Source organism: Artemia franciscana, chromosome 5 (assembly GCF_032884065.1).
Source record: "Artemia franciscana chromosome 5, ASM3288406v1, whole genome shotgun sequence".
Taxonomy (NCBI): domain Eukaryota; kingdom Metazoa; phylum Arthropoda; class Branchiopoda; order Anostraca; family Artemiidae; genus Artemia; species Artemia franciscana.
In genome coordinates, this window is record NC_088867.1 from 8,407,546 (window position 1) to 8,479,634 (window position 72,089).

The window sequence follows — 72,089 nt, forward strand, 5'->3', positions numbered from 1 at the left end:
CGTTTAAGGATTCGTTTATATACCTCACATCTTTTTTCTTTATATTTCATTTTATTATTTTTTCTAATTTGTCTTTCTTTTAGGTTTCATTATTTCACTGATAGGTACTTTATGTTCATTTTAAGCTTGACTATGACTTTATTATTGCTTGTCATAGGTTTTTATATTGCTGTTTACTTTTTTTGGAAATTAGTTTTCCAAAAATCTTCGTTAAAATTATTTTTTATACGAAACATTTTTACCACTCCCATTAGAACTTAGTTTTTTTTTTCCTTTTTAAGTTGTAGGCTAATTTTTATGGTATGGTGCTTGCTTATAACTTTGCACATCATTCAAACTTGCATGGTTCTGACTTCGACAATGTATGGCTGCTCATTTTTGCACTAAAGTGTATCTTTTTATTTTGAACTTTTTTTTTCTTTTTTTTAACTTGGCTATCTCCACAAGTTGTTGAAACTTGCCCGGAGGATACACCTTTAATGTTGACTCCTCATCAATGGCAGTTCGAGGTCTATGTTGGGAGACAAATGGCCTCCCCCTGTTTTTTTCAGACATCTGACTTTAAATTCCCTTTATTTTATTTTTTTTACACTCCTGTGGTATACTTTGTCCCCCCTCCCAGATAATTAGGACTAAAACCGCTACGACTCCTCCAGCAGGTCATTTTAGGGTTTTTTACCATATTAATACAAACGGATATTTTGAAATTCATGTTACCATGTGAGGTCATGAGCACAAAAGTTGGTTGGGTGCCGTCCCTTAAAAACACCATTGAGTCTAAATTTTTGTTGGAGCAACCCTTCTATCAGTTCTTTGTAATCATCTTCCCTGTAAGTGGTTGAAGATCATGAATTAAAATCAGAAAAAGCAATGCATATTACTCTTTATTGAGTATTAAGTATTGTGTTGAAAATTACAACTAAAAGATAAATAATCACGTATTTTCACATGGCTATCAGCAAAGAGAGGTTTCTAGTTAGTATCATTTTTAGCTTTCTATGGTAATAACTGGGCATGTATTTCCATTATACCAAAAAAAGAAAAAAGAAAAAAAAATAGAGAATAGATTCGAAAATCTCAAAAGTTTCCTTATTTGATAGCCAATTAAAATATATTAAAATTATTCCTTCAATTCTTTTCCAAATATAATTAGTCAAAATTGCGACCCACAAGCTATATAAGGTTTAGAAAAGGAGAAAGGCAAATTCAAATTATATCCAATAATCAATGACCGAAGATTTACATAATATTACACATAATATTCTTTATATTAAAAAAGACAAATTCGAATAATTCCGGTAATTAAAGAACAATGATTTACTAACTGACCTATTAAATAAAATGAGAAAAGCACAGAAAGGGCCAAACTGATTTTCCCCTCTTTAAACTAATGCTAGTCTGTATGTAAATGGAAATTGATTGAAGGAAATTCATTGGTTGAAGCATTTGGGAAAAATAAGGTAACGAATGAAAACACGGCTTTAAATCTATATAAATAAAAATGTGATGTCTGTCCGTCTGCTACACTATTTACAATAAAAAAAAGGAAAAAAATTAAAAAATAAAGAAGACAAAGAAAAATTAAAAAAAGAGGAAAAAACAAAAACAATAAAAAGAAAAAAAGAAAAAAATAAAAAAAAACTAACTCAAAAATAAAAAAAACTAAAAAGAAAAAATTTTAAAAAAGAAAAAACAAAAAAAGAAAAAAGACAAAAAAACTAAAAAACTAAAAAACACTGAAAAAAGAAAAAACTAAAAAAAATAAAAAAGAAAAAAACTAACAAAAGAAAACCAAAAAAAGAAAAAAAGAAAAAGACAAAAGAAAAAATTTGAAAAAACTAAAAAAAGAAAAACTAAAAAAAATTAAAAAAGAAAGAAAAAGCTAGAAAAAAGGATCAACTAAAAAAGAAAAAAAAAGAAAAAGAAAAAAAAACTAAAAAAAGCAAAAACTAAAAATAAAAAAAGAAAAACTAAAAAAAACTAAAAAAAAGAAGAACTAAAGAAGAATCAAAAACATTAAAAAAACTAAAAAAACTGAAAAATTTTAAAAAGAAAAGAAGAAAAAACTAAAACAAAAGACAAAAAACTAAAAAGAGAAAAACTAAAAAAAGAGAAAAAAATAAAAGAAAGAAAAAACAAATAAAATAAAATATAAATAAAATAAATAAATAAAATTTATTTATTTATATAAATAAAAATTTACTGTTCGTCTATACGTCTGTCAGTCTGTTACACTATCTTCTATAAAAAAAAGGAAAAAAGAAAAAACTGAAAAAATAAAAAACTGAAAAAACGGACAACAGGTCTGTACTAAAAAAAGCTAACCAAAAACAAAAAAAAACTAAAAAGAAAAAAAACTAAAAAGAAAAAAAGTTTAAAAAAACTAAAAAATAATAAAAAATAAAAAAATAAAACCAAAAAAGGAAAAAATAAAAAAGGAATAAAACTATAGAAAAACCTTAAAAAGTTAAAAGCGACAATGTTGTAAATATGTTAGAACAGTTAGAATAGAATGTCAGAACAGTTGGAATGCAACAATGAAGATCAACATATAGAAACCTGCCACGTGGGGGCACCTAGCAGACCCTCCACGTGCTGCTATGGTGCGCAGCGCCACAGCAACACGTGGCAGGTGTCAACTAATAATCACTAATGCCACGTTTACACGCATAGGATTTTGTAAAAATCCTATAGCGAAATCCTTAAAGGGTCCAAAGAAAAGTGTTCACACGTAAAGAAGCGTCTATATGCATAGGGTAAGCACGTAATTAGTGCCGAAAATATTTTCGAGGGTGAAATATTTGAAAAGTTCAAACATGGATTCGTATTCAAATCTGGAAGAATTGGCGATTGGGTAGCCTGATTCAATTTGTGTGGCCAGAAGTATAATTTCAAGATTCTATATTGTGGTTTCCATTTGTCTTTTTATAGTCATTCCATTCAGGTTACCCTGGATGTTTTTCATTGTGACAGATTGTTGTAATGCTCTGCTGAAAGAGGAAAAATATTTTAATTACATAGGATAGGCAAATTTCAGTAGGCTAATCAGTTAAAAGTCTTAAACTAGCCAGGGAAGTGTTTATTCCACTAAAAAATCACCATCTATCTTTTTTGCCTCCTTTAGCCTGTATCCAATTCCTGATTGCTATTTAAATTTCATTTTGTCTGTTACTCATTTCTTATCCATATTACTGAGGGGTCATAGCTAAGCACTAGAGAAGTCATTGTTAAATATCTTGTGCTTAAGTATATATAGCTTGTTGCAATTAACTAGAATTTTACCCTTATTTTTTTCTAAGTATACAATGTTTGATGTGTTCTAAGCCAAAAGAAGGACATGTAGGCCTATTGAAGAAATTATTGTAAAAAATGGATTCTTTATAATTTACATAATAATTATAGCTAATACATTCTACATGTAGCCCTACTTTACTTTACACTCAACCTTCCTAATATAGAAATATATTGCTGAAATTACATATTTTCCATTGATTCTTCCAATCAATCCCTTGACCCTAGTTACTGTCAATTGAAGCAACTGTGAAAAAACAAGAAATGGAAAAAAAGTAACAGGTGGCACAGTACCCTGGAAATATGTAATTTGGGCAATATATTTGCACATTAGACAGGTTGGGGGTAATTTTTTGTTCTTCATATTTGTGACATACAACTAAAGTGAACATGCCACTGACACCTTTTTATGCTCTTTCCAAATATAGTAATTGCTTCTATTGTAAATCCAAATTTAAGTACTTTTTGACCTAACCTAAATCATTTTGGCACTGACAAAACATAGTAAATTATTTTGTCAAATATGCATACTTTAGTTGAAAATTCAACACCAAGAAAGAAGAAAACTGTATAATATTGTAAAATTTACTTATCAACTTAATTGTGGATAATCAGTGCTTTTGGATTATATGACATTTTAAAAAATGGATTTATGATGAAACAGTAAGTTTGAGCCCAATTTTTTAAAGTTTGAGACCAATGTGTTAATTCTTTTTATGCCCAAAAACTAAAATATTTGGTTATTTTCAAAAGCTCAAAACTGCTTAAATTTGAATTTGCAATAGAAGCAATTATTATATTCATAAAGAACATAAAAAAGCATCAAGTGGAATGTTCACTTTATTTGTAAGTCAAAAATATGAACAACAAAAAATTTACCAATTTATAGTATAGAGCTGCATGATTTTTCCCCTGGGTGCATAGACTAAGTGGAAGGTCACTTGTACCTGATGGTGTTTCTACTGTTATTAGTTGGATAGAAAAAAAAAACAAAGAAAGTTCCTATTGAAAAGAAAAGAGCCCAAAATTGAGATTGAATTGTCAAAGCTTGGAGGTTTGCCCCTTCAGTCTGTTTAGAGAAAACAAATTTATAATTGAAACTTTGTTCATTTCAATCTTAAAGGTAACCTATGTTTGTGAGACTTCATTAAATGTTTGTAAAGGGATACTTTTATTTATTCATTTGCCTTGTCTGTTTTCTACAAGATTGTTTTTTAATCTTTAAATTGATATGCATTTCTTGCAATTTAATTAGTCATACCAGAGTTCTATTTATGAGTTTTTGACCTACTTTGTAATCCCTGGTCTCAAAATTTCATATAAATTTGTTGAAGCTAGGACACATAGAAATACTGTCTGTTCAAAGAAAATGGATAGACATAAGTAGGTTTTATTACACTAAAGCCCTAGGGTCATGGCAACTAAAACAAAACAATGAAGATTAACTTTAAAATACTTGACATCACATAATTATAACAGTCACAAAGAAAAACAAATCACAAAATTTTACTTCTCTGGTCAGTTGCCAACCTGAACAATTGTCCTACATTTTTAAACCTTGCAAAATATTCACCCCCATTACATTCACCAGCCACCATTCATGACCCCCACTCTTATTTATACATCAACAATTCATGGAAAAGGAAGGACTGAAAAGGAAGTGCAATTGGAACCTAGGGCCCAGGCATCCTATGCTTTTGCATGTCCTTCCTGCTTACTGTCCCCAGATTGCTCTAGGTACTCATTTAAATTTTGGCCAATTCTTGCTTAGCTTAGAGAGTCACGTCACTGACCCCTTTCCTAAACCAAATAAACTGCCAGTAATTAAACCTGTGCTCCTTAGACAAGAGATTCTCAACCCAAATTGCCAACCACTTAGCAATGAACACAAATATGACCAGAAAACAACAATTACTTTAAAAAAGAAAATATTAAAAAAAAATCAAATCATAGTTGCCAGGATGCCTTGCTGCCATTTTCTCTACTGTCCTATAAACAATATATATTTTATTTAGACAAATTAATTTTAAGACAGGTATCAACAAAACTCCATCAGGGATTGTATTTACTCAAGATACAACCAGCAATATTAATGCTTAGCTTTGTGATATTCTAGTCTTGAAATAATAAAAAAAGAAGAATTATATGTTCTATTTCTTTTCTACCAGCTCATTTGAGCAAAATCATTTGTGACAGCAATATGCTTATGGTTGGCTTAAAATCTCTCTAAATGCTTTAAAATAGATGGAACTTTAAAAACAAAATATACTGATGAGAAAAAAGAATGTTACCATAGCTCTCTAAACTTGGTACTGTTTAAGACAATTTTTTAGCAAAGCAAATGCAAAACTTTAATGCTGTCCTTTGTCATCTAAAAAAAAAAAAAAAAAAAAAAAAAAAAAAAAAAAAAAAAAAAAAAAAAGGTTAAAATGTATCAAATGTATTTTGATATAAGATACTTCAGAGAGTTTTAACTAAATCTATGAATTAAAGGCAAGGCATTCCTTCCCAATTTTTACAAAAGAAGAAGCTTGATTAAAAAAATATATATATCTTTAACAGAAAGCAAGTGACATTAATGAAATTAATCAAAACAAATTAACTGAGATTAAAGAATATCAGCTATATATTTATCCTATAGAAGGTGGCATAAAAGATTGTTTCTCAAGTTAGAAAAACCCAGTGTTACAACTTAAAGTTCTAATCAATAACAGGAATTGTAATTTAAGAACTAAGGCCAGAGAAAAAAAAACCTGAAAATTATGGTAATATGTTGTTTTTTCAAAGTTTCAAAAGATATAGACATGTTATGTAGGCAAATTTTAGGACCCTCTATAGGGAGATGGAGTGGAGATAGGTACTTTGCAATACCTTTCTGGGACATACTTTAGCCTGTAGACACATCCCTGAAAGTTTCATTTTCCTAATCTAACCTCTTTCCAAGATAATCAAAAGCAGCTAAAGTAGAATTTAAGTCTTTCTATTTTCTCCAACTGAAAATATAGTGTGGTTTAGATGCCAAGCCTGTTTGATATGGTAATATAAATCTTGTTTGATGTTTTTCTTTTTTTGTTTGATATAGGAATAGTAAATCTCATTAATGCAACCTTCAAGCCCTGGGAATAAGAAAAGGATATAAACAGTAGCCTAGCCAGGGGGAAAAATATTCAAGATTACATTTTAGAAACAGGATTTATTTCTGATAATTGGATTCACAAAACTCAATTGGGCTATGTTCAAAGGTACAAAGAAGCTCCTAAACTTCTTGATTGGTCAAAATTAACCTAAGATAGACCTAAGTACAGTTCTGTCATTAATGCAATCTTCAAGCCCTGAAAATAAGAAAAGGGTATAGGCTATCTTTAAAACCTTATAAAATCGAATTGAGCAAAGTTATGAAGCTGAAAACAATTTTGTTGTACTTCAATTAAGCAGAAGATCTACTTTGCAAGATTTCATTTTTATAACACACATATTTTTAAAGGTCATCAAAGGTCAAGGCCCTCTAGAGGGAGAAGGAGTGGAGGTAGTTACTTCAAAATACCTTCCCGGGACATACTTTAGCCTGTAGATTCATCCCTGAAAGTTTCTTTTTCCTAACCTAAACCCTTTCTGAGATAGCAAGAAGTCAATTAACTAGAATTTTACCAAAAAATGCATCAAGTGGTATTTTCACTTTATTGGTAAGTCAGTTATATAGTTATATAAACTGCTATAATTTTAGCCAAAATAATAAAAAATAAATAGTCAAAAGTACCTGAAGTAAAACTTTAGGAAAAATTATAGCAGTTCATATAACTGTGACTTTCCTATAAAGTGAATATATCACTTGAGACCTTTTTTGTGCACTTTATGCATATAATAATTGCTTCTACCTTAAATTGAGATTTAAGCACTTATTGAGCTCTTAAAAATGATAAATTTTCAAAAAATTGACATATCACTCAATTTCCACAAAATAATACTACATTTTTTTAGGACCATTATTTTTGAACAGAAAATACTATATTTTCTTAGTGCTAAAATTATTTATAATAATGTTAGGTTAGGATAAAAATTGCTTAAATTTGAATATCAGTTAGAAGTGATTATTATATTCATAAGAGCACAAGAAAAGGCATGAAGTGTTATGCAGGGCTGCCAAATTTTTTTAAGGAGTGTCATATTTTTTCCAAAAATGGGCTTTTTGTCTCATCTCAGATTCCATAATGTCATATTTTTTGCTGCAAGTGGTATCATATTTAATTGTCAAATCATTATTTAGAGCTTTGAATATATAATCAGTTCAGAAAGGAGTAAACTTAACCTTATTCTATTATCTTGGGATCATGACCATTTTATGACTTCATGAAAGAAATAGAAACATTTGACTAAATTAATGTTACATACTATGAATTTGTGTCTGAGCAGCCAATGAGGCTAGTTGAAATTTATAAGAGTTTTAGGGGCAATTAATTCCAACAGTAAATTGAAAATAGACTTTTTGTATGATGTCATAATCATAATCAGCTCTAAATATAATCAGCATTATTGGCTAAGCTTTTTATTTACTCAATATGTAAGCCAGCTTCAATTTAGTATTTTTGTTGTATTTGTTGGTGCCTTTTCAAGCCAGATAGATTATTCTGAAGGAAAGACATCTCTGGAAATTTGTAATCTCAGCCAAGGTGGGATACCCCTCCTGTACTCCTAAAAATGGGAGTTGCTGCTTATGCATACAGCTTTGGTAAACTGCATGCTGTTTACTTTTTTACTTTTAAGTATGTACCAGTTGGCTACATCAAATACTCAATCAAAAAGTGAATTAAGTTCAGATATTCAGCATGTATTTTGATTTGAAATTTCTGCCTATGACTTTTCTTTGTGTGTTTTAAATTTTAAATATGGTGTTAGGATTGGTCCTGTATTCCACACTGTTTGTGTACTACTGCCACTGTTAGGTAGCGCTAATCCCTTCCATTAATTTGTAGCTTTTCTGGAGGTAGAAAATTAAAATTTTACTTTTGTTTTATTACCATTCAAAAAACAAGATTGGATAAGAAAAATGTGTCATTTTTTTGAAAAATCTGTCATTTTTTTGAAAAATCTGTCATTTTTTATTGAAAATGTATCATTTTTGTTCATTGTGTTGTCATTTTGACACAAAATGTGTCAATTTGGCAGCCCAGGTAATATGTTCACTTTATTGGTAAGCCAGTTATATGAACTGCTATAATTTTACCTGAATTGGTATATATAGAGGGGATGGTAATGGTAAATGTTTAGTTTGTCAGAAGCTGTCTAAACTGGATACCATTCTGCAAAGCAGCATAGTTTCCATACTACAGTACCTAGAAATGCTAATTCTAGGAGTATATCCATTTCTGGTTGACCCTCCTCCTCCATGGGACCAACTCAAAATGCAGAAAGTGGGCTTTTTTACTGGTAACATTCCCTATAGAGCAAATTGTATTATTCCATGAGCCCCCTTGGCAGTGGGGCAATTTCTGTATTCTATATTTATTTTAATAAACCTTCTTTGAGGTTTTTTTTATTACTCTGTTGAATAAATGCAGAATACAGACCTTCTTCAGAACCTTGCTATATGCTGTAATATACCAAAAATTATCATTTTGACCTTTTTTTTGGAAGTAGACATGTGTATCCATTCAGTGTTTCAGTTTTACTCACATAGCCTATTAACAGAAAATGAATTTTCTTCTGATTCTAAAAATGCTCATCTTATTGCTTCATAGCCTATTTATTGTATAAATCACAACTATAAAATACTATTTTCTATTTAATTTCCAGTTTAAACAGAGACCACATGTTTAATTTATGCTAAAAAATTATTGTTGAAAATTTCTCCTAGAAGACAGGGCTCTTGTTATAACCAACTCATTGCATCATGCTATAGTGAAGTAGGGATGGTCCAAGAACAAATCTACATTTTTCCAGAATGCCAAAGAAAAGTAGTATTTTCCTAAAAGAGATATTTTACCATATACCCAATGGGTAGGCCAATTTCTAAAAAATTCTATTCTGTAAAATGTAAGAACAATATCCAACCATACACAAGTTTTATATTAATTATCTAAATTGTTGGCTAATTGAGATGTCCTGTTAAGTAAACAAGCATCAGCCAACTAGAGAAGTAAATCAAATCTATCTATATATATAAAAATAAGTTGTCTGTGTGTGTGTGTTTCGGATCCACAGAAAGCTGACGAGAGATGGGCCTCACATTTCGAGAAAGTCTTAAATAGGCCCAGACCTGATGATCCAGAAACAGTACCGGATACGCCATTTTTACAAATTGACGTAAGTGCTGACCCACCCAGCACGGTAGAAGTGACGACAGCTGTGAAAAAGCTGAAAAATGGACGTGCACCTGGAGTCGATGGGATCACGGCAGAGATGCTGAAAGCGTCCCTTCGAGCCTACATGTTCGTATGGACTGCTCTTCTAGTGGCCATTTGGAACAACGAAAAAGTCCCAAAAGATTCGACCAGAGGTATACTGGTCAAACTCTTCAAGAAAGGCGATGCACAAATTTGTGACAATTGGAGGGGCATCAATTTGACGTCTGTGCCTAGTAAAATACTAGCCTCAGTAATACTACAACGCCTAAGAGCAGCCCTGGACTCACATCTCAGGGAAGAGCAACATGGGTTCCGACCTGGTAGGTCTTGCTCTGATCTTGTTTTCATTCTTAGACTGATGGTGGAAGAGTCCAGAGAATGTAACAAAAAGCTGTACCTGCTCTTCATTGATTTTGAAAAGGCGTTCGATTCTGTTGACCGAGACACTTTATGGAAGATTTTGAAATATTACGGAGTACCTGATAAACTAGTCAAAATGATAATCGCACTATATGAGTATAGTGAAGGCTGTGTACGCACAGAAAATGGGGACACGCGTTTCTTCAAGATAATGTCTGGCGTCAAACAAGGGTGTGTCCTATCCCCGTTTCTGTTTTTCATTGTAATGGACTATATTCTACGGCAGTCTTCAGGCATTGGAGTGAAGATTAGCAGCCGACTGATCTCCGATTTGGACTTCGCAGATGACGTTGTTCTTCTTGAAGAAGCGAAACTGCGACTGCAGCTGCTACTCGACGCCATAGACGAAAAGGCCGAGAAAATGGGACTTGCAGTAAATGTCAGTAAAACAAAGAGTATGGCCACATCTGACTCCCCACTCATATTAAAATGCAAAAATAAAACTATTGAGCAGGTCAAGGAATTTAAATATCTTGGGAGTTGGATCGAATACGATGGTGAAATAGCCAACGAAATCAAGAGGAAAATTGGACAAGCGACATCGGCTTTTAGCAAGTTGAAACCAGTCTGGCGCAGTAGTAAATACTCTATGCGCTTGAAGCTCCGCCTCCTGAATAGCAATGTGATGTCCATCCTCCTCTATGCTAGTGAATGCTGGAAACTAAACACCCAGCTAGAGAAACGTGTCCTAGCCTTTGAAAACATGTGCCTTAGGAGAATCCTGAACATATCGTGGCAGGAAAAGGTCACCAACATAGAAGTTCGCCGGCGAACCGGTCAGCCATTAGTTACTGACCTTCTGAAACGTAGGAGATGGACATACCTTGGCCACGTCCTCCGTATGCCAGAGGATCGACTCCCGAATACAGTATATGATTGGCGTCCCGAGGGGAGGCGAAAAAGAGGTCGACCAAGACACACCTTACGACGACAGTACGACCGAGACCTGAGAAATGCGGAGTTGTCTCTGCAACCACAGTGGGAGGACGTCATGGCTGCAGCTCAGCTCCGAGATGTCTGGCGAGGTTTCGTAGACGCCCTATGAGCCACCCCTGGCTCTGGAGGATCTAAGGTCTAAGGTAAGGTGTGTGTGTGTGTCTGTCAAGTGACGTCATGTTTGTGTGTTGACTGACGTCATGTTTTTGACTGACAAAATTACAGACCAGGACATCGGGACACAAATGAGGACTGGGACATAGGGAATATAAATGACGACCGGGACACTCAAAGAGAAAGTGACCAGGACACAAGGAATGTTCAATTAGCAATCACCATCAACAAAGCACTGGGACACAAATGACGACCGGGACACAGGGACGACCGGGACCCGGTCCCGGGACAAAGAGAAATTACAGACCGGGACACTGGAACACAAATGACGACCAGGACACAGTGAATATAAATGACGACCGCGACACTCAAAGAGAAATTACAGACTGGGACACCAGGACACAGGGAAACAACAACAACGGGGACGCCAGGGGGCACAGGGGGATATATAAATGACGACGGGGACACAGGGAATGTTCGATTAGCAATCACCATCAACAAAGCACAAGGGCAATCATTAGAATAATGAGGTATAGATCTGAATACAGATTGTTTTTCCCATGGACAATTATATGTTGCATGTTCAAGAGTCGGTAAACCTGACAATCGGTAAACCTGATATTTATATGTATAGACAATGGGACAGCCAAGAATAATATTCGCAAGTTTTATATCTAAATTCACAGGTGAGACACAGGGACACAACTACAATGGCGCGTAACTAATATGGCGCGTAACGACTTACGCGCGTGGGGGGGCGCGAAGCGCCACCCCAACAGCTAGTTTAAGATAAAAATCATTTGAGCTCTCTAGCCAAATGTAATAAAGCATGAGAGTCAACTTAGTAGCTCCAACTCAATTCATAATTCTTTATTTTAACTCTTCTGATATATTTTTAACTAGGCAAATAGTTAAATTCTTCATGCAAACTAGTGATAATATCCAACTAGCTAGATGTTTTTACTCTTAGCCTTGGCATGAACATCTAACAGGCAAGGTTTATATTAATAGACTATTCAGGTAGCTAATCAACAAACTTACCTCCATTGTTAGAATACCATCCTAAATCCAAATTTAGCTTGTATCAGAAATGAATTAATCTCCACCCCTATAAATACCAATTCAGTGTATATTCCAATTCAGGGTATATATTTGTACATTAGTCTATTTCTAATGCAAAAGTCTTTCAAATGTGTTAAAGTCTATTTCTGATGCAAATAAATAGCAAGTTTGGAAATCAGGATGCAAAAATATTTATGCAATCACCAGTTTTTTTTTTACATTTTAAGCAATTTAATAAAATTTAAAAAGAGCCTCGATTTTTTGAGGTTGTGTGCAATGATAATAATGTGTAACAGTAAAGATAGTGTAATAGACAGACACTACATTTTTATTTATATACACAACCAAATTTGAAATAAAGGAAGCAAAAAATGAGCCTTAAAGCATGCAGTATTTACAGGAACTTGTACACCTGGGACATTTCAGTCTTTTCATCATAACTTCTTCTTATGCTCTTAATAATTAGTTTTCAAGCTTTAAATCTAATAACGGTTTTCTGTTCTTTTGTAGGTACAAACAACTCAGTAGAAAAAATTTCTTAGTCTATTACTCCCTGCTGATGTCATTCATCTTCTGATTTTTAAACATGGTTTTTTTTTTTACCTCTGCAGGGATACTTGTCACTTTTGTTGGACCTCATCCTCTCCTTATGTTTCTTGGTGTATTAAACGTAAGTTTCAAATTAAATTTATTTGGAATAGTATCAAGGGATAATGCAGGGGTAGTTGTCAGTCTCTTTCCTTCCTGTGAAGCAAAAAAAAATTCAAAATAATTTTGCAAATTTGAAAAATTTGAGTGTAGTAAAGTAGTAAAATTTATTAGATTCAGGGTTGGGGGGCCGGGAAGGTCTGAGAAGTGTGTTTATCATCAGTACATTATCCTTGAGTATAAACTAGATATACTAACTTTGCCAACAAAGATGTTGCAGGAACAACACTTTGATAAGGGATTCGAGGAAAAACTTAAAAAAAAACTTTTTTGGATGCTGACCAATGATCTGTGTTGTGCAGGTACCAAACTCCTGATTCATTGCCTTTGGCCGGGAGCTCAATTGGGGTTGGGGGCAAATCATCCGATGCTTCCCGTGTTTTTCTTCCAGATTTCTTCAGGTACCCATTTAGAAGTATTTTGACTCTGGCTGTGCTTACAGAGTCACACCATTGACCCCTGTTCCAATTCAAACTAGACCTACGTTGCCCGGGCAACATGAAGTGTTGCAGCAACCTCTTTTCGGCTTTGCCGACTAAAGTATTGCGAGAGCAACACTGGTTTTGTTTTATGGTAACTGTTAAACGCTGAAGCTGTCAACCGATCTCAATTTTGAAAATGATATGTTCTTTGGCAACCTTGACAACGTTAGTCCTCTCCTTGGTCCATTGGTGGAATCAACTCAGCAATCTGATTGGCCGTGCATTAAATTGCGTTTACAAACAAATACATCAAACACAGTTATCATCGGAGATTACAACATGATCATCAACAAAAGCTCGTTTCTTCCTTCCCATTTCGAAAAATGGAGTTCTCAACTGCTTGTTCAAAAGTATACTACTAGAAAAGGAATATTACTAGACCATGTCTTCGTAAAATCGCCAGCAAAATGGTTATCCAAGAATCTTGTGACGTATTACAGTTACCACAACCTAGTTATCTTTGCACTAGAGACAAGTTAGCCAAAACTGATTTTTTTTTTCTTAGTTAGTTTCATTTTTAGTGTTTATACCAAGTGACTTGCATGATATATAATATACAGATTTCTCATGTTCGAATGTTGACCTTCTCTTCATTCTATCTTTGCCTACTATAAGTTATACATATTACAATATTTGCTACTTAACTTTTACCTTAAAGCAGAGAGATCATTATTAAACTTGGTGGGAAGAATTATTACAAGTCCAAGATACGTGACTGCCATAACCAGACCGGATCCGCTCTCTTTGGTGGAGTTGGGGGGGGGGAATTGGAAAAAATAGAAAAGAAGAGGTATTTGTAACTTACAAGCAGGTGATCAGATCTTCATGAAAATTGATATTTAGAAGGATCTTGTGCTTTAGAACTCTTATTTTAAATATCGATCTGATCTGGTGACATTTGGTGGAGTTGGAGGGGGAAACCAGAAATCTTGGGAAATGTGAAAATCGAGGTATCTTACGAATGGGTGATTGGATCTTAATGAAACTTGATATATAGAAGAATCTTATGTCTCAGATGCTCCATTTTCAAATCAGATCTGCGGACATAGAGGGCTGGGGGGCCAGAAATCTTGGAAAATGCTTAGAGTGGAGAGATGGGGATGAAGCTTGATGGGGAGAATAACCAGAAGTTATAGATACGAAATTGACATAATTGGAACGGATCTGCTCTCTTTGAGGGAGCTGTAGGTTTTTAATTGGAAAAATTGGAGGTGGAAAAATTGCGATATTTTTAACTTAAGAACGAGCAACCGAATCTTACTGAAATTCAATATTTTGAAGGAACTCGTGTCTCCGAGTTTTTATTTCAAATCCCGACCAGATCTGTTGACATTAGGGAGAGATAAAGGGGGAAACCGGAAATCTTGGAAAACGCTTATAAATGTCGTAGATACATGATTGACATAACCGGACTGGATTCGCTCTCTTTGGAGGAGTTAGGGGGTTGGGTTCAGTGTTTTGGCGAGTTTGGTGCTTCCGGACGTGCTAGGAGGATGAAAATTGGTAGGCGTGTCAGGGAGCTGCACAAATTGACTTGATAAAGTCGTTTTTCCCGATTCGACCATCTGAGGGGCTGAAGGGAGATGAAAAATTAGAAAAATCGAGGTATTTTTAACCTGCGATTGGGTGATCGGATCTTAATGAATTTTGATATTTAGAAGAACCTCGGGACTCAGAGCTCTTATTTTTCATCCTAACCGGCATTAAGCCTCTAAGTTTCCTTTTAAATCAATCTATTGATTATTATAACTTTGCTAGAGCTCATGCCACATGAGCTCTTGGCTCTTAGCTCATTAACAACAGACGATGGTTGACTGTGTCAAAGGTCTTGGCGACATCAAGAAATACCACCAACGCATACTGATCACTGTCAATTGCATCATTAATCTCAAGCAGAAGTTGACGAATCGCCAACTCCGTTGATTTTCCTTTAATGAAACCAAACTGAGAAGGATGAAAAATATTTTTACCAATAAATAATTATAGAGCTGATGGTTCGCTATCTTTTACAAAAGTTTACTAAACACTGATAAGTGATTTACCTCTATAATTTGAAGGATCACTTGTAATTCCCCCTTTATGTAGTGGAATAACATTAGCTTTCTGCAACAAATCGGGAAACACTCCCTGTACAAATGACAAATTATATATGTGTGTAAGTAATGGGGCAACATTAGTAACTACCTGCTTTACTGTTCGAGTAGAAAAACCAAATTCATCAGACGAAGAACTTTTTAAGCTTCATGACAATTTTTTTCACATGTTGGGGCTTCGTTTCGGAAAAATCAAAAGGGTTTTCAGTTTGATGATTGGTATCAAAAGAAATGGTAGGGACATTTAACAATGGAGAAAAAAAAAATCTGATTTAAGCTTTTTTCCTATTGAACTAAAATAGTCTCCCAACATATAAAGATTTACATTCTGACTGTTTCTTTTCTAAGAAAATAAGAACGAAACTAATATTTTCCAGGAACTTGCTGGGATTTGCTGTATGTTTGTTAACTAGTTTTTATGTGTTTCTCTTATTTTAAACTTTGTATTATGGAGGAGACGGACTCCCTTATATACGTAATATTTTCTGTTTGTTTCAAGTTTTAATGCTGCTCATTACTTCCTGTTGAAAAAAAAAAATATTTTTCATATTTTTTTTTTTAATAATGGTATCGACTAAACTGAATAAAATGACCATCTCAAAATTTTGATTCGTTGACTTTGGGAAAAAATGAGTTTTGGAGGGGGCCTAATTGCCCTTCAATTTTTTGGTCACTAAAAAGGGCACTATGACTTTTACTTTCCGTTATAATGAACCATCTCGCGACATTCTAGGACCACTGGGTCGATAGGATCACCCCTGGAAAAAAAAGAAAACGCATTCATGATCTGCCTTCTGGCAAAAAATACAAAATTCCATATTTTTGTAGATAGGAGCTTGAAATTTCTGCATAGGGCTAAATTTCCCAATTATATTTGAAAAGACTTAGTCAGGTTTTGGGTTTCAATTTTGGCAGCCCTTTTCTTGCCCCCTTGAAAATATGGGTCAAGTTTCAATCTTTGTAATTTTGTAGAGCTCTAACAGCCGAAATTGTAATTTATATTGTTGCTGGCGATTTTCTTTTTTTCTTTTGATATTAACCGCTCCATATTCAACCAATTTGTTCTTTGGAGAGAAAAAGAGTTCTGACTCCAAAAAGGGTCATAACCGTTAGAATGATTCCTCATTCTAACAAAGGTTAGAATCTAACCTTTGGGTGGAAGGGGTGGGGGGCTCATTTGCTTTGAAATTGCTAATTTCAACCCCCTCCCAGTCACCACCGTGCCCCTCCCCCATGTCATTCTCTAAAAATTTAAGGATTTTTTTTTCAACATATTGGAAAAGTCAAATAAACATGCCTCTGGGGATTTCACGACCCCTATAGCCAAGGGCCGTCCTCGGCAAAAGAAATGAGAAACAACGAATAAAAAAGAACTAGCATCCAAACAAAAAATCTTTAAAACTAAAATATTTTCAAAACAGCTCTAGCAGCATTACTTCAGGGAAATTCACCTAGGAATATCCTGGTTGAACTATAAATTAAGACTAGCCACAAGACCAATTTAGATAAGACTTAAAGTAAAAGTTTTTGTCCCAATTTCAGGAAATAGAAGAATCATTTATGTCATTTAAGAACAACAACGATATCAAAGACACATTCAAACCTGTAAAAACTCCTGTAGCTTTGATGGCGGTCTTTTTGATGTTCTTTTTCTTTTCCCGACTCTTTGGTGTATTGGGGCTCGACAACGTGGTCAATATTTGTTATTTTATTATGGGAATTACGTTGGTTCTCCTCTTCGCCAGGTTTTATATCAAGTAAGTAGCCAATTTTATTGATATATATATATATATATATATATATATATATATATATATATATATATATATATATATATATATATATATATATATATATATATATATATATATATATATATATATATATATATATATATATATATATATATATATATATATATATATATATATATATATATATATATATATATATATATATATATATATATATATATATATATATATATATATATATATATATATATATATATATATATATGTATGTATGTATGTATATGTATAGTTCATTTTATATATATATATATATATATATATATATATAAAATATATATATATATATATATATATATATATGTATGTATATGTATAGTTCATTTTATATATATATATATATTTATATATATATATATATATATATATATATATATATATATATATATATATATATATATATATATATATATATATATATATATATATATATATATATATATATATATATATATATATATATATATATATATATATATATATATATATATATGTATGTATAGTTCATTAAGTTCAACATTCAATAAAGACCCTTACCAGTTTCCAGGAATAAGCCGAGATCGGCGGTATAGAAAAAAAAATGGGACAAAACCTAAGTGTTGCTCTCGTAACACAAATACAAACTAAATACTTAAAATATAGCTACAATTTATATTGCAACCAAACTATAGCTAATTGTGTGGTATAAAGAAGTTGCTTGGCCAGTTTCTTGTCACTTCCCGAGTGTCTATTATATAACTGATGAGCACCAAAAAACAAACAAATGCAATAAACTTTCAGCGAACAAAGGTTATGAAACATAAAAATTTCTAATTTGAATCAGCCAATCAGAGAATTGTCTGAAAAATCTAAAATTAGGGCTAGAAAAAATCTCGGCATTAGTAAAACCTCGTCGTGAATGGGCCTTTAGCAAACGCTAAAGGCCCATTCACGATTTCTATGATTTTAAGATTTATATGTTACCGTAAATGTCAAAAAATTGTGAATTTCGACTTTCACTGGTTAATGTCAACAAACCCCAAATGCATCTGTAAAAGATCAAATATTTCATTACATTCTTATGCATTCGTACCCTTACCGGTTATTTCCGACAATCAGAGATTTGCTCGGGTGAATGTCCAAAAGAGAGGAAAAAAACCAGATCCTTATCTCTAGCGAAAGAAACAGAGGGCGGAAGAAGTTGCGCATCACGTTCTTTGGGTATTTTTAACATTTGGTGCTCCTGTCATATTGTAATCTGATATTGGACAGAGAATTCTGTAATTAAGTCATATCCAAAATTTTCGCTATGTGGAAATATGTTAAGGCAGGACGTACTCTCAAGGAATCTTCCTATATCTCCCATGCTAGACATTTGGAGTTTGCCTGACGTTCCTGAATTAGTAATTTCGGCGGTTTTTAAGTTAATAAAAATAAAAAAATCTGGTGAATGTTTTGATTTAATCAAATCTTAAAGCCAAAAATTGAATATTTTTTTTTATTCCAAAATAATTATTTAACCTGTTTTGGGTTTGCATTCTAGATTGCTATACTTGAGATTGTTGTTGTGGGGTATCAAAAAATAGAGCAAAAAATTGTCTATTCAACAATCAGAAACTTATTTCTATAATATATACTTCATGGCTGCAGTCCCTTCAAACACTTTACATACTTGTGTTCCGAAGTCAAAAATTCCCCTTAAAAAACTAGATACAGCTGTAATCGGAGCGTGTGATAATGCATAAATTACATCAAGGGACTAACCACTCAGATTGTTCAGGAGCCATTCAGAGTCTAGAGAATAAGTAGCGTGCAGACATTAAACTGCCAGTTAAGAAATACATCTAAAAAATTATATTGTATAAATAGTTACAAGAAAAATTGCTAAGGATAGCCTGCGCCTAATTGTAATTTTGAGTGAGAAACCCCTTAAGCTCAACCTTCTTGTGTTTTTTTAGTTGAAGCGACGAAAAAAACTGATACCTTTGTATTTGACCGAGTTGCCGCCTAAGAAAAAGAATTTACTAGGGAGTAAAATTCTTGCACTTTGGCGAGGCCTTAAGATAGTCTCTGGAAAGCCTCGTCATAGTCATAGCATCTTCTTCTTTTTTGCCTAGTTAACAAATGCAAATACTGAAATCAGAGAACAACTTACAGAAATTGCCATTACTTTTGAAACAGAAGATCAGCCAAAAAAAGCAGTACTTCAGAAAAAAAATTATTCGGTGTTCTTACCAAAAACCATATTCCAAAGAAAAAGTTTGAAAAGGGCTTGCAAATTACTACGTTTTCGCATCAAATTCTGGCTGAAAACGCAAGCTAATATTTGTAGCAAGAGGGGGAGCGAAAGGAAATCTTCTTCTGCAATCAACATAAATGTTACGATCCTCACAAAACAATTTCGTCTGGCTTAAATTTGTAATACTGTACGTATCCAAGTCCCTGATACGAACTTGGTCGCACACATAACTGAAACGTTTTAGTGGTTGTTATTGGAATAGAAGGCTCCGACTTCTATAAGCTTGAACGCGAAAATGGTACCCTCAAGCAGGTTTAAACACGTAATCAGTTCGTAATTTGTAGAGAAAAGCTACTTTCTATGGGTGAGATTTGATTTTTAGGAAATTTCACTGAGAGAAGCGGCTGCAGCTAATTCGAGAAGATCCTCCCAGAACCCCCCTCCCCTCCCGCATTTTTTCCAACTCACAAATTTTTGTTTCCCGCGCCTCTCCCTAAAGAAATAACCCCCTTCGAACGAAACTTCTGGCTACGGTCTTGCTTGTGTTTCTTATTTTTGAGACGCTCCTCTTTGATGGCGTTCTTGGCCAGCATAGCTCGTTAATCTAAAATTTTTAATTTTTTGTCGCAAAATAATATTGAATTTTAGCGCTTTTTCTGTTCATCATGAAAATGAATATAAAGGTTAACATAAGATTCTGACGATTCGTAGAGAATTTAACGCAACACCTACTTTTATTTCTCTGATCACAAAACATGCGACATATGTTCTTACTAATATTATTACTACTACTAATCGACTTCCTTGCCAAGCAGCAGTGCCTGTTCCTGAATTGTAGTCAATTGCCCGTAAGGTGTGGAGTGTGAACACAATTTTATTCCTGTTTTTGTAAATGGTATTATTCCATGAGCGTAATTGGGTCATCCAGCATTTTAACTTGTGTGAATCTAATGTCGAATTGACATAATAGATTAGTTTTTCTCAAATTGAAAAAAAAGATCGGGTTTTATTTGAATTAAAAATTTATCACAGCCGTGCGAGTCTTTTTACGCTTCTCCTCCACCCCACTCTGTTCGAAACGCCACCTCTTACTACTACTGTGACCAATACTACAATTAAGGCTAAGGGTGTGAAGGTGAAAACCTTCTTATCCTTAACCTTCAAATATTCAACCTTCAAACCTTGAAATATGCAGGGGATTTTGAAAAAAAATCAAATGACGTTGTTTGCATGCAGGTTGTCAATTAAGCAAATTTCTCCAGCGTAAAATTCTCATTGAAAAACTAAATTCCTGGAAGCTTCCCTTATCATCGAAAATTATCCCCGTGGAAAATCCCACCAACAGATAACTCCACTTCATCTCCCGAGAAATATGTGCATAAATCCCAATAACAAATACTATATGTAAACAATGGGCAAATTTTGTAGTAGTTTTTGACAGAAATAATATTTAGGTGGCGACACTGACACCGATAGAACTATTCCACAGTCACTATTATTCCTCAGCTTCCTAATAACAGCTTCCATATAGCTAAGGAAGCTATTATAATAATAGCTTCCTTAATGTCGCTTCTTACCTGCAGTTCAAAAGCTTGATATTTTTATTTAAATAAAAATAAACTCGAGCGACGATCAGTCACAAAGTGTGATATACAGATATCTTTATTTTTGAGGCGGTCACCTAGGATATATAAGAGTCAGTGATCATTGTACCTCATAATTTTCAATTACTTCCTTCGCTTTTCTTGAACATACCTTCGAAAGCTTGGCTTTCAAATCCCGGAATTTTTCAACCAATAAAGACACTTCAGTGGCTCTATCTAACTGCTCCCTTGCCAATGGACTTGCAAGTCTCTTATAGGGTAAAATTACAGTTTGAATGAACGGGGAACTCTTAAAATTTTAATGTGTTAAATTAAAGAAAAAATAGAAAATCAGTAGGACTGGAAACAGTAACAGAAATCTTAATTTTCCATTGGTTCTAGTTTCTTTCTTGTTTTCTTTTCTTTTATATATATAGATATTTTTTATTTTCATCCAAAACATATAAATTAAACAAAGAATTCACCATTAACGGCCACTCTTAAGACAAAAGAGTCCTGACTGTGGCCGCAATTCTAACCACCATGAATCTGCTAAATCATTTCTTCAAATGATTTTGAAGAAAGAAAAAAAAATCTTTGGGGGGGGGGGTAAAAATAACAAAATAATTAATATTAAATACTAAATAAATAAATAACCTTTCCTCTTATCACACTTCTCTCCTTGGAATACCCAAAATGGAATTTAACCATTCTCTTGAATGATTCCAGACTTACTGCCGCTCTGACCGATTCTGGAAGGTCATTCGAGACGCTGACACCTATGTTCCTGAGAACAAATCCTGCTCTCGTTGTATTTCTTCTCTCGTGAGTCAAATCCTCCAAATTCCGGGTAAAATAAGGGTGATCAAACGAGTTAGTTTAAAAAAAATCATAAAAGTACTCAGGACTTACCTTATTTACACTTTGAAAAACAAAATCAATATATCGAAGCAATATGACTTGGCTTTGGTATATAAAAGTCAATATGACTATGCTTTCGTAATAAACTTTCACGTTCGAAGGAAGCAGTCAGTGTCACCCATTTCACTATTTTAAAGCCTGAACTTCATAGAGGACCAAATATTAATTTGTTTTTTTTCTAATATTAATATTAGTTCTGGTTTTTGTTTTAGCCCTCTTCTCTTCTTTGTTTATTTATTTCTATCACATCTTTACATGTCTTTTATCTCCTATGGATTAATGTCCTTTTTCTTTTCTAGGTTCAAATCAGAGCTGAGCAGTAAATTTCGATCATCCTAATTCTGTTTAGTCTGTATGTTTGTTGCCGTCTTTTTTTGTGATAGCATTCATTTTCACAGAGAAAGGCGTTGCAGCAGACCAGACTTCTTGTAATTGCAAAGTTTAAATAAAAATCAAGGGTTCTCAACCTTAAGTTAGTTTCATTTTCCGTAAAATTCTTGTCTGTGCCTTTTTTTTCTCCCCTTTTTATGGCACTTGGTATTAACCAAGTGACATATAGCAGTCGCCAATTCTGTCGGTCTGTCTGTCTGTCGGTCTGTCGGTCTGTCGGTCTGTCTGTCGGTCTGTCGGTCCCGGTTTTGCTACTTTAGGCACTTCCAGGTAAGCTAGGACGATGAAATTTGGCAAGCGTATCAGGGACCGGACCAGATTAAATTAGAAATAGTCGTTTTCCCGATTTGACTATCTGGGGGGGAGTGGGGGCCCGGTTAATTCGCAAAAAATAGAAAAAATGAAGTATTTTTAACTTATCAGCGGGTATTTGGATCTTAATGAAATTTAATGTTTGGAATAATATTGTGTCTTAGAGCTTTTATTTTAAATCGCGACCGGATCTGATGACATTGGGGGGAGTTGGAGGGAGAAAACCTAAAGTCCCGGTTCTGCTACTTTAGGCACTTCCAGGTAAGCTAGGACGATGAAATTTGGCAAGCGTATCAGGGACCGGACCAGATTAAATTAGAAATAGTCGTTTTCCCGATTTGACCATCTGGGGGGGGGGGGGGGAATAGGGGCCGGTTAATTCGGAAAAATAGAAAAAATGAAGTATTTTTAACTTATGAGCGGGTGATTGGATCTTAATGAAATTTGATGTTTGGAATGATATTGTGTCTCAGAGCTCTTATTTTAAATCCCGACTGGGTCTGATGACATTGGGGGGAGTTGGAGGGGGGAAACCTAAAATCTTGGAAAACACTTAGAGTAGAGGGATCGGGATGAAACTTGATGGGAAAAATAAGCGCAAGTCCTAGATACATGATTGACATGATCGGAACTTATTTGCTCTCTTAGGGGTAGTTGGGGGGGGGGAGTAAGTCTTAAAAATTAGAAAAATGAGGTATTTTCAACTTACGAACGGGTGATCGGATCTCAATGAAATTTGATGTTTAGAAGGATATCGTGTCTTAGAGCTCTTATTTTAAATCCCGACCGGATCTGGTGATGGGGGCGGTGAGTTGGGAGGGGGAAACCTAAAACTTGGAAAACACTTAGAGTGGAGGGATCGGGATGAAACATGGTGGGAAAAATAAACACAAGTCCTAGATAGATGATTGACATAAACGGAACGGATCCGCTCTCTTTTGGGTAGTTGGGGGGGGGTTTAATCCTGAAAAATTAGAAAAAATGAGGTATTTTTAACTTACGAACAGGTGATTGGATCTCCATGAAATTTGATTTTTAGAAGGATATCGTGGCTCAAAGCTCTTATTTAAATCCTGACCGGATCTGGTGACATTGGGGGAAGTTTGGGGTGGGGAGACCTAAAATGATGGGAAACGCTTAGATTTAAAATTGAGGTATTTGTAACTTACGAAAGGGTAACCAGATCTTAATTAAATTTGATATTTAGAAGGATCTTGTGCTATAAAGTTCTAATTTCAAATTCCGACCAGATCCTGTGACATTCGGGGGAGTTGGAAGGGCGGATCCGGTCTCTTTGGGAGAGTGGGGGCGAGGGTTAATTCTGAAAGATTATAAAAATTAGGTATTTTTAACTTACGATTTAGGAAGGAAACATGTTTGAGAAGGAAGCATGATAAGAAAACAATTTACAATATGCATAACAATTGTAGCAAACAGATTTTGCATGGAACCCCCTATATTTTACCTCCCCCCCCCTTAATGTGTAAATATACAGTCGAAATTATATATTTCCCCTCTATTCCCCCAATGCGTCTCTCTTGTTTCATACCTTGTACTTATTAATTGAATTAACTGTTTAAAAGAACAACCGGAAAACAAGTGATGGGTGACAGAATGCATTGGTTTTATATAATTTGGACTATATATATTTGCTTTTTAGGGGAAGGGGGGTTGGCGGTAAAGTATAGGGGGGATCCATGCAAAAGGTGTTTGCTACAGCTATTGTGCGTACTATGAAATGTTTTCTTAACATGTTTCCTTCTCTAGGCTTATACCCCTAAGCTGTAACTATTGCTGACGAAATTGGAATTCCCTAAGAAGCAAAGTCCTGCGGATGTAATTGTTCCAGTCATCTATGCAGTCAGCACAGTAAAGGGAAAATATTTTTACACTGTGACAGTCATCAATGATGATTTCACATTCAATTCCCAGTCCTTTGGGCACAGACAACGATGCGCAATTTAAATACGTATTTAAAACGTTTTCCATGAATTTGATGAGCAGAAATGGAAGTCATTCAAGAATCTATGTCAAAAGATAAGGATAAAATTGTAACTGAAGTGTATGAAAAAATTCCTACCTATAAAGAACGGTGTCGATAATACGAAAGGGTAAGGTAATAATTTTTGATGTTATTCTAAAGTCTGGTGTTGAATATTTTGATAGCCTTGCAGACTAAAAGGACTGCAGGTACATACACAGGCTCTTGGTTTGTTTTTATGGCACTTGGTATTAACCAAGTGACATATAGCAGTCGCCAATTCTGTCGGTCTGTCTGTCTGTCTGTCTGTCTGTCGGTCTGTCGGTCTGTCCCGGTTTTGCTACTTTAGGCACTTCCAGGTAAGCTAGGACGATGAAATTTGGCAAGCGTATCAGGGACCGCACCAGATTAAATTAGAAATAGTCGTTTTCCCGATTTGACCATCTGGGGGGGAGTGGGGGCCCGGTTAATTCGCAAAAAATAGAAAAAATGAAGTATTTTTAACTTATCAGCGGGTATTTGGATCTTAATGAAATTTCATGTTTGGAATGATATTGTGTCTTAGAGCTCTTATTTTAAATCCCGACCGGATCTGATGACATTGGGGGGAGTCGGAGGGGGAAAACCTAAAGTCCCGGTTTTGCTACTTTAGGCACTTCCAGGTAAGCTAGGACGATGAAATTTGGCAAGCGTATCAGGGACCGGACCAGATTAAATTTAGAAATAGTCGTTTTCCCGATTTGACCATCTGGGGGGGGGGGGAGTAGGGGCCGGTTAATTCGGAAAAATAGAAAAAATGAAGTATTTTTAACTTATGAGCGGGTGATTGGATCTTAATGAAACTTGATGTTTGGAATGATATTGTGTCTCAGAGCTCTTATTTTAAATCCCGACTGGGTCTGATGACATTGGGGGGAGTTGGAGGGGGGAAACCTAAAATCTTGGAAAACACTTAGAGTAGAGGGATCGGGATGAAACTTGATGGGAAAAATAAGCGCAAGTCCTAGATACATGATTGACATAATCGGAACTTATTTGTTCTCTTTGGGGTAGTTGGGGGGGGGGGGGAGTAAGTCTTAAAAATTAGAAAAATGAGGTATTTTCAACTTGCGAACGGGTGATCGGATCTCAATGAAATTTGATGTTTAGAAGGATATCGTGTCTTAGAGCTCTTATTTTAAATCCCGACCAGATCTTGTGATGGGGGCGGGGAGTTGGGAGGGGGAACCTAAAACTTGGAAAACACTTAGAGTGGAGGGATCGGGATGAAACATGGTGGGAAAAATAAACACAAGTCCTAGATAGATGATTGACATAAACGGAACGGATCCGCTCTCTTTGGGGTAGTTGGGGGGGGGGGGTTAATTCTGAAAAATTAGAAAAAATGAGGTGTTTTTAACTTACGAACGGGTGATTGGATCTCCATGAAATTTGATTTTTAGAAGGATATCGTGGCTCAAAGCTCTTATTTTAAATCCTGACCGGATCTGGTGACATTGGGGGAAGTTTGGGGTGGGGAGACCTAAAATGATGGGAAACGCTTAGATTGGAGGGATTGGGATGAAACTTGGTTGGAAAAATAAGCAAAAGTCTTGCATACGTAATTTACATAATTGGAACGGATCCGCTCAATTGCGGGGGGGGGGGTAATTCTGAAAAATAAGAAAAATAACGTATTTTTAACTTACGAAGGAGTGATCGGATCTTCATGAAACTTCATATTTAGAAGGACCTCGTAACTCTGATATCTTATTTTAAATCTCAACCGGATCAAACGTAATTGGGGGGGGGGCAGTTGGGGGGACCGGAAATCTTAGAAAATACTTAAAGCGGTGAGATCAGGATGAAACTGGATGGGAAGAATAGAAACCTGTCTAAGATACGTGACTGACATAACTGGACCGGATCTGCTCTCTTTGGTGGAATTGGGAGGGGGGAGGTAATTTTGAAAATTGAGGTATTTGTAACTTACGAAAGGGTGACCAGATCTTAATGAAATTTGATATTTAGAAGGATCTTGTGCTATAAAGTTTAACTTTAGGTTCTGACCTTCTCACAAGTGCCAAATGAGCTCTTGGCTCTTGGCTCTTCCGACCTCGTACCATATGAGCTCTCGGCTCTTCCGACCTCGTCCAAATGAGCTCTTGGCTCTTCCGACCTCGTACCATATGAGCTCTCGGCTCTTCCGACCTCGTCACAAGTGCCATATGAGCTCTTAGCTCTTGTTTAGAGGGGGGGGATTAACTTGTAATCGCTTACGCACAATAGCTGTAGCAAACACCTTTTGCATGGATCCCCCCTATACTTTACCGCCAACCCCCCTTCCCCTAAAAAGCAAATATATATAGTCCAAGTTATATAAAACCAATGCATTCTGTCACCCATCACTTGTTTTCCGGTTGTTCTTTTAAACAGTTAATTCAATTAATAAGTAATTGTAAGCGAAACGCTTACAATGCCCGGTTTCAAACTATTTAGAAACGATAACCCAGGCAACAACCTGTATGGCTCGGCTGCGTACGTATCTGAAACCCTTAGCTCAGAGCTTTATAAAGTCGAAAACTACAGGTGTAACAGCATTGAGTTAATAAAAGTTACAATAGAGCATCCACAACAGACAAATTTCATATTCTGTATTTACAAGCCAAACCACGTGCGCATTAATACACTCATTAACTGCATTAGCGACTTACTAACCCCATGTATTGACAACGGTCATACAATATTGTTAGGGGACTTTAATATAAACAGTAAAGAAACAACAAATACTGAATACAATACTTTACAACATGCCCTTAGTAATCTTCGACTTCTACAGCTCATACAAGAGCCCACTACAATTAACGGCTCAACAATAGATCTGATTTTTACAAACATACTTTCTGATCAACAACATTCCGGAGTCCTAGAACAATATTACAGCGACCATTATCCCATTTTCATCACTTTTCCAAAATATGCTAAAAAAGATAAAACATCAAAAAGAAAAATTCGACAAGAATACAACAATGAAACAATAAAAACAAGAAGAATACAATAGAATTCACGAAGAAGAAAAAACGCCAAATGTAACTAATTTATTTTCTTTACAGGTAGAATACCGAACAAGAAGAGACTATAGAAACATTGTATTTTCAAGTTTATCTTTATAATAATTGCCAATAAACAAAGTACAGCAAATTCGATAACTCTAGTACCGAGTCTAACTTTAGGTTCTGACCTTCTCACAAGTGCCAAATGAGCTCTTGGCTCTTGGCTCTTCCGACCTCGTACCATATGAGCTCTCGGCTCTTCCGACCTCGTCACAAGTGCCATATGAGCTCTTAGCTCTTGTTTAATATTTAAAAAGAAATAGAACCCTTTACTTTTTTCAATAAATTATACTTTTTTCTCATCCCTCGCAAAATGAGTTTGCTGCTCATTCAAGCTCTTATGCTCCTTGTACAGCCTCTGCTTCTCAGACAAGAAATCGCCTCCTGAGGCAACAAATAAAATAAATTCGAGACATTTTATTTACTCTTTATCTAAATAAAAGAGTTTAATTATGAGTTTTGATATTTCGAAGGACCTCGTGTTCCAGTGTATTTTAAATCCTAATCGGTATTAAGCCTCTGATTTTCCTTTTAAATCAATCTATTGATTTTCAGAATTTACTATTCTCTTTCTCTTCTCGTATTCTATTTTCATTCATCTGTAATGTTATGGACTTTCTCATAGGACAATTCTTTCTATTATGTTATTTAGAGACAGTCTAGAGCCTTTCTAAGCTTTGATTTCAAATTATATAAAATTTGAAGAACAGCTTGGTTGAATGCAACCAAAACCAATGTTAGATCAACTTATGTAACTGCAGTGATTCTGTTTTAAATAGCTTAATTGAACTTATTTAGTGTGGTGAAATTTAAGTCCTGTATGATCGAACTCATAAGATCAACTAGATCCACTTCCAGATCCATTGAGTTTTTACATACATTGAAACTATCTTCAGCAAAGGCTAAAGACTTCAGAAAGACTAAAGAACAGCTTTAGCTTTACAAATCAAATGAAGGTACCGCTTATTTTGAAAGGTTTGTTGAAAGGATGTAGCACTGGCAATGTATGTCTATAACGAATTTTACCATGGTGAAATAACCCAAAATTATATATTTTATTCTCTAATTATTAGATCTTAACGCAATAAATTAATCAGAAATCATCTAAATGTTATGCCAACTGCTAAATACTTCATATTAAGCATTATATTTCACAAAATAAATATATATGCCAAATATCACGACCATAGAAGCAGAGCTAATCACTGGCTGTTTTCAATACTTTTCAACTGCAATCCAAATATTATTTCAATTTCTCTAATAACTTTCAAGCTTCTCTCGGAATAGGACAAATTGACTATACTTATGCAAAGAAGGGAATAATCTATCGATTGAATTTATTTGTTGGTTGAATATTGTAGATTATTAGTGTTTTTGGTTGAATATATCGATAGTATCGATATTGATTGTTGAATATTGTAGATTATCGATGTTGGCGGTTGAATATAAGTAGAGTTTATCGACAATTCACAGTACTGAGAAAATGAGACAATGGGTTAAACAAGTTGTTTCACTTTTGCTTTTACTGATTTTAGGACTAACGAATGGCATTTTCGACGGAAATATAATCGGGTACAATAATAACAATAATTTTATTATTCTAAAAGCCCTAGGGTCTTTAAAATACAAAGTTAACAATTCTATCCCAATTAATTTGCATAGTGCAAATAAAAACGCTATATAAATTCTCTATAATTCTTACAGGTTTTAGAACTTTAAAGCTTAAGTTTAAAACATAAGTTTTAATTAGTATTTAGGTTTTATTTTGACAAATAAAGAACCAATCCTTTAACTTCGCAAAACTTGACGCGAAATATTGTAAATTTGAGTAACCAATTTGATTGGGGTTATTCGGCAGGTGTTACTTCACATTCATACTGTTCAATCAGTTAGACGAAGTGTCTTCAATCAACTTTTTGAATTTTGATATAGACGCAAGATGAACAGAGGTTTGTGTTTTGTTTTTCTCTAAAAGAGGGTACAATTCCTTTGCTGAAGAAAAGAAACTGTTAGTACTTTCTGATGTAAAGATTATTTCTAATTAAAGTGATTCTTATATCAAAACTATTTTTCCTTGTCTTTAAATTCGAAAAAAGAACTGTTCGTTGATTCCAATCAAAATTCTAAAAGTTTAAACAATTAATTCATTACGTTGGTATTTTTGAGTTGATTACTTGTTGTTGTGTTTTTGTGTTGTTTTTTTTTAATTACGCTAAAGCTGCTTTCCTGAAAAGAAGAAAAAATTGGGATTTAAAATTTGTAATATTAAAACTTGCTTTCTTATCTTTTAAGTATGATAGAAAAAATAACCTTTAATTAACAATAAAAAAATTCTTGAACTTCTGTCATTTAGTTCAATTCACCTTCTTGTGTTTTGCTTGGTTCTGAATTAAGAAAAGGTATTTTCCCAAAATATTACTTTTTCGGGTAAATTTTTGTATTCACTGTTTGAGATACCTAAGAAATAGACATACCCTTAGAAGTGAAGTTTTATCCCAAATCAAAATACAACATTCATTTCGTTTGGAAAGCTAAATAGCACCCACCCTACCCCCAAATGGTTAAATATATACCTATAATTGTATATTTAAGGTAAGTTTCCTAATAGTCAGTCTTTTCTTAAAACTAATTTAACGATTTGTCAAAACAATGGCAATCCCTTTCTTTATATTATTTTAGGTATATATTTGTCTGTTATTCTGGGGGGGGGGAAGTCAAAGAGTAACATTACAACTGAAATTAATGTAAAATTTTGCTACAGGATAAAATTCTGATTCTAAAGGTACAGTATTGGTCATAGAGCTGTCTCAATGCCCAGGGAATCGCAACAGTGACCCTTTTTGGTGTCATAACTCTTTTTCTCCAAAGAACAACTTGGTTGAATATGGAGCAGTTATATTAAAAATGTTTTTTTCTTATCTTTAAGTTAGAAAAAAAGAAAATCGCCAGCAACAATATAAATTACAATTTTGGCTGTTAGAGCCCTACAGAATTAAAAAGATTGAAACTTGACCCATAATTTTAAGGGGAAAAAAAAGGGGCTGCAAAAATTGAAACCTAAAACCTGACTAAGTCTTTTCAAATATAATTGGGAAATTTAGGCCTATGCAGAAATTTCAAGTTCCTATCTACAAAAATACGGAATTTCGTATTTTTGGCCAGAAGGCAAATCACGAATGCGTGTTCTTTTTTTTCCTGGGGTGATCGTATCGGCCCAGTGGTTCTAGAATGTCTCGAGAGGGTTCATTCTAACAGAAAGTAAAAGTTATAGTGCCTTTTTTAAGTGACCAAAAAAATTGGAGGGCAATTAGGCCCCCTGCAAAACTCATTTTTTCCCCAAAGTCACCGAATCAAAATTTTGAGATGGTGATTTTGCTCAGTTTAGTCGATAGCATTATTTAAAAAAAAAAACTATGGGAAAATATTTTTTTTCAACTGGAAGTAATGAGCAGCATTAAAACTTAAAACAAACAGAAAATATTACGTATATAAGGGAGCCTGTCTCCTCCACAATACCTTGCTCTTTACGCCAAATTATTATTAGTAATTGCAAATATTTATTCTACAGCCTTTGTTATTCAAAGGGTCATTCTTAAAGAATTGAGACAAAATTCAAGCTCTTGTATAAAGAGTGAGGTATTGACGAGACTATTGTTTATTGTTTGAAAAAGTAGAGCTGTGACAAAGACTCAAACTTTAACTTAAAGAGCTAGGCGTTGAGGAGGGAACAACGTCTTTCATATACGGATTAATTTCTGTTCGTTTAAGGTTTTAATGTCATTCTTTACTTGCAGTTAAAAAACTTGTTTCTTTAATTTAATTATCTTAACATATTGGCTTATAACTAAGAAAGTGCTTATAATTTCTTTGTTTCATTTTAATGCAAAGCCCTAATATACGAATGAAAGAATCTGTATTAAATGTATATTTCTACATCAAAATCAAAGGGGTGTTTCACACTTCTTTGAAAATGAGTTATAAAGCGAGAAAGATCCCTCTTCTGGTCTTATTAATTGGCTAAATTTGACGAGACATTGAGGTTTAACGGGACATTGTTTCATTTTGATATTCATATATTGTAATGGCTATCATCCCTAATATTAAATACACAACAAGGCTGTTAAGCTTTACCTTCCTATTCTGTATGTTGTGACAAAATTAAGTCCTGTAAAGGTGTTTTCATGTTCCAATCTTACCCCCTCCCCAGCAGAAAACTATCGTCCTTGAACTTGGGAAACGCCCATATTACGCGAATAATGTTATACAATGCAATCATGTCAGTATTTCTGAAGAAATAGGGAGCGGGATATCAAGCCTGGCTCCTTAAATACCCAGGTTCTTAGCTTTTTCCGCCTATTTTTGTTAATTTTGTCTCTGCAAGCCAATCTTTTTTCGGTTTCGTCAAATTTAAGTTTTTTATTTCTCTCATATTCCACATTAGTAGCGACCACCCTTTGAATTCAAATGGGTCCACAGCCACTACTCTTTTCTTCTTCACTGTTACTCACGAAGACGTTTAGCGGTGATCCGTTCAAGACACAGGTGCTATTGATGCTATTTCATAGCATCATTCATATTGGTGCTATTTCTTCAAGACGCAGGTGATTTTACGTAATAAAGGGTCGTTTATCTACGCTATGGATGACATAATCCTGTGTGACCTGTTAAATTTATTGAGGATGACATAATCTCACCTGACTTGTTGTGTGACAGCTCATGGGGGACCTTAATCAAGTGGGATATCCCCAGTGGTAACTGAAGACGGTAAACTCGTGGGATACTACGTAATACTTTTAAGAGACGTTTTATCTTTTTTCTTTAAGTTTTTTTTTGCTTTCAAGGCGTTTTTTTCTTTTAGGATTTTCCCCCTCATGGTGTTTGTTCTTCTAGATATTTTTTTCTTCAATATAATTTTTAATTTGAGATTTTTTTCATGAAGATTATTTTCCATCAAGATTTGTTTTTGCTTCGAGATATTCTTTTTTTTTCGTGATTTTTTCTTCAAGGAAGCATTATAATCCGACGAAACCAAAGGGTTTCATAAGCTATAGGAATCGAACACAAGACCGTAGATTTCCCCAACTGTATGGTGCCTTAAAGTTATGTGCCAACAAATCCTTCCTAATTTCAGGAAACAAATTCTGGAAAATAAGCCCTTTCCCGTACGCAGAATTTACCGCAAGGCTTCTAGATTGATAAAGCTATAGATTGTGTGTTTCTTATTTCTGGAAATAATACGCATGGAGGGAAATAAATCGATAACTGGAAATAGGCTTAGGGAGATATTATTGTAAATGTTACACCATTGTGTTTGTTACACCATTGTATTTTTATCTCGTTTCGAGAGCCAGCACAGTTTGAAAAGGTGATTTTCATAGTTTGTTCGATTGTTAAGCATCAACGTCTTTGGTTGGCGATCATTAAAAAGCGATGATTTTTTGTTAAACACACAATTCTTATATCTTTTTAAGAACTTCACGGAATTTGAGAGACTCTGCTACCTGATTCTCTGTGATTTCTCTAATTGGTACCCATTATAATTCGAGAATTTTTTGATAAATAAATAATTCTTGTACCTTCTAATAGAGCTTTCCGGAGTTTGAGAGACTCTGCTGCCTGATTCTGTGTGATTTGTTTTTTACTTTGTGCTTATTATAAAACGAAGATTTTTCATTTAAAAGAAGATAAGAAGAACACCAGCCTACTACAGAACCAACGTCATATTGCATATCTTATCTATGTGCCGAAACTGAAATGTATTTAAAAATAATACCGTAAAGGATGGTGAAACCGCAAGCAAAATAAAAAGAGCATTGACAAAGAATATCACCAGGGAATATAAAGCAGAATTGCTGAGAAACAAAGCACCAGAAAATTTTACTAGTACCATCGATTGCTTACCAATAAATACTGTCAATGAAACCAATAATATCAATAATGAAATGTGCAGTGAGATTATTAAAAGTTGTCTTTGACCTCAAATGGAATAAACGTCATGTCAAGAGAGAAAATAATTAACTATTTTATGGAATTAATTCCAAGTATTCATATTTTGTGATGATATTCTACATGTCATTGTTTAAATAATAATATTTCATTGCATTCTTTTGTTATATTACAACTACAGCGTTTAAAACGCTGTAGTTGTATCCAACTTTTTTCAAAAGTTGGATACACAAGAAAAGGAATTTAAAAAACAAAGTAACAACTACCAGGCTCATTGGGAATCTACTAGAGTCTGAGATAGGTTAATATATTTTTTTTTTACCAAGGTTTGAAAGAGAAGGGCAGGATTTTTCCAAATTCTAGACGCTGAGACCGGCAAACGGAGACAGGCAAACAGATGCTGAGACATACAGACACAGAGAGAGAAAGGGAGAAAGAGAGAGACAGATACAGAGAGAGAGAGAGAGAGAGAGAGAAAAACAAACATACACAGAGGTACACAAAATAATACATAAGGACACACGGAGACAGGGAAACATATACTGAAATACGCAGGCCCAGAAAAAGACAAAATCACACAAAGGTATGCATCCAGACACAGAGACGTGCAAACTGAAACCGAGCCACAGAGAGCGACAAAACCGCAAAAAATTAGACACACAGGTACACAGAAATACACAAACAGATGCCCCGACACACAGGCACAGAGAGAGAAAAAACACATGCAAAAACACAAAGCCAAACACACAGGAATGCAAATAAACACAAATAGATGCAAACAAACACAAATAGAACAAAAGTTTAGGCACACAGGCACCGAGAGAGACAAAAAGGCACATAAGCACTAAGTCAGCCACAAAGGCACGCAGAGACAGGCTAACAGACGCTAAGGCACACAGACATAAGGAGACAGAGTCACAAACAAACACAGAAAGTCAGACACACAGGCATGCAAACAGAGACGAGTAAACAGACGCTCGTCATACAAAAGCTGAGAGAGACGAAAAGACTCATACACACACAAAGGCACACAGATACAGGCAAAAAGACGATCAGACCCACCGGCATAGAGAGATCCAAAACACTGACACACAGACAAAGTCCATACACAGAAACAGACAAACAGACGTTTAGACCAACCGGCACAGAGAGAGAGAGAGAGACAGATGGAGAGATAAAACACACACATAACCATACAAAGCTAGAAAGACACACAAAGAGAGACAGGCAAATAGACGATCAGACCCATGAGCACAGAGAGAGGTAAAACACGCGATAAAGCGCACAAACTCACGCACATAGAGATAGACAAACGGACGTTGAGACATAGAGGCCCGGAGAGAGATAATGGCACACAAAAAACACACAAAGTTAAAAATATAGGCAAACAGGGACTGGCAAACAGACGCTCTAGCACTCTGGCAGAGAAAGAGAATAACGCACACCTACACACAAAGTCCGAGAATCAAGCAAGTAAACAGACACTCAGACCAAAAGGCACAGAGAGACAAAAATACACGAAAACACCAACAGTCAGACACAGAGGCGCACTCAAACAGGCAAAGAGACGCTAGGACACACAGGCGCCAAAAGAAATAAAAAACAAACATGTCCGGACACACAGGCATGCAAACAGACACAAAGACATGCAAACAATTTCAGAAAAAAAAGCCACGAAGAGGGACAGAAACACACAAAATCTGACACAAAGGCAAACAGAGACAAAACAAACAGACTCTCAGAAAAACAGACACATAGAGAGACAAAAACACATAAACACATAAAGATAGGCAAACAGGCACACAGAGCCAGGCAAAAACAAACTCATACTCAGAGACACAGAGAGAGATAAAAACAAATAAGAGCACACAAAGTCTGGCACACAGTCACACAGAGACAGGCAAACAAATGCTCAGACACAAGGGTATAGAGAGACAAAAACACTCACAAACAAACAAATTTGAACATACAGTCTTGCAAACAGACAAAGAGGAAAGCAAAAGGACGCGCAACCCCACAAGCATAGAGAAAGACCAAAAATAAACACGCAAACGCATATAAAAACAGACATAGGCATGCAAAAAGAAGCACAGACAACCAAACACACGATCAGACCCATGGGCACAGAGAGTGATAAAATATAAAACATTCACACTAAGTCCACACACAAAGACAGGAAAACGTCCTTAAGTCCACTACAGAGACATACAAGACAATTAACCGACGGGCACAGAGAGAAATAGGGGGATACAAAAATCTGTACAAGCAAAGAAAGTCAGAAACACAGGCGAACGAAGATAGGCAAACAGATTGTCAGACTCAATGGCACAGAGAGAGGAAGAAAGACAGGAAAGGAGATAAAAATACAGCGACATACCCACTAAATCAGACACACATGTACACGGAGACAGGAATACAAACGCTGTGATACAGAGGTTCAGAAAGAGATAAATTCACGTAAAAACGCACAAATCTAAACATACAGGCACAGCGAGACAGGCAAAAAGTCACTCAGACAAGCAGACACAGAGAGAGAGACAAAAAAATCTCCAAGCAAAGTCAGACAAACAGGCACAAAGCGAAAGGCAAACAGAAACTGATACCCACACGCATAGAGAAAGACGAAAACATATACAAACAAAAGAAGTCAGACACACAGGCACTCATGAGACAGAAAAACAGACACCTAGGCAGAGAGAGAAGCGAAAATACACACATAGTCAGATACAAAGGTACACAGAGACAAGTAAACAGGGGCTCAAACAAACAGGCACGGAGAAACAAATACACACGCAAGCGCACAAAGTCAGACACTTAGGCACTGAGAGAGACAACAAGACACACGGGCACAGAGAGATAAAAAAAATTTACAAACACACGTCAGATATACACGCACGCAAACAGGCGGAGATACAAACAAACAAACGCTCATACAAACAGGCAGAGATAGAGATAAACAAAATCACGCACACAAAACACTCAGTCATACAAACGGGTATGGAAACAGACAGAAAGACACGCAAGCAGGCGGAGAGAGATGTAAATACACATACAAACACATAGACTCAGAAACATGAGTGACATTTTCATACAAACTAAATAGATTACTTTAATTGAGCTTTATTCACCTTGCTTGGTGGTGGTGCCATCTATATACAACATCCATACATTAACCTAGATGGCGCTTGTGCTGTTGAGGCTCTAGACCATCTGGAAAGTTTAGCCCTATATTTGTGCGAGATCAAAATCAAACACCCTAAGAAATTCCTATAGTGCTGAATGCAGTTGCTCACGGACTAGTAATTGGTGTGATGAGCAGCCAGTTAGGTACCAGCAGTTTGACTAAAACACTCATTAAAATTAGACCCTATCCATTTTCACCACTAGTGCCATCCACCTTCATTCCTTTAAACGAACTTGTATTGCTGAAGGGTCCGCCAGGATGCGTTACTCTGTACGGACAGAAAAGAAGAAGGCGGCGCGGGAAAAGAGCTGGAATACGAGTTAAAACTAGACAAAGAGACCACCCCAGTAAAGTGATTAAAACAATTGTCTCTGGCAGAACGACAAATTACTGACAGCAAAATACAGGTTCTACATAGAAGTAAAAATTTTGAATCAGAAACTTCTGCCCTCCCTCTCAAAATATAACGTAGACTCAGGCCCTGAAAGCTCTAAACTACCCCCATCAACTCTGTCTCCCGTCGCATACAATGCAAAGAAGTGCTTTCTTACATTCCTGCTTTGTATCACACGTTCTCTTTGCAATAAAATAGATGAGATAGACGTAGTATTACGGCAGAACAATTTTTCTGTCGCAGCCATAGCAGAAACTTGGAACCTGACTGGAGTGACTGGAAAACTTACCGGTTTTGCCCTATATCTCAGAACAAGACAAGCTCTTGGCAACCACAGACTAGGCGGTGTGTAACATATAGACCAGCCCCACCCCTCTATAAAATCTAGGACCAAATCTATCAGTCACACCCCCTTAGAAATTCTCAAATACAGGACCAAATCTCTCATCCATACTCTTCTAGAAATTCTTAAGTTCAGGACTAAATTTCTCAGTCATACCCCTTTAGTAAATTTCTCAGTCATACCCCTTTAGTAAATTTCAAATTAGAAAAAGATTTAAAATAAAATCTTATAAGATTTAGCAGTTATTCAATATTTTATGGAATACGTGACTTTAGACACAAGTTAAAATGTTATGGAACCAACCAACTGGTTTATTTGAACTCTAGGTTTTTTTTATTCAAAACCAGAAGGGAAATCCTTGTTACGAAAATAACTTCTGGGTGTGGGGACTAGTCACATGATTGGGAATACCAGCAGTATTGCGACATTTTAGCGGAGGTCAACTGCACAGGTCACCAAGCCTGTCCGCGGAGTTCTGGCTTAGAAATCGCGTGGGATATATCAGCTCAACGGAAGGAGCTGGTAGTCAGTTTCATGGGAGTTTTGATATAGTTAATTTCGAGTGTTCATGTGCAACTTTTCATGCTATAAGTTATTGAAGCTATTTTGTCCAAAGTTGTATAGTGTAAGTAAATAAACCTTATTGTATTGAATCATCTTCTGTCTATGTACTAGGGCATCAGGTACAGTTCCTCTAGTCTTCAGGTACGGTCCAAAGGGAATCTATATTGTCTCAGGAGACCTCGAACATCACTGAGATGGTTCTGTCTCCCAGGTTACTGGGGATTATATACAAAGCCTTTTTATTCTGTTAGTAATTTAGCTCCCATATCTCGTGTCCGCATTAAGCTATTAAGACTTAGAAAAGTCCCAAGCACCTCAAGGTAAAAATCCCCCTAAGTAAAGTTCCCACCAAACTCATTAAATTCACTAAAACCACCCCGTAACAGGTGGAGTAATCCTTTACGTGCGTGAAGATGTCCCTATGAAGGAGCTACGTGAACTCGAAAGCACTGAACATGAGGCTATGTGGGTTTGGTGCAAACCATAAGCAATGCCGCGTGCTTACACATGCATCATCTTTGCTTCAGTCTACTACCCTGAAAGTTCTAAAAACCGCCGTGATCTTGTCACATACCTCCAAAAGACTGTCAACAACCTTCTTAATTTTCATGGAAACCCTGCTATTGTTCTGGCTGGGGACTTTAACCAAACCAAGAAAAGCTGGCTAGCATCATGCCTTTCCCTCAAGCAGGTTGTAAATTTCCCAACACATGAATCCGGCAGCATACTTGATTTAATCCTGACCAACTGTGAGATATATTACCAAACCCCTGAATCCCTTGGGCCACTTGCCTGTTCTGATCACAACTTTGTGCTCTGGTCAGCTACCGCTTCAATACCCAAGCCTAAAATTAAGCGTGTCAAGTGCCGTCCGCTTACTGATTCAGCAATTAGCACCAATGGTCAATGGATAGCTGCTCACACTTTTCCAGAAGTCTAAGGAGACAAAAGCCTTGATAAAAAATGCCAACTGTTCAACGAAGTTCGCCATGCTGAATACTTTGAGTTTTTCCTGAAAAGATTTTCATTAGATATGAAAGTGATGAACCCTGGATAATCCCCCAAATCAAAAACTAATCCGAAAAAAGTGCAAGCTTTTCCAAGGAGATTTGCAAGACGCGACAATATTGCGCAATCACATTACCTCTTTCATGAGAAGTGCGAAGAAAGATTACAGGCGTGAGAAGTTTTCGGACAGTCTTAGGCACACTAATCCCTGGAAATGGCACAGAGTGGTCAAGAAAATTACTGGCAAGTATATTCATGACAGCATAAAAATAAGTCACCTTGACGGAACTTACACAACTGCTGATGAGGTTAATCAATATTTCACCCGCATCTGGATGTCATTTCCTTCTCCCACACAAGCGCAGAACTCTGAAATACTTGACTCCTGCACAGATGAAGGTGAAGTTGTTTTCGATGAGATGACAACCTATAAGACCCTGATGAAGGTGAAAGTAAACTGCTCAGCTTATCCAGACGAAATATAGATTCCCTTTGGACCGTACCTGAAGACTAGAGGAACTGTACCTGATGCCCTAGTACATAGACAGAAGATGATTCAATACAATAAGGTTTATTTACTTACACTATACAACTTTGGACAAAATAGCTTCAATAACTTATAGCATGAAAAGTTGCACATGAACACTCGAAATTAACTATATCAAAACTCCCATGAAACTGACTACCAGCACAGAAATGTAGGTTAAAAATATTGGGAAATCCAGAGCACCTTTCCCCTCCTTGCTTTGATAATTGATTGGGGGATGTGCTTTTTAAGAGGTTTTGATCGTTCTCAAAGGATTGTTAAGCAAAATGGAAAATAAGATAGTGATCAATATCCTAACCACATTTGATAATTTTTTCCTTTAATAAAAGACACACATTTAAGATTAATAATGTTTTTAGTAATATGCTAATACTTATATATATATATCATGAAAAGAGAAATCACCAATGCAACAGCACAAACACATAAAAAAAAAAAAAAAAAAAGAGACAGAAGGAGAAAAGGAAGACTGTTTTCCTAAATTAGTGAATCCTATAGACCAGCACTTGAATGAGGCCTTAACCCTACTCATCCATACAATCACATAGGCCAAACAGCATAGCCATACACAATCAACCATAAAGAATAATCCATGGACAGGCAGTCATGTCGTCAATAAGTATAAGTTGTCATTTACCAAACAATAGAAAAAATAATAAAGACAAATAATTCAGAGGCAACAACCCAACACAAGGGCTCATCAGGAGAATACACTTGCCTATAGGGTTTCGCCACTTTAAATTCTCTACCCAGCCAAGTGTTGTGGCTACCACAGCATATCTATGGCATCCCCGTGTCAGGTATCACCCCCAAAATACATGCCTATGAAAAAAAAACAAACAGCAAATGTAAAACAACCAAGTAACACCAAAACAAGCTTATCCTGTTAATATATCCCTCTTTTAGCAACAATAGGTAAACTAAATATGATAAATTTTACCAAATCACAAATATTAACACATTGCAAAAAAAAATTGAATAAACTAAACAATTATAGAATTCATCTTTACCATGTGACTATTTAAGAAAAAAATCCGCTCTATTAGAAACACAATTCAAAATAAATGGCGCTGCATCATCATTTGTCGAACCTCCGAAATTAGTTGAAAATTTCTTTAAGTATTTCCAGATAATTCTTTTCATATTTATTTAAAAATTCGTTATAATGAAAACTAAATTTTTAAATTACCAAGTTAATTTATTTGCAGAAAAACCTCTTGATATCAATTTTTGGCTTAAGATTTTACATCTATTTTTAAAATCAATATAATTACTACAAATCCTTGCATAACGAAGTAACTGTGAGAAAAACACTGAATACGTGATATTTGAGTGTATATTACTTTCAGGGATTGGGAATCTAATCAATTCAAAATCAAAATCATCCGTTTTATTATACATTTTAAAACTTAATTTATTACTATCACAAATATTAATATTTAAATCTAAGAAATGATCTTTATGACCAGTGCCATGACTAGGTTCAAGAGTAAGCTCTGATGGATATATATTTTTAGAAATATCAATGAAATCCTTACAATTTAAGACCAAAATATCATCTAAATATCTTTTATTATTTGACAAAACATGTTTTAAATTATTTGGATTATTCTTATCCATCATATATTTATATTCTAGTTGACTTAAAAACAAGTCAGCTATATATGGGCTGACACCCCCCCCTATGGGAATTCCCACGATTTGCTTGTACAAATCACCACCAAATCTTATATAAGTATTGTATAAAACAAATTCTAATAACTCAAAAATCATATCCAAGCTGTAACATCTCAAGTTAACTGTGGTATTAAAGCAATTTGTCCATATAGCTTTTTTATTATAAGTGTCTATTTTTAAGAACCTTTTACTAGATTAGAGGAAAGATTTCTTGATAACAGTTTTTAAATTATCTAACACTACATTAAATGATAAATTAGTATACATTGTCGCAAAATCGAAAGACTCAATTCTTTTAGCTGAAACCATTGTTAAAGAATCTAATACCTGCAGTGAATGGGAAACTAATCACTTCAAAATTAAAATCATCCGTTTTATTATACATTTTAAAACTTAATTTATTATTATCACAAATATATATATATATATATATATATATATATATATTAATAAATAAAGTAGAGGTGACGACTAAGCCTAATATAGGACTTATATAAAATTATCAAAAACTTTTTTGATGTTACGAGAAATGGATTTTTATCGACCTTTTTATATCCCTTAGCATATGGCTGTCTTCTTCTTTTTGGAATGCCAAGCCTTCTAAAGTCTTCTTTTGGTTTCGCGACGGTTTTCAATCTGGAAGTGATGATGGGTCAGGAATAAGTCTTGATAAATCTTTTTGATCTACTCGCAGATAAAATTGTGTCTTAGGAAATCAAGATGAAAGTTTCAGATTCTTCCTTTCCAATGTTTAGGATAAAAATTCGTATTCTGCCTTCCGCCTGTTTCTATAGCATTTGGCTTAATTTTCGGCTGTTTATTTTACAGTTTGGTACAACCATGGGTGTGTTCCAGGGACTTACTGTAGTAACCGAATGGTTACTATTTCCGTTCCTAGCGGGAAAATGGTTACTGCCCAACCCGCTGGGAACGAGAATAGTTACTGCCGGCAGTAACCGCAGTAAGTGATTTTCTTACCGTGCTCAAAAGAATGGTTAGCGCAGTAAGTACATAATTCACCTTTTTCAACAAAAATCTCATTCAACAAAAAATAAATATGGACAAGAATGTAGTAATGGAATATCAAGTTATTTGCTTGGAAGAAGGTGGGACGGTGAATTTGCAAAAGAAAGAGGGATCTGAGCCAGGTTAGTAAATCACCATATTTTGGGATCAACATTAAAGGACACCCTGAGTAGTAGGCTATCTATTAGCAAGTACGTTAAATCAATGAAAAACTTATTATTTAATTTAAAGATTTCCATGTTTTCTGGCATATCCAGGCATAATTATTACCTTAAATTGCCATTTGGAATCATTCTAAGGATTGACTTCTTCCAGGTAACATTGAGGCTCCATTAAATTGCCACATGGGAGCATTCTAAGCATTGGCTCCTTTATGCTCTGTAAACAGGCCTAGGTGAAGTATTACAGATAAGTTGAGGATTTATGGGCTGCCAAATCATTATTCTGAGACTGTCTTTAATCCTATTGAAGAAGTAGGCTAGGGTAGACTATTCAGAGTCTATTCCAAAGGATGGTAATTTTATCCAGTAAAATTCTAGTTGATTGACTTATTGCTATCACGGAAAGGGGTTAGGTTAGGAAAATGAAACTTTCAGGGATGGGTCTACAGGCTAAAGTATGTCCTGGGAAGGTATTTCAAAGTACACATCTCTACTCATTCTTGCTCTGGAGGGCCCTGATCTTCGGTTTAGTTTAATGGTTTAATGGAAACCCAGGCAAGCACCTACAACAAGAACATATATAAGCAAGCAATAATATAAGCAAGCAAATAATTATAAGCACGGGCATGCACGTTAATAAGCAGAGCTTCAAGCACGGCAAGTCAATATTCTGCATCCTCCTTCTTTTGTTGATAACATCAAAGGTTGAGCCTGGTGGGTGGCTTCGTAATTCGCCCAGAACGCGTGGTGCCGCGTAGCGGCTGTCTTGGTCGTTGAAGGAGACTCTGCAGTGGCAGTATCTGCTAGTGGTGTAGCAAATCTTTCGGCGGGTGTAGTTGTAGCACGAAGTGGCGTTGGGAAATTTGTGGGACTTGAGGGGACGCTATGTGGATGTTCAATTCCTATTTGGGCTCGAGGAGATACGTGGGATTGATCTCCAGGTATACTGGGTTCCGGGGACTTTGCTTCAAACTGCGGCTCGGTGGACATACTTTGGTTTCTCTCTCTGATCTGTCGCCTGTTCCGTCTGTAGACCTTTCCATTCTCTGTTTGACGAATGTAGGATCGTGGCGCATATTCGTATTTTTCCAGTATCAGTGCTTTCTGCCACCTAGCATTGTGGTCGAGCTTCACCCACACAGTCTGATCCTTGAGCAGTGGTTTTAGGTCCCTTGAGTGTCTATTATACGACTCCGTTTGTAATTTCTGTTGTCTTTCTCTGGCTTGTTGGAAAGATGAGGGTGGGATGACCTTGGAATTTAAGTGTCTGGGAAGAACGGGTAAAACGGATCTGAGTTGTCGGCTCATCAGCAACTGTGCTGGTGAGGCTAGCCCATCGACTGGTGTGTTACGGTACTCCAGCATGGCTAAGTACGGATCGGACTGGTGTTCTACGGCTTTGGACATGATCCTTTTCGCCGTCTGTACCGTTTTTTCGCTAAATCCATTTGTCTGTGGGTAGTTTGGGCTTGACGTTTTGTGGTCAATGCTCCATTTGTCAATAAAATCTCTGAATTCCTTCGACGAAAACTGAGTCCCGTTGTCTGACGTCAGTGTTTTCGGGATTCCGTGTCTGGCGAAGTGGGCTTTCAGTTTGGTGATCACTTGCTGTGATGTGCTATTTGTTAGCTTATCGACTTCTATGAACCTGCTGTAATAGTCAGCAGTGACTAGATACTGAACTCCCATGAATTCGAAAATATCCGTTCCACCATGTTCATATGGATGTGTGGGGATTTGAGATGTCATCATACTCTCTTTGACTTGGTTTTGTGCCATAGTACAACAAGTACTGCAGCTGCCAATCATGTTCTCAATATCTTTTGTAATGTTTGGCCAGAACATTACCATCCTGGCTCGTTCTTTGGTTTTGACCATTCCTAGATGGGAAGCATGTAGTTGGTTTAAAATGTCATTCTGCAGTGTTTCTGGGATTATGATTCTGTCGCCCTTCAGAATCACGCCATCCATGTATGTTAGTTCATCTCTGTGATTCCAAAACTTGAGCATTGCAGTGTTGCATTCATGGCGATGATCGGGCCATCCCTCAGCGATGGTCTTGACCAGCACTTGTAGGTTTTGGTCAATCCTTGTTTGCTCTATGATTTGTTGGATTTTGTTGTCGTGAATTGGGACAGATCTGAAAAAGCTGAGTACTGCAAATTCGGAGTCATGCTGTGTGTCTGGATCTGTTTCGGGCAAGTGTAATCTAGAAAGGGCATCTGCAACCGGAATCTCGGAGCCTGGGCGATATATGACTTGTATGTCTTAGTTCTGAACTGCTATCATCATTCTTTGAAGTCGTGGTGGAGCCTTGGATATGGGCTTCTTAAGTATTGACTCAAGAGGCTTGTGGTCGGTGGTTACAGTGGTTGTTCTACCGTATATGTATTGGCGGAAGTGTTTTCAAGCGCATGTTACGGCTAGCATTTCTTTCTCAATTTGCAAATACCGTTTTTCTGCTCCGCTGAGGGACCGGGATCCAAAGGCAACTGTTTTGTTGTCGACGACTAGTTGGGCCCCTAGCCCATGTTGAGAGGCGTCCACTGTGACTTCTACGTTTCTGCTCTTATGGTCAAAGTATGAGAGGTTTTTGCAGATTGATGCTTGGAATTGCTTCCTCGCATTCTCATGCTGGGTTGTCCAGTCGTAAGTTTTGGATTTAGACAGTTCACGGAGAGGGTGGTTTAGAGTGGAGGGGTTTGGGATGTATCTTGCTAAATAATTGTACATGCCTAGGAGCACCTGTAGCTGTTCGTGTGATTCTGGTGCTGGCATGTTCGCAATTGCCTTTGTCTTCTCTGGATCTGCTTTGATCCCTTCAGTGGTCAGCAAGTGCCCAAAGTATGGAACGCTTAGAGCATCAAAAATACATTTATCTCGGTTGAACCTTACTCCCTTTTCTCTGGCTCACTGTAATACCAGCCTCAACTTAGCATCATGATCTTCTGTATTTGCTGCTGTTCCAGCAATGTCATCTATTATGAGTCCAATGTCGAGTCCTTCAAAGACTTCCTCCATCTTCCGTTGGAACTCGTCCTGTGCTGATTTGACTCCAAATGGGTATCGCTTCCAGCGATATCTACCAAATGTAGTGCTAAATGTGGTTAGGAGGGATGACTCCTCATCTAGTTCCATGGACCAGTATCCTTGTCTTGCGTCCAATTTAAAAAATGTATTAGATCCTGAACATTTTGCTGCTACATCATCAAACGATGGTATTGGGTGGTAAGGACGCTGCACCCATTTGTTTAGGTCGACAGGATCTAAACAAATCCTAAGAGATCCATTTGGTTTTTGGACGACTACGATTGAGTTTATCCATTCAGTTTGTGTAGTTGTCTTCTCAATGATGCCCATGACTTCAAGGCGATCAAGTTCTTCTTTGAGTTTTTCTTGTAGGGCGAATGGAACTCTTTTTGGTGGTTGTACTGTTGGTACAGCTCCTTCTTTCAAGTGGATTTTACACTTCCCTGGGAGTTTTCCTACACCTTCAAAAACATCTCCATATTCCTCCAGTATTCTGGCTGTTTCGGGTTTCATTGAGGTTGCAGGTTCGTTCTGTACATTCAGAATGAATTTGATCAATTTCATATTCTGACTTGTCTTTCTGCTAAGGATTGGCTTGCGGTCAGTGTTGACCACATGAAACTGGTGAACCTGTTTCTCACCTTCCTTGTAGCAGATGCATAGCTCTACAAACCCCAAAACCTGTAATCTTTCTCCGGAGTAGCTTGTTAGAATGTCTTTTGTTGGTTGCAAACGAGGTTTAGGTACCATGCTATTATAGTCGCTAACCGGAAGAACATTTGCTTCAGCTCCTGTGTCGATTTTGAAGACTAAGTCTAGTTTCTGGTCAACAATTCTTATTACAGCATCTGGCCCATCTGTATATTTCACTAGCATACTGTTGACACTGTCAATCATGAACTCACTTGCACTTGTTCCTGCTTCTTGTTGGCTTATTTCATTTTCACCTTTGCTTTTACATACTTTGGCGAAGTGATTCAGTTTGTTGCATTTTGAACATGTTTTGCCCCTGGCTGGGCAGTTATGATTCTTGGTATAAGGTGCACCACAGAAATAGCATTCTTTGTTGTTGTATTATTTCTTCAGGGCATCTATCTCTTGTTTCATCATGGGCACTGAAGTCTTATTAGCAGCTGTCATTTGCGCTTGGGTTTCCTGTACTGATTCGATGGCACGGCAAATCTCTATTGCTCTGGCAAGGGTTAATGTCCCTCCTTCACTTAGCAATTTCTCTCTAATCCTGTCACTCTTAACTCCAAAGACAAGACGATCTCTTATCAGGTAATCTCCTCTGGTACCAAAGTCACAGTCATTAGCAATTAACTTGAGGTCGGTCACATATTGTTCAATGTTTTTGTTACCTTGGTCTCGCTTGTGGAAAGTAAATCTTGTCACTATGGGGTTTGATATGGGTTCAACATGGGCTCAGAATTTATTAAGGTACGTTTGAACCCTGTTTGTCTCGGCATCTGTTAGAGTCCATGTGCTGAAAATGTCTCTTCCTTTATCACCAACCCATATCAATAGATACGAACACTGGAGAGCCTGGGATTTGCCTTCCAGTGGTCCGGAGAACATTAATTCACAGTGTTGTCTGAACCTTTTCCAGGCCGATTTTAGGTTCGTCGATGACCAGTCCAAGGACGGATGTGGTGTGCTGTCCATGTTTACTGTTTTACTTCTGACACCATGCAATATCTTCGGTTTAGTTTAATGGTTTAATGGAAACCCAAGCAAGCACCTACAACAAGAACATATATAAGCAAGCAATAATATAAGCAAGCAAATAATTATAAGCACGGGCATGCACGTTAATAAGCAGAGCTTCAAGCACGGCAAGTCAATATTCTGCAATGACCTTCAAAAATATATACATCTGAAGTTACATGTTTCCCATTGATTCTGCCAATCTATCCCTCAACCCTTAACTCCCTGTTAATTGAAGCAACTGTAACAAAACAATAATGGGGGAAAAGGTAACAGGTGACAGAATACATTGGAACTACATAATTTTGGCTATATATTTGCACATTAGGCAGGTTGGAGGTAAATTATAGTATAGAGATGCATGTTTTTCCCTTTAGTATGTAGGCTAAGTAGAAGGTCACTTGTACCTGATGCTGTCCGTGTTGTTTTTAGCTGGATGGGAAACATCCAAAGAAAGTTTCCTTTGAAAAGAAAAGGTGAGAATGCCCAAAAGTGAGATTGAATTTGTCAAAGCTTGGAGGTTTGCCCCTTCAGTCTGTTTAAAGGAAAATGGATTCATAATTGAAGCTTTGTTCATTTCAATCTTAAGGGTGACCTATATTTGTGACAATTACATTTAAATTTACTGAAGCTAGGAAACATAGAGCTCCTATCTATTTAAAGAAAATCAATGGATATAAGTAGGTTTTATTGTATTTAAGCCCTAGGGCCATGGCAATCAAAAACAAATTAAAGAAGATTAACTTTAAAATACTTGACATTAAATAAGCATAATAGTCAGAAAGAAAAACAAATAACAAAATTATACTTCTGTGTTCAGTTGCCAACCTTGAGCAACAGTCATAAATGTTTTAAATCTTGCAGAACATTCACCCCAATTACATTCACAAGCTATCTCTCATGACCCACACTGTTGTCCATACATCCACATTTCAAGGAAATAGAAGGACCATCATACTGGTGTTCTTCAATTCTACTTATATTTAATGGGTTTGAAAGAAAGTTTCTATGGCTAAGTCAGTAGGCCAGTAAAGGACCTGGCGGTTCTTTAGCCAGGTAGTGCAATAGGAAGCTAGGGACCAGCCAGCCTATGCTCTTGCATGCCCTTCCTTCTTACTGTCCCTAGATTTCCATCTGTACTCATTTAAAGTTAGGCCAATTCTAGCTGAGGTTAGTCATATCACCAACCCCTATCCAAAACCAAATAAACTGACAATACCAGGAATTAAACCTGTACCTCTTGGACAAAGCAATCCAACCCAGAGCACCTACCACTTAGCAAGGAACACAAATTTGACCAGAGAACAATAATTATTTGAAAAAAAGTAGAAAATTGAAAAAAACTTGCTATAGTTGTCCCACTACTATCCTGTAAATGCTATAGGCCCATTTTATTTAGACACATCAATTTAAGACGGGTATCAACAAAACTCCATCAGGGATTGTATTTGCTTAAGATACAATCAAGCTATGTGAATGCTTAGTTTTGTGATATTCTAGCCTTGAAATAATAAATAAAAGAGAAAATGTATATGTTGTATTTAATTTTCACCAGCTCATTTGAGAAAAATCATTTGTGACAGCCAAATGCCCATTGTTGGCTCAGAACCTCTCTAAATACTCTGAAACAGAAGGAATAAAAAAATTATACTAGTCAGCATTAAACTGTCCATTAAATTTAGACACGTGCATTTAATTCGAAAATGACGCTACTGCTAGTCAGTTTACTGTGCCGTTCCCACGGTTCTACTGCAGTTAGAAATGGGCAGTTACCGCACAGTAACTGCAGTTACTGAAAAACCATCAGCTGGAACACAGCCCATTTCTTCATTATCATCAAACGGCAAAATTTGGAGGAAAAATGGCGGTCATCTAATGGCCACAGCTTAATTTCAGTTTTCTTTATTAATCGTTTTTTTTTGTAAGTATATCATTTATACTTCAGTTTTACGGAAAATATAGACTATTTGAAGGTTTATAATACTGGTTTTATAGAAGCAGACATGCTAGAACAAAAATATACATAAAAGACTGCTTTCAATTGTAAAGGGGTTAGAGAATTGCTTTGAATTAAAATAATTGTAAAAAAGAAAGTTTCATTTGGTCAGATCAAAATGCAGTACATTCTCAGAATAACATACTGAAAAAAATAATATAGCCTACTTGACTGGTCTAAAGCCTACCTAGATTAAATTGAGGACAAAAGTAGGATAGTTGGATAAAAAAAGACATTTTAGGTCAAAGGTTTATCCACCTTGGTAGATATTTGTGCAATGCTGAGCTGAAATAATTTATTTGGCTAGTTGTATTGGCTATTATGAAGTTTGCTTTGAAAATTTAATTAGCTGCCTAGCTAGTTATATTTTAGAAAAGCTGAGATATAGCATTATACAACTATTGGGATATTTATGATACTCCTAAAAGAAATAATTTTCTAGCTACACAGATATTATCACCAAGTTAATTAGAAAATTTATGGGTAAAACTATAGCAGTTCATGCAACTGGCTTACCAATAAAGTGAATATACCACTCAATGCCTTTGTTATATTCTTTACATATGTAATAGTTGCTTCTAATGTAAATTCAAATTTAAGTAATTTAATCAAAACCTAAACTAACCTTATTATAAATAGTATTAGCACTGAGATGTAGCATTATTTTTTCAAAAATGATGGAAAAGATGGCACTGAGAAAATGTATTATTTTGTGGAAAAAGAGAGATAAGTCATACTTTATTTGAAAATTTGTCAATTTTAAGAGCTTTTAAACATGCTCAAATTAGAATTTGCATTAGAAGCAAATAATATATTCATAAAGAACATAAAAAAAATACATCAAGTGGTATTTTCACTTTATTGGTATTTTCACTTTATTGGTAAGTCAGTTCTATAAACTGCTATAATTCTAGCCAAAATATTAAAAAATAAATAGTCAATAGTACCTAAAGTAAAACTTTAGGAAAAATTAAAGCAGTTCATATAACTGTCTTTCTTATAAAGTGAATGTATCACTTGAGACCTTTTTTATGCACTTTATGCATATAATAATTGCTTCTACCTTAAATTGAGATTTAAGCACTTATTGAGCTCTTAAAAATGATACATTTTCCAAAAATTGACCACTCAATTTCCACAAAATAATACTACATTTTTTCAGGACCATTATTTTTGAACAGAAAATGCTATATTTTCTTAGTGCTAAAATTATTTATAACAATGTTAGGTTAGGATAAAAAATGCTTAAATTTGAATATCAGTTAGAAGTGATTATTATATTCATAAGAGCACAAGAAAAGGTATAAAGTGTTATGCAGGGCTGCCAAATTTTTTTAAGGAGTCATATTTTTTCCAAAAATGGGCTTTTTATCTCATCTCAGATTCCATAATGCCAAATTTTTTGCTGCAAGTGGTATCATATTTAATTGTCAAATCATTATTTAGAGCTTTGAATATATAATCAGTTCAAAAAGGAATAAACTTAACCTTATTCTATTATCTTGGGATCATGACCATTTTATGACTTCATGAAAGAAATAGAAACATTTGACTAAATTAATGTTATACACTATGAATTTGTGTCTGAGCAGCCAATGAGGCTAGCTGAAATTTATAAGAGTTGTAGGGGCAATTAATTCCAACAGTAAATTGAAAACTTTTTGTGTGACATCATAATCAGAATCAGCATTATTGGCTAAGCTTTTTATTTACTCAATATGTAAGCCAGATTCAATTTAGTATTTTTGTTGTATTTGTTGGTGCCTTTTCAAGCCAGATAGATTATTCTGAAGGAAAGACATCTCTGGAAATTTGTAATTTCATCCAAGCTGGGATACCCCTCCTGTACTCCTAAAAATGGGAGTTGCTGCTTATGCATACAGCTTTGGTAAACTGCATGCTGTTTACTTTTTTACTTTTAAGTATGTACCAGTTGGCTACATCAAATACTCAATCAAAAAGTCAATTTAAGTTCAGATATTCAGCATGTATTTTGATTTGAAATTTCTGCCTATGACTTTTCTTTGTGTGGTTTAAATTTTAAATATGGTGTTAGGATTGATCCTGTATTCCACACTGTTTGTGTACTACTGCCACTGTTAGGTAGCGCTAATCCCTTCCATTAATTTGTAGCTTTTCTGGAGGTTGAAAATTAAAATTTAATTTTGTTTTATTACCATTCAAAAAACAAGACTTGGATGAGAAAAATGTGTCATTTTTTGGAAAAATCTGTCATTTTTTATTGAAAATGTATCATTTTTGTCCATTGTGTTGTCATTTTGACACAAAATGTGTCAATTTGGCAGCCCAGGTGATAAGCTCACTTTATTGGTAAGCCAGTTGTATGTACTGCTATAATTTTACCTGAATCGGTATATATAGAGGGGATGGTAATGGTAAATGTTTAGTTTTGTCAGAAGCTGTATAAACTGGATACCATTCTGCAAAGCAGCATAGTTTCCATACTACAGTACCTAGAAATGCTAATTCTAGGAGTATATCCATTTCTGGTTGACCCTCCTCCTCCATGGGACCAACTCAAAATGCAGAAAGTGGGTTTTTTACTGGTAACATTCCCTATAGAGCAAATTGTATTATTTCATGAGCCCCCTTGGCAGTGGGGCAATTTCTGTATTCCATATTTATTTTAATAAACCTTCCTTGAGGTTTTTTTTTATCACTCTGTTGAATAAATGCAAAGGAAGTAGACATACAGTTTTACTCACATAGCCTATTAACAGAAAATGAATTTTCTTCTGATTCTAAAAATGCTCATCTTATTGCTTCATAGCCTATTTATTGTATAAATCACAACTATAAAATACTATTTTCTATTTAATTTCCAGTCTAAACAGAGACCATGTTTAATTTATGCTAAAAAATTATTGTTGAAAATTTCACCTAGAAGACAGGGCTCTTGTTATAACCAACTCATTGCATCATGCTATAGTGAAATAGGGATGGTCCAAGATCAAATCTACATTTTTCCAGAATGCCAAAGAAAAGTAGTATTTTTCTAAAAGAGATATTTTACCCTATACCCAATGGGTAGGCCAATTTCTAAAAAATTCTATTCTGTAAAATGTAAGAACAATATCCAACCATACACAATTGGGTATCACTTGGTATTAAACAAGTGACATAGCAATCCCCAATTCTGTTGATCTGTCTGTCTGTTGGTCCTGGTTTTGCTACTTTAGGCACTTCCAGGTCAGCTAGGACAATGAAATTTGGCAGGCATATCAGGGACGGGACCAGCTTAAATTAGAAATAGTCGTTTTCCCAATTTGACCATCTGAGGGGGGATTGGGGGGCCAGTTAATTTGGAAAAAATAGAAAAAATGAAGTATTTTAACTTATGAATGGGTGATGGGATCTTAAATGAAATTTGATATTTGGAATGATATTGTGGGTCAGAGAACTTATTTCAAATCCTGACCGGATCTGATGACATTGGGGGGAGTTGGAGGGGAGAAACCTAAAATCTTGGAAAACACTTAGAGTGGTGGGATCAGGATGAAACTTGATGGGAAAAATACACACAAGTCCCAGATACATGATTGACATAATCGGAACGGATCCGCTCTCTTTGGGGTAGTTGAGGGGGGGGGGTAATTCTGAAAAATTAGAAAAAATGAGGTATGTTTAACTTACAAACGGTGATTGGATCTCAATGAAATTTGATGTTTAGAAGGATATCGTGTCTTAGAGCTCTTATTTTAAATCCCGACCGGATCTGGTGACATTGGGGGGAGTTGGGAGGGGGAAACCTAAAACTTGGAAAACACTTAGAGTGGAGGGATCGGGATGAAACTTGGTGGGAAAAATAAACACAAGTACTAGATACATGATTGACATAAACGGAATGGATCCGCTCTCTTTGGGATAGTTGGGGGGGGGGGTTATTTCTGAAAAATTAGAAAAAATGAGGTATTTTTAACTTACAAACGGGTTATCAGATCTCAATGAAATTTGATATTTAGAAGGATAATGTGTCTCAAAGCTCTTATTTTAAATCCTGACTGGATCTGGTGATGTTGGTTAAGTTTGGGGTGGGGAAACCTAAAATCATGGAAAACACTTAGATTGAAGGGATCAGGATGAAACTTGGTGGGAAAAATAAGCAGAAGTCTTACATACGTGATTTAAATAATTGGAATGGATTCGTCGCTTTCTCTTTGAGTGTCCTGGTTGTCATTTATATTCCCTATGTCCCGGTCGTCATTTGTGTCCCGATGTCCTGGTCTGTAATTTTGTCAGTCGACAAACATGACGTCACTAGACACACAAATGTGACGTCACTCGACAGACCCACAGACAACTTATTTTTATATATATAGATATATACTAGCTGTTGGGGTGGCGCTTATTCGTATTCAGATCCATACCTCATGATTCTAATGATTGCCCTTGAGCTTTGTTGATGGTGATCGCTAATCGAACATTCCCTGTGTCGCCGTTGTCATTTATATATCCCCCTGTACCCCCTGGCGTTCCCGTTGTAGTTGTGTCCCATGTTGTAGTTGTGTAGTTGTTTGTATTCAGATCTATACCTCATGATTCCAATGATTGCTCTTGAGCTTTGTTGATGGTGATTGCTAATTGAACATTCCCTCTGTCGCCATCGTCATTTATATATCCCCCTGTACCCTCTGGCGTCCCCGTTGTAGTTGTGTCCCTGTGTCCTGGTCGTCATTTGTGTCCCAGTGTCCCAGTCTGTAATTTCACTTTGAGTGTCCCAGTTGTCATTTATATTCCTGGTGTCCCGGTATCCCGGTCTATATATACATTCGTTTTTGAATTGGTCTTTTTTTAGTTTTTTACCTTTTTTTTATTTTTTTTTTAGTTATACCTCATGATTCTAATGATTGCCCTTGAGCTTTGTTGATGGTGATTGCTAATCGAACATTCCCTGTGTCCCCGTCGTCATTTATATATTTAGTAATTTAGCTTTCTTATTTAGCTTTTTTAGTTTTTTTATTAGTTTTTAGTTTTTTTTTTCTTTTTAGTTTTTTTTCTAGTTTTTACCTTTTTTTTTAGTTTCTTTTTAGTTTTTTTTTTAAGAACGATATTCTTAAATACTTTTAATGACGTCATCGTCATAACAAACATGACGACAACTAACTTCATGACGACATGACGTCACTCGACAGACATAACACGCAGAAAACTTATTTCTATATATATTTATATAAAGGAAGATATTTTACCCTATACCCAATGGGTAGGCCAATTTCTAAAAAATTCTGTTCTGTAAAATGTAAGAACAATATCCAACCATACACAATTGGGTATCACTTGGTATTAACCAAGTGACATATAGCAATTGCCAATTCTGTTGGTCTGTCTGTCTGTCGGTCCTGGTTTTGCTACTTTTGGCACTTCCAGGTAAGCTAGGACGATGAAATTTGGCAGGCATATCAGGGACGGGGCCAGCTTAAATTAGAAATAGTCGTTTTCCCAATTTGACCATCTGGGGAGGGAGTGGGGGGCCAGTTAATTCGGAAAAAATAGAAAAAATGAAGTATTTTTAACTTATGAATGGGTGATGGGATCTTAAACGAAATTTGATGTTTGGAATGATATTGTGTCTCAGAGAACTTATTTCAAATCCTGACCGGATCTGATGACATTGGGGGGAGTTGGAGGGGGGGAAACCTAAAATCTTGGAAAACACTTAGAGTGGTGGGATCAGGATGAAACTTGGTGGGAAAAATAAACACAAGTACTAGATACATGATTGACATAAACGGAACGGATCCGCTCTCTTTGGGATAGTTGGGGGGGGGGGTTATTTCTGAAAAATTAGAAAAAATGAGGTATTTTTAACTTACAAACGGGTTATCAGATCTCAATGAAATTTGATATTTAGAAGGATATCGTGTCTCAAAGCTCTTATTTTAAATCCAGACTGGATCTGGTGACGTTGGTTAAGTTTGGGGTGGGGAAACCTAAAATCATGGAAAACGCTTAGATTGGAGGGATCGGGATGAAACTTGGTGGGAAAAATAAGCAGAAGTCTTACATATGTGATTTAAATAATTGGAACGGATTCGTCGCTTTCTCTTTGAGTGTCCTGGTCGATATTTATATTCCCTATGTCCCGGTGTCCCGGTCGTCATTTGTGTCCTGATGTCACGGTCTGTAATTTCGTCAGTCGACAAACATGACGTCAGTCGACACATAAACATTACGTCACTCGACAGACCCACAGACAACTTATTTTTATATATATAGATATATACTAGCTGTTGGGGTGGCGCTTATTCATATTCAGATTTATACCTCATGATTCTAATGATTGCCCTTGAGCTTTGTTGATGGTGATTGCTAAAACCTCATATTTAGAAGGACCTCGTAACTCTGATCTCTTATTTTAAATCTCAACCGGATCCAGCGTCATGGGGGGGGGGGACCGGAAATCTTATAAAGAACGGATTCGTTCTTTATTTCTAAGAAAATAAGAACGAAACTAACATTTTCCAGGAACTTGCTGGGATTTGCTGTATGTTTGTTAACTAGTTTTTATGTGTTTCTCTTGTTTTAAACTTTGCACGGTTTCCTTGTTTTTGATTTCAGTATGACAGACTCTGACATGCACCTGTACAACCCTAATCTAGGGATCAATCACTAGAACCCCGGTTCAGTTATTAGTATATAAATGTGGCCTGATGATCCAGATGACCCAGCGGCTCCAGATGATATAAGGGCAACTAGTTCGGTTCCAGTTGAACCGAAGACGACTAAGAAGGCACTAATTGCATACAGCAATGGATATCACAAACTCACCGGATGTGGTAAGAAATTTCTTTTTTATCTTGTTCTGTTTCTTACACATCTTTGTTATTTCCAACTAGAAAAGAAAAACATCCTTATTTCCATAAGGAGTAAAACTGTACGATATTAAGATTTGGATGTCGACCGTGTTTCGCGTCTATCTTGCAAATGGGAAATACCCAATGAACGTTATTTTTATATAGACATTACTTTAACTTCTGCTTAGTTAATTTTGTGCCTTATAGTAATTGATGAATAAAGATTAAAGAATTCTTTTTTTTGGGCAATAAGCTGGAATTTTGTATACCGTATTTGTTTCCATTGACATTACTTCTAGTTGTAATTATCAAAATTAACACAGGAACATTTAACACGGGAGTTGGGGGGGGAACCTAAAATCATGGAAAACGCTTAGAGTGGAGGGATCGGGATGAAACTTGGTTGGAAAAATAAGCAGAAGTCTTAGATACGTGATTGATATAATTGGAATGGATCTGCTCTATTTGGGGAATTGGGAGAGGGAGGGTTAGTTCTGAAAAATTAGAAAAAATTACGTAATTTTAACTTCCGAAGGAGTGATCGGATCTTCTTGAAACCTCATATTTAGAAGAACCTTGTAACTCACATCTCTTATTTTAACTCTCAACCAGATCCAGCGTCATTTGGGGGGGGGGGGACCGGAAATCTTAGAAAATACTTAGTGGCGATAGCAGGATGAAACTGGATGGGAATAATAAAAAAAAGTCTAGGATACGTGACTGACATAACTGGACCGGATCCACTCTCTTTTGGGGATTTGGGGGGGGGGCTAGGGTTGATTCTGAAAAAATAGAAAAAATGAGGTATTTTTAATTTAAAAAGGAGTGATCATGTCTTAATGAAATTTTATATTTAGAAGGATCTTGTAGCTTAGATATCTTATTTTAAATTTCGACTGGATCCAGTGTCAATGGGGGGGGGGAGGGGGGAATCGTAAATCTCGGAAAACGCCTAAAGTGGAGAGACCTGGATGAAACTTGGTGGAAAAAATAAGCACAAGTCCTAGATACATGATTGACATAACCGGAATTGATTCGCTCTCTTTGGGCTTGTTGGGGGGGGGGGTAATTCTGAAAAAAATAAAAAATGAGGTATTTTTAACTTACGAACAGGTGATCGGATCTCAATGAAATTTGATATTTAGAAGGATATCGTGTTTCAAAGTTCTTATTTTAAATCCCGACCGGATCTGGTGACATTGGAAGGGGGGGGGAGGGGAAAACCAAAAATCTTGGAAAACACTTAGAGTGGAGGGATCGGGATGAAACTTGGTGGGAAAATAAGCACAAGTTCTAGATACATGATTGACATAACCGGAACGGATTCGCTCTCTTTTTGGTAGTTGGGGGGGGGAGGGCTAATTCTGAAAAATTAGAAAAAATGAGGTATTTTTAACTTGCGAACGGGTGATCGAATCTCAATGAAATTTGATATTTAGAAGGATATCGTGTCTCAAAGCTCTTAATTTAAATCTTGACCGGATCTGGTGACATTGGGGGGAGTTTGGGGGGGGGAACCTATAATCATGGAAAACGCTTAGAGTGGAAAGATCGGGATGAAACTTGGAAAAATAAGCAGAAGTCGTAGATACGTGATTGATATAATTGGAACGGATCCACTCTATTTGGGGAATTGGGGGAGGGAGGGTTAGTTCTGAAAAAAACAGAAAAAATGACGTAATTTTAACCTCCGAAGGAGTGATCGGATCTTCTTGAAACCTCATATTTAGAAGGACCTCGTAACTCTGATCTCTTATTTTAAATCTCAACCGGATCCAGCGTCTTGGGGGGGGGGGACCGGAAATCTTAGAAAATACTTAAAGCGGCGATATCAGGATGAAACTGGATGGGAATAATAAAAAAAAGTCTAGGATACGTGACTGACATAACTGGACCGGATCCACTCTCTTTGGGGGATTTGGGGGGGGGGCCTAGGGTTGATTCTGAGAAAATAGAAAAAATAACGTATTTTTAACTTACAAAGGAGTGATCATATCTTAATGAAATTTTATATTCAGAAGGATCTCGTAGCTTAGATATCTTATTTTAAATTTCGACTGGATCCAGTGTCAATGGGGGGGGGGGGGGGGAATCGTAAATCTCGGAAAACGCCTAAAGCGGAGAGACCAGGATGAAACTTGGTGGAAAAAATAAGCACAATTCCTTGATACATGATTGACATAACTGGAATGGATTCACTCTCTTTGGGCTAGTTGGGGGGGGGGGGGGTTAATTCTGAAAAATTAAAAAATGAGTTATTTTTAACTTACGAACAGGTGATCAGATCTCAATGAAATTTAATATTTAGAAGGATATCGTGTCTCAAAGCTCTTATTTTAAATCCCGACCGGATCTGTTGACATTGGGAGGAGTTTGGGGGGGGGAATATAAAATTATGGGAAACACTTAGAGTGGAGGGATTTCTGGAAATCTCAGAAATTACTTAACGCTGGTTGATCAGGATGAAACTGGATGAGAAGAATAAAAACAAATCTAAGATACGTGACTGACTTAACCGGACCGGATCCGCTCTCTTTGGTGGAGTTGGGGGGGGGGGGTTAATTTGGAAAAATTAGGTATTTGTAACTTAAGAACGGGTGACCATGAAATTTGATATTTTGAAGGATCTCGTGCTTTAAAGCTCTTATTTTAAATTCTGACCAGATCCTGTGATATTAGGGGGAGTTTGAGGGGGAAACCGGAATTCTTGGCAAACGTCAAACTTGGTTTATTTTTATCTTACGAATAGGTGATCGGATCTTAATGAAACTTGATATATAAAAGGATATTCTTTCTCTGATGCTCCATTTTCGACTCGAATCGGATCCGGGGACATTGGTCGGAGGAGGGGAACAAAAATCTTGAAAAACGCTTAGAGTGGAGAGATCGGGATGAAACTTGATGGGAAGAATAAGCACACGTTTTAGATACGTGATTGACATAATTGGAACGGATCCGTTCTCTTTGAAGGAGCTGGGGAGTGTTAATTTTTTAGTTTAATTTAATTAAATCCAGTTTGATTTTTTTTAAATTAAATTTCTCAGATTTAATTTGACTAATTTACGTTAATTTTATGCTAATATCATAATATTAACAGTAAAAAAAAGGTTAAGGTATAGTAGGATAAGCACATGAATAGCATAACTTCTAGCTTCATTGCACTGTATTCCATCGTTACTCCAATCTCCATCAAGTTCAGTGACTCGACCATAGATTGTCTGTGCAATTGCATAAAGCTCTGTGTGACATTTCTTACAAACTGATGTTTATATATCTTTACAGGCTCAGCACAGTTTATCGATTCGGCCAACCCATATCCGCGTATTTTTTCTATTCCTCTAGATACTAAGAGACTATATTTTTTCCAATTCTTTTGCTGCATCTTCTAATTTTTTGCTGTATTTTGAATGTTTCATAAAATAAAATAATAAAAGAACATTCCCTTTAAACAAATTTCATTTAAGACATTTCAAAAAAAAGGAGCAAGTGTGTTTTCGGTTTTCTGCTTTCCTCTAAATATGTCCATATAATAATGTGCCTGGACTATTGTGTTTGAGCTGTCCTACAACAGAATACAACCGTTTCAGTTGTTTAAAAATAATTTGCAGCAATGTAAATAGATTTTAAATCCATTGTATGGTTATTCGTATTTTACTAGCCAAAGATCCTGTTGAATGACCGGTATAAAAATTCCGGCATACAAATTAAGAAAAATGTAACGTATTCTCTTTTGTGAGGACAAGAAAAAATATTTTAGCCCCTTTTCCTCAGCCAAAATCATCAATCCCCCTTGCACCCCCAATTAAAAATTCTTAAAAGTTTCATCCAGATCCCCCAGCCGTGAGAGAAAGCAGGACGTACTTACCAAGCTGTGTACACAATTCGTCAAATCACTTAAACCTGTTGACTGCTTGAAAATTCTATAATGAGAAGTATCCTCCTAATTTAAGACTAAGTCATAGCCCCTCTCACCCCTCCACTAAAAAAAAAATCGTACTCCATTGAATCTAATCGAAAAGCACTCTGGATGCATACAGACTTCAGATGCTCATTATATAACACAACTTGATTGTTTTAAGATTAGGACAAACTCTAGTTTGAAGAGGTAGTGCAGTCCCCTTCAAATATAGGATCATTTATGTTTATTTTAAGGTTTAACGTTGCTCTTTGCTTTCGTCTAAAAATATTATAGTTTTTATTGAATTTTTCAATTTGAGAATCTGCAGATTGTGCCCCAGCTATATCTACCTTTCTCTCATTACAGCCCTACAAAGCGGTATTTACCTACGATATTTGCACCTCGTACTGTTTGAAATACGGTCTGTCAGAGGGTTTCATTAGTTTATTTATAATGATTTATTTACGTTTTAAGCATGACTTTTTTTTTCACTACTTCTGCTCCCTTAAATTAGTTCTGTACTTATTTTAAAAAACTTCTTTTGTTGAAAAATCTTCTGTTTGTTAAGTTAAAAAAAATTAATTTCTGTAAGTTTTGTTGATATTTTTTTTATTGATGAATAAAAGCAAAAAGATTTTGGGTTGCTCTTCATATTCTGGACAAAATTTTGCTAGGAATTCTAAAAATAGCTATATTATAGAACTACAAATTGTTGGGTACGGGTACTAGTATTTTAAAAAATGTGAACAATTTTTGGGGGGTGAAGCTGTTCCGTCGTATCTACTGTTACAACCTTTGATATAGACGAATAATGATCAAACACTTCGTTGTAGGAATTTTTTTGTGAGTGTTATATTTTGCTTTAATAGCTTGTTTGTTTACATTTATGCATTTTGAGCTAGTATATTAGCTAATATATTTCCAATTTGTTGTAAAAAAAAAAAAAAAAAAGGAGATGAAGAATCCCTGACAAGATTTGTTTCCAGTTGCGATTCCCTTGGTTCTAAAACTTTTATTGTTCACGGCCTGAAATTTCAATGAGATCAAAAAAAGAGATCACACTAAGAATACAACACACACTAGGCCTATAACACACACTTTCAAACTAAGAATCAATACAACCATTTTTTTTTTTTTTACATTCTTTGTCGCTGATGAGCTCCCTTCGGTCAACAAATCAAAATTTAGTATCTACTTGTCCTTTCCGTCCAATATTCCCTCACAGTTTCAGCTAGGTCGCTTAAGGCGTTAATCTATACCATTAACCGTATATGAACTATGAAGACGTCTCATTCTCATATCCTGGATGGAGATAGTGTCATTTGATTTAGCTCAACATCACCTTCAATATTTACAGAAAGTTTCAAATATCTTAGCCGTTCCTGCCGTATTGCAGATGAACCATTTTGACACCCTGGATGCATACAGTTCACGGACTTTGTTGTACAATTTTTGTTTATTCCCTGAAAGTTTCTACTGTGGTACATGGAACTTCCTGAGATACTGTCAATATGTCTTTTTGGCAACCTTGATGCACATAGTGCGTTTTGATTTTGGTCAGTACCATCTGTACAATTATCTGAAAGTCGCCTTAATACCCTAAGAAGTTGCTGAGATATTTTTGATATGCCCTTTTTTCAACCTGAATTCAGGTAGTATCTTATCGTTGAATTCAATTTGCTCTCTGATCATTCCTTGAAAGTTAAACTTGATATCAAAAGCTGTTCGTGACATGTTGATACTGTCTTTTGACAATTTGTTCGGGATTTATAATAATATCCCCGCATCATTTTGACGAAATGGATGCACATAGTGTTTTTCGATTTAGTTTAGAATCCTCCCCCAGCATCCTCTGAAAGCGTCTACTAAATACTCTTAGCTGCTCTTGATATTTTGCAGACGCGTCCTTTCAACTACTTAGGTGTATATAGTATACTTTGATTTTGTTCGACACCCTCCTCACCAATGATTGAAGGTTTCAACTTAATACCCTTAGAAATTACTGAGATATTGGAGATGTGCTCTTTTGACTACCTGGATGGACATTTATTCTTATGATTCAGTTCGATATTCTTCTCAACATTCTCCTTAAAGTTTAAACTTAAAACCCCTAGCTGCTCAGTTATTGTATACTAGCCATTTTGACAATCATGATATTAGTCTACTTTCATGTTTAATTCCTGGTCTGACATGTTGAGAGCCAAAGTAATTGGACAATATCAACGCGGTAGCTCCCGAAAATGTCTGGGACAGCACTGCAACGCAACTGTGACCATGACTGGGGTCTCATTCGGAACCGGTTTTAGACTGATTGGAAACCAGTAACATCTAGTTTGCCTCGTGGGTTGGACCTCACTTCCTCAAGGCAATGGTCACACAACAGTTGCATGCATAATCAGTTAGCAATGCTAGTCTCAAAACAGTTGCCCCGTGGCTGCTGGGCCTTAGTCGCTCCTGAGCCGTTCTTGATAGTGCAAATGCGTCTTTCTTACGACCTTGTTACTCGTAGTACACCTTCCTGACTCTCATACAGTTCACCACCCTTCTCACCATCCCCGAAGACCTCACTAAATTTAATTTCAAAGGATTTCAATAAAAGGGGTGCCAGAATTGATAATAAGTAAACTACGCTTAGCTATATATATATTGTATAATATATTAGTTCCTCATCACTTTTTCGATGGTTTTATCTCCGTGGGGCTCTTAGTAAATGTAAATTTTTTAAATCACACCATATCTACCCATGTAAGTTTTTGCCCAGAAAATTTCTTTTCCGCCAAAAACTAATCCATGCTACCCCCGCCCCTCCTTAGGTAGTGCTCATTTTCACATTTAGCATTTATCTTTTATTGACTAATTCAGTTTTTAGGAACACACTTGTATCAGTGCTTTTCCTATATCACAAAATGTTCCAGGAAAGTCTAAAAGGATTTGTTAATAGCAAGCATAATTATATGTGAAGAAAAAAGGTCTTGACCAGACATCGCAACCATCTCGAGGTTTTCGCTCTTGTAATGTATTTAGCCAGTCTTCAAAATTTATCCTTTTATAAATTTTTTAGTTCGGAAAAACATATTGTCTATTGTCTGCAAATGATTGACTTTTCTGTTCTTTTCTAGATAATGAAGTAGCTGGGCAGTAAATTTCGGAAAGTAAATTTCTCTGTATTAGCCTGTTCTCTGTTGCATTCGTCTTTTTGTGTATAGACGCTTATATTTACATAAAAAGACAGTGCAGCAGAACTGGTTTCTTATAATTTTAAAGTTTAAATAAAAAAACAAGGGTTCTAAACCTCAAGTTAAATAGAATCTCAGTAAAATTTGTGTATATTTTTTTTTGCTCCCCTTTTTATATTTTACTAAAAAAAATAGAACCCTCAAAAAATTTTTAATCAATTTTGCTTCAATTTTTTGCTCATCCTTCACCTAACGAATTTACTGCTCATTGAAGCTGTGCAATTATGTGGCCTCTGCTCCTGCCAAAGAACCTCTTCCTGACTCAACATCAACAACATTTTTTTATTTTATATTTTAATATAAATTTAATCAATAAAATATTGTTTCTTTGTATTCTTGCAAACTGCTTGTTGTTCTTAGAGCTAGGGATAGTTCATAGTGACGGAGTACAAGATAGAGAAAATTAAAATAAATACATAACTATGTTTATCAAAAAAATTTATGAAGAGCACTTACTATACACGAACAGCTATTGTATACTTTCAACTTTAAGCATCCCCTTTTAAGAAGGGGATGCCATGAAGGAAAAGTGATATTGTGGTTATGTTTCAAAAACAGTTTCGACAGACCTATTTTGGGCCCGCCAATTTATATTTGCGGATTAATGCTAAACTTAAAAAATATAGCTAGGACTTTTTTATATATAGAGTGAACCTGATAAAAGTAGGAAAGGGGATCTTGCTTGTCCAAAAACCCCAATGCCAGGGTTTACTGTATCTATATGCTTACTAATGGCGAAGTAATAATAATCATAAAATGATTAAAATAATTCATTCTTTCAAATATATTGACCATCGGGTAAAGAATAATTTCAATTGAAAATATATTGCGTATTCATTGAAGAGGCAATGCTACTAATTGTTTTGGGGAGTTAAATGAGGGTTCCACATCTCATATTAATGGCCTTTTCCGTTTCTTTTTGTGCTGGATTTCTTCATTCAATTTAGTCTGTTTGGTTTAAGATTGTTAACTTAGAGGATTCGACTTACGCCCGCTCTGATCTCTAAAATTGTGTCTTTTCTTTCGCGAAAATGCATCGTTTTCATGCTTTGAATTTTTAAATCAAATAACAGTGTATACAGTACTTTTGCGTTGACGATAGCTTCTGGTCTATGGATGTGCATCCTAACCCCAAAAAACCTTTGGGCGTTTTCATGAGTATCTAGGCTTGTATGAGAAGCCTAGAGGAAACTTTTAAGAACCTAATAAAATTATTGAAGGAGAATTTTTATCGTCCTTCAAAAGAACTATGCAGTACGGTCGTGGAAATATGGCATATATTTTATGACATTTTACAAAATGTTGAAGATTAGCAAAAAAATATATAAAACGCCTTTTAAACCGTCGATTGTTGAAAAGACGCTATACTTTTGACTGTGGGGGAGACCTGTACTTAACGCTTTCGGTCTCTAAAACTCATGAAAATTTGGTTATAATAGATTTTGAGTTGATTGTAAATCGAAAGTAACTCTAGAACAAAAGAGGTTATAGCATTAAGCGTTAATTATTTATAGCATAAGTGAAACAGCATTTTTCATAAGCTTGCTCTTTGGGAAACAAGTTCTTTCTGCTGTTGTAATTGAAAATACCCTTTATAACAATTTTTTGGCCGATTCGAGATATAAGGCTCAACCCCTTTTCATAGATTGTTGGCAACAGTAGTATTTTTTTTAGTAATGACTTTAGTGCAATCAGGCTTTCTAAACATAGGAATTGACTATCCCTTGTGAGGTGTTTCTTTACCTACCGTAACGGTGATACTAGTATATAGCTAGTAAGAATAGTGGGTACTCAGAAGAATATCCATTGACACCCTGTTATATCTCTAGAAGCCGTATTATTAATCCTTTGGAGGAGTATAAACAGCTTTCTATGAGCTCTGCAGAACACGGGCATTCATTTTTGGGAACAAGCTTTATGTAAAATTTGCAGAGAGGTATAATTGAGATGGATGGCATTTTGTCCAGAGAAGGTATAATTTCACCATGCTTTCTTGACCAGAAGGAACAAACCCATTCGAGAATATCTACCGCGTGAATGGATGGTGAAAATATATTTTTGAGGAGATGGGATTAATCAATATTCTTTATAGCTTTACCTCCAAAGATGAAACCAGGGTGTTGCACGATCTTTGACTGACTAACTGATTGTTTTGTGTGTTCTCTCTGTCTTTGATTTTTGGAAACTGACCCTCTTGGCAATAGATCACTTTTCTGCCTCCACAAGATATACCTGTGGGTACCGGGAAACCTAGGTTGTGTCTCCATTTCTAAGGACATTTGTCAGTATCAGTAAAAAAGTGTAGAGAATTCTTTACCTCAAAACAGCGTCGATCTGAAAACACTGTCAATTAGTCCAATCTGTTTAATGTATTGCATACGGTAAAGCCCTTTTGTCCATAAATGTGGTCATGATAAAAGTTGAAAAAATCAAAAAGAAAGTGTTCTCCACTAATATTTAATATTTGCACCATAATGCATTTTAAATAACATAAGCCGATTTTTTTTTCTGTTGACAAGATTATTACCTGCCCTTTAAATAAAAATGGTTAATGGCCTCTTTTGAATTATATTATTGTAAACAGGAAGTTTTGCATAAAAAGCAAAAAGTTCAAACCAAACGAGAACCAAAAAGTAAAATCCAAAAGATTTTGCATAAACTCTTAGTTTGAGCAAAATAATTTCGATAAATCAAGCAGAAATCCATAAGAGAAGGAAACTTAAAATGAAGAAAAATGAAACGAGTGAATGAAAGCAAGCTTAGAATGAACGTAAGTTGCCGTAAGTAAGGGTGGTGATGTCTAATGCGGGCTAATCAACAAAAAAACTTCAAAAATCCTCAGAAAACCGGTAATTTAAGGCATTACTTAAAGTTTTTTTAGCTCTTTGAATGCAAGTTTTGAGTAGGGACTATAAGAATGATTGATAAAACCCAGCAGATTAAATACGATTTTACGTTTTATTCTGACACTATCTTTCCTATATTAGCTGTCTTACAAAACAAAATTGAGTCTTCGTCAGTATGGATATATACACAGTCTGTGTCAACTAGAATTTCCCTGTGGATATTGAGATTGGCAAAGCCATTTAGCCTACTTTCAGACGTCACGTTTCTTAGGTATGTCTTGATTCTCCGAAGTATAAAAGGAGCGCTCTGTTGTGCTGATCGATACAGGTATAGTGATTAAAATATTAAGTAAGATATGGATGTTCGGAGAGATTGCTTTGCCACAAATATTTAGAAAATCAGTTGCATTGACATGGTGTGCCTTGTTCCGTTAGAGAAGTTTTTGCCAAATTTTTCTTTCCGCCATCAAACGTTTAAGGTGTTGTTTTCCAAATCTTCTTCATAAATTTCGATCAACTTCAAAAATGGCTCATTCATCTCTTTACTTTCTTCACTATTCTGTGGATAAGTGTGAAGCAAACAGTGAAACCCTTTTAAAATATTCTTGTGCTTTCAGAGACGTTCTTCTATAAATTTTTATACTTTCAATCCAGAAGATGAATAAGTTAATTCTTTAAAATTATTCTGTGCTTTCGACTGAGACATTTCTTCTGAGTATCTGCCTGTCTACAATCCTTGTAACACTAATTGTAGCTCCATTCAATTTGACCATTTTTGGCCAAATTTCCATTCAATTTGGCCAAAGAAAATAGAATCAGTGAAAAATAGAATGTTAAACTTTATGTTGTCATGGGAGGAGAGAAGGTGTCAGCACGCCATAAGTTGAACACCTTACGAATCGTGCATGTTGTTTCAATATCTCTGGCGGGGTGTCCATATTGCTGATGGACGGGTTCTTTTTTGTAACAAACGTAGTGAGAGCCAATTCAAGATTTGTTCCACTTTCTTTTTGTGGCTCTTTAATGTTAACAATGCTTGATATAGCAACAGGGCCCTTGACTGATACCTAGTGCTTTGCTCAATCTTTGACAAAAATTTTTAAGGCCTACTACCGCTCTATCTTGATAGGTCCATAGAACTTGCTTGCTTGCTTTTTTTTTTTTTTTTTTTACTGAACTAAGTATTTACAGTATACATTACAATATAATACTCTTCTGATCTTGTCAAGTGCCTGACAAAAGGCTCTTTAGAAGGGCAGTCCAGTAGACGTGAAACAAATATACCCTCATTCAAAATTTGATTCAATCCAAATTTCAATTTTCAACCCATCAACTAACAGTGGTCCCCCAATTACCTAAAAAAATTCACATAATACCAATCTATTAGCTTTATACAAGTTCATAATTTTTCCTTTTTCCATTTCAAACACCATAATTAATTAAGGCCTTTTCATTGTAGTTGCCCTGAAAAATTAAAAAAGTACACCAGCTTTGCCTGAAAAACTTTATTGAAGACAAGGCTGAATGTGAAAATTGCCTTTGCTTTTGAAATTTATTCTGCTTTTCAACGGGCTGCAAACTACCACCTTTTCTTATATTTTCTCATGCTGTCGATAAATGAGTTTCTTTAATTGAAATTGCTGGGAGAAATAATATGTAAAAATATCGTACAGATATGTAAGTTTCTGAACCGTCTCTATTTGACAATACGGGAGAATAAGGACACGGAAAAAAAACGAAGCTATCCACAGCAAAAAAGAAAATAATAATTTTGCAAAAAAAAATCTTATCTGAGCCATGATTTCAAAGAGGCTTTTTCAGGAAAAGACTTCACGCTTCTGATTTTTTTTTTTTTTTTTTTTTTTTTTATGGCACTTGGTATTAACCAAGTGACATATAGCAATCGCCAATTCTGTCGGTCCCGGTTTTGCTACTTTAGGCACTTCCAAATAAGCTAGGACGATGAAATTTGGCAAGCGTATCAGGGACCGGACCAGATTAAATTAGAAATAGTTGTTTTCCCGATTTGACCATCTGCGGGGGGGGAGTGGGGTCCCGGTTAATTCGCAAAGAATAGAAAAAATGAAGTATTTTTAACTTATCAGCGGGTGCTTGGATCTTAATGAAATTTGATGCTTGGAATGATATTGTGTCTCAGAGCTCTTATTTTAAATCCCGACCGGATCTGATGACATTGGGGGGAGTTGGAGGGGGAAAACCTTAAGACCCGGTTTTGCTACTTTAGGCACTTCCAGGTAAGCTAGGACGATGAAATTTGGCAAGCGTATCAGGGACCAGACCAGATTAAATCAGAAATAGTCGTTATCCCGATTTGGCCATCTGGGGGGGGGGGTTTATTCGGAAAAATAGAAAAAATGAAGTATTTTTAACTTATGAGCGGGTGATTGGATCTTAATGAAATTTGATGTTTGGAATGATATTGTGTCTCAGAGCTCTTATTTTAAATCCCGACCGGGTCTGATGACATTGGGGGAAGTTGGAGGGGGGAAACCTAAAATCTTGGAAAACACTTAGAGTGGAGGGATCGGGATAAAACTTGATGGGAAAAATAAGCACAAGTCCCAGATACATGATTGACATAATCGGAACTGATTCGCTCTCTTTGGGGTAGTTGGGGGGGGGAGTAATTCTTAAAAATTAGAAAAATGAGGTATTTTCAACATATGAACAGGTGATCGGATCTCAATGAAATTTGATGTTTAGAAGGATATCGTGTCTTAGAGCTCTTATTTTAAATCCCGAGCGGATCTGGTGATGGGGGCGGGGAGTTGGGAGGGGGAAACCTAAAACTTGGAAAACACTTAGAGTGGAGGGATCGGGATGAAACATGGTGGGAAAAATAAACACAAGTCCTAGATAGATGATTGACATAAACGGAACGGATCCGCTCTCTTTGGGGTAGTTGGGGGGGGGGGTATTTCTGAAAGATAAAAAAATGAGGTATTTTTAACTTACGAACGGGTGATCGGATCTCCATGAAATTTGATATTTAGAAGGATATCGTGGCTCAGAGCTCTTATTTTAAACCCGACCGGATCTGGTGATATTGGGGGGGGGAGTTTGAAGGGGGAAACCTAAAACTTGGAAAACACTTAGAGTGGAGGGATCGGGATGAAACTTGGTGAAAAAAAAAACACGAGTCCTAGATACTTGATTGACATAACCAGAACGGATCCGCTCTCTTTGGGGTAGTAAGGGGGGGGGGGTAATTCTGAAAAATTAGAAAAATGAGGTATTTTTAACTTACGAACGGGTGATTGGATCTCCATGAAATTTGATGTTTAGAAGGATATCGTGTCTCAAAGCTCTTATTTTAAATCCTGACCGGATCTGGTGATATTGGGAGAAGTTTGGGGTGGGGAAACCTAAAATGATGGAAAACGCTTAGATTGGAGGGATTGGGATGAAACTTGGTTGGAAAAATAAGCAGAAGTCTTGCATACGTGATTTACATAATTGGAACGGATCCGCTCAATTGCGGGGGGGGGGGGGTAATTCTGAAAAATAAGAAAAATGACGTATTTTTAACTTACGAAGGAGTGATCGGATCTTCATGAAACTTCACATTTTGCAATTCAAGATTGCATTTTAGAAACTAAATTTGTTTCTGATAATTGGATTCTGCAAACTTAACTAGCTACTTTCCTAGGCACAAAGAAGTCCTTACACTGAAATTTTACCCCAGGGCTCGTAAAGGAATATGTCCAAACTCTAAAACAATGCCCTAGCAGAAAAAAAGTGAAGCACCCAACTAAACTAACCTTTTTAGAGTTACTGAGGATTACAACCAACCTATCCAAAGGTGATTTAAAACTATTTCTTCTTAAAAAAGTGTATGCATTAGAAAAAAACTTTAAGGCTTTAGCTTATTAATTGTAAGGATTTTGCTCAGAGCTTGAAATAATTTCAAGCTAAAAATCCTTTCGCCCTTTAAGGAAACGGCTTAAGTATTTGGCCATTATGACCAAATCCTATGCGTGTAAACTTGGCATAAGTTCACAAGTAGGGATTTTTCTTCCGACCAATATTGAATTAAGGATTTCAGGATTTGATTCTATTTCATGGATTTCAGCTTTGAGCAACGAATTTGAAAATTCGCTTTAAAGTTGATGTTATTTCTTTTTGGGTAAAATTCTAGATGACAAGCTCTTTTTTAAAGTGGAAAGAAGTTTAGGAATATGAATATAAGTGATTCAAAACCTCAAGGATCCCCTAAGAAGGTATTTTCAAGGGTCATTTATCTATTTATATCTAGGCTATTTCCTAAATTTAAGGAACACCCTTTTAAATATATATAAGATTCAATGACTAGGAAAAGGTCTAGAATAGCATTTCTCCAGAAGGAGACATGCTAGAACCAAGAGATAAAAGGTAAAAGGGTAAGTTATTTCTTTTTGGGCAAAATTCTAGATGACAAGCTCTTTTTTAAAGTGGAAAGAAGTTTAGGAAGATGAATATAATGGTCATTTTTCTATTTATATCATATATCTAGGCTATTTCCTAAATTTAGGGAACACCTTTTAAATAGGCTATATATAAGATTCAATGACTAGGAAAAGGTCTAGAATAGCAGTTCTCCAGAAGGAGACATGCTAGAACCAAGAGAGACATTTTGACCTTGCAAAATTTATGTGAATTTTTATTGTTCTCTTGGTACAATTATAGCAAACAGTATCACTGGCTTTTGTATGAAGTGAATATAGCCTACCACTCAATGCCTTTATTAGGCTATGCTCTACAATATAATAATGATTCTACCGGAAATTCAGATTTAAGTACTTTTTGACACAAGCAGAAGATCTATTTTACAAGGTTTCACTTTTATAACACAAATATTTTTAAAGGTCAGGACCCTCTAGAGGGAGAGGGAGTAGAGGTAAGTGCTTCAAAATACCTTCCCAGGACATACTTTAGCTTGTAGACCCATCCTTAACAGTTTCATTTTCCTAACCTAATCCCTTTCCAACATAGCAAGAAGTCACTAAACTAGAATTAGCCTATACCTAGGAAACTGAAGATTAGAAATGGTAAAATTTTTACTTTCTAATATTCAGCAAGTTTCAATGAAGCCTAATCTCATTAAGACCTTTTTTTAATTAGCACCAAGATAATTTTGATAATTTATTTTATTTTGGTTTTATTTGAAACACAGCTATCATATTTGAATTGTTGAAAACTGTCACATTGTGAGCTATCAGATGAATTGTAGAAAACAAAACCATAAAAATAGGCATAAAATTAGCAGTCTCAAAATATCTCTCTTTTTGTTCTAGTAGGTCTTCTTCTAGAGAACAACTATTCTGGTCCTCTACCCATAACTGAAGTAGAGACAATGTGAGGACACTGCTCTATGCCTTTTTATGCTCTTTGAATGTATAGTGCTCATCTCACTTGCAAGTATAATTTAGTGAGGACCTAAATTATATGAATGGAGACCTAATTTCTTCATTTTGGCAAAAGAAACAAGTTAAAAAAAAGGGGGTTGAAAACATACCAAATGATAATTAAACAATTTCTTTCCAAGTCTCATATGCAATAGCCATTAAATAATAATTGTCAAATTCAATAAACTTGAAAATTGGTCTAATAAATCTCTTAGCACTACTGTTTTGGACATTATTATCTTTGTGAATGATTTTTTAATTTGTTAATGCCATTATACCTACTTCTGATTTTCAATTAATTTCAGATCTGCTGAATATTGAATATTTAAGATGATTGTTCCATACAGAAAGCAATAAAAATAAACATGATAATTACCTTAAATTGTGCTTGTAAGCAATAAGGTGAAATTGCACTAGTAGATGTCACTACAAGTGATTATCTTAACACAAGTATGGTCAGGTGGAAGAGTAAGACATGTTAAAGCATACCAAAACTAGTCTAGCTTTCCTCAATGCCATTCACTATACTTTTACTGCAGATTTAGGAGCTT

At 35.7% G+C, this 72,089-nt stretch overlaps 1 protein-coding gene and 1 long non-coding RNA gene across 2 annotated transcripts; both read left to right on the forward strand.

Annotated features, from left to right (window-relative positions):
* Positions 1-2,809: 2,809 nt before the first annotated feature.
* On the forward strand, positions 2,810-22,501 carry LOC136026949 (atlastin-1-like). Its single transcript, XM_065703809.1, has 4 exons — positions 2,810-2,883; positions 12,675-12,834; positions 16,990-17,204; positions 22,280-22,501. The coding sequence occupies exons 2-4, from the start codon at positions 12,751-12,753 to the stop codon at positions 22,317-22,319; spliced, it is 339 nt and encodes a 112-aa protein (XP_065559881.1). The 5' UTR covers positions 2,810-2,883; positions 12,675-12,750; the 3' UTR covers positions 22,320-22,501.
* Positions 22,502-49,185: 26,684 nt separating this feature from the next.
* On the forward strand, positions 49,186-63,620 carry LOC136026950 (uncharacterized). Its single transcript, XR_010617461.1, has 3 exons — positions 49,186-49,263; positions 55,918-56,135; positions 63,171-63,620. It is a non-coding gene; the product is annotated as an uncharacterized LOC136026950 (long non-coding RNA).
* Positions 63,621-72,089: the final 8,469 nt, after the last annotated feature.

Excerpts from the sequence above, each read along its gene's own strand:
- LOC136026949 (XM_065703809.1), top strand. The coding sequence starts at position 12,751 with ATGGTTTTTTTTTTTACCTCTGCAGGGATACTTGTCACTTTTGTTGGA. Across the intron at positions 12,835-16,989 it reads TGTTTCTTGGTGTATTAAAC|GAAATAGAAGAATCATTTAT; the intron begins GTAAGTTTCAAA and ends TCCCAATTTCAG. Across the intron at positions 17,205-22,279 it reads TTCGCCAGGTTTTATATCAA|GTTCAAATCAGAGCTGAGCA; the intron begins GTAAGTAGCCAA and ends TTTCTTTTCTAG.